Raw genomic sequence first — 57,175 nt, 5'->3', positions numbered from 1 at the left:
GCGCGCCGTCCGGACTGCTTCCCATGTACTGCGGCTGGCACACATTTCCGTGGCAAGGTTGTCGTCAAGCGGGTGTGGCTCTGTTGCTGCATCTCGTGTTGTGCTCGGGCGAACCGTGGACAGTGGAACATCACGTGGTCGACATCTTCCACGTCATGCTCGCACACCGGGCAGTTAGGCGAGCCCTCCAGGATACCTTTGTTGACGAAGTAGCTCCGCAAGAACCCGTGTCCCGTTAGGACTTGGGTAAGATAGAAATCTATTTCCCCGTGCTTGCGGCCAACCCATGAGCTGATGTCCGGGATCAGCCTCCTTGTCTTCAAACCTGGCGAACTCTGCTGCTCTGCGCCGGCTATCCACTGGCGTTGCCAGCGCTCCATGGTCTCTTCTCGCAGCCGCTTCCGTATGTCTGGTGCTGGACCTCCTCTCGCTGCCTTTTCGTCGTGGCAGCGGATGTCCTCCTCTAGGAGGAGAACTAACGGGATGGTGCTTGCAACCACGCAGGCGGCGTCGTATGAAACCGTTTGGAATGCGCTGGCCACTCGAAGCACTCCGGTGCGATGCGACCTCTGGGCTGTGGTGCGGTGAATGTTCCTCTGTAGAAGCTTCCGTCCCCACGCTGGCGCAGCGTAGCGGACAATGCTATTCCCGACGTTCACCAGGGGTCTCCTTCTGCTGCTTTTTGGGCCACACTTGTTCGGCATCAGGGCGGTCAAGACGTTCGTGATACGAGTCGCCTTGTTGCAAACCTCCTCTAGATGTCGACCGTGGTGCTGTTTGCGGCAGAGCTCAACCCCGAGGTACTTGAGCGTCTCCGTGGATTCGATCGTGTGTGTCCCCGCTCGTAGTTGGCCCATCTGCGGGGTGTGATGGGTGCAGAAGATCATGTAGCCGGTCTTATGATGGGCCAGCTGCAATCCCACTCCTCCCATCCAACGCTCGATCGTCTCCAGGTTCCTCGTAGCAAGGGCGCTGAGGTCCTGCGTGTCCCGTCCAATGAGGGTGAACGTCACGTCGTCAGCAAACCCGATGATGTCCGCACGCTTCCCGAACAGCTCCAGACGGAGAAGTCGTCATACATGACGTTCCACAGTGTTGACCCTAGAACCGAACCCTGAGGCACGCCCGCCGACACTGGTAGCGAGACCAAACCTTCGTCCGTCTCGTAGTGTGATTCTCGTCGTGCGATTCTCGAAGTAGTTCCGCAGCATCGCCAGGAGGTACGGTGGCGTGTTCCTTCGCTGCAGAGCCTCTCCGATCACTGTCCAGTTGGCCGTGTGTCTTCACGTCGATTGTCACCATCGCAAAATCTAGCTACCCTTAACATGTAAAACAGAGACCGAATTTTCTCCCTCCTATCAATTTAACTAAATTGCCCATCTTCCGATCATTATCATCATTATCATTAAAGAGACATGTTGCTGTTCTGGAAAATGGTGAGCAATTGCCGTTCTTCTAGAGGCTGCGATACCATTCGCTTCTCTGCGGGAAATTGATTGATATCTTAACGGGGTGATAAGGAAGCCAGAATCTTGCACTACCTGGAATGTGCTCATTACTAACCCGTTTGACACGAGATGTAGATGACCACAACGAGCTCATTGACTACATCAAGTGAAGCTAAACCTGTCGAAGAAAGGATCCAGCCGGAGGTTTATACCCAGCAAAACAGCATGAGACTAGACTATGTCAGACTTGATGACTGGCCAAAAAGATGATTGGATTAATAACTTTAATTTTCTTGTTCGATTTCAAACAGCAAAAATTCAAAACTGCTCACTATAGTAGCCTGTTGTCAAAAGATTATATTTCCGACCACTGCTGGCGCTGCAATCGCCAAAATGAATTATTCTCTTGCAATAATAGCAAAGAAATCTCTATTATTTTTATTTTAAACGCTGTTTATTTCATCCAAAGTGTCCAGAATATTATTGTAATCTGAAATATAATTTGCCTTTGGCTGAAAAATGCAAATCAACGCCCATCACCACTTGAATTCCGCCAGAATGCTTGTGTAGAAAAGGCTCATGCAGTGTGGCAGCATATAGAAGCCATTTTAAACAGCAAGTTGAAAACAAAAAGCCTGATTTAATCCGAAACACAGTGGAAATGAGTATTTAGAAGAAATGAAAAAATATTTGTTTTCATAAGCAACTGAATTTATCACGAATTTAACGAGAGCATCATATTTCCTAGTGTTATGACATTGTCATTGCACGTCCTTTTTCTAAAGATTTTTGTCTAGTTGGTGCATATGTACGGACCTTCCCGATCTACCGTCACTTTGCGATTTTACACAAACACCAGATCGATATTCTGGTTAATACTTGGAGGAACGCGATTCAAAACCCTAAACTTTGTATTTATTTTTAACATACATAGATACACTTTACACGCGTATTTATAGTTATAAATTTACAAGTTAACATAATATAATAGTGAAATTCGACTCGCGGAGCTCGAGGCGAGCAAGCAGAACGCGATACCAACGAGGCGGAGCAGAAAAAGGAAAAAAAGCGAAACAACGCCTGTGAAAAGCGATACAACCAAAACAAAACGTAAAACGAATTCCAATCATGAATAACAAAGGAGCAAATGGTAAGCATTTTTCGTTGGAAAAATCTGCGTCACACATGTGGTGGTGGTTTTTCGAGGGTCAAAAGTAACGCAAAACTTTCATTCGCGGATCGATCTATGTAGCCTCGATGGGCACCATTGAAGGTGAAATTGTAGTTCGTAGTTTCACCGTCTTCGGGTTGGAGGAAATTATCCATCAGTCCACAAAATGATTGCTGTTAAAACAACAATTACGCACCGTGCGGATTCATTCTGCACAGCATTGCGAAATATTTTTCATCCGTGCGTGATTCATTGTTGTGTACACGCGCGCGTGTGTGTGTTTGTGGGGGGAATTTTATGCGGAAGCTGCACAATCGGTGCCCACGGTGTTGCAAGAATGAGTTTGTGAACGTTTCGGTTTTCCATCTCTTTCGCCCCTTCTCTTGCAGGATATCCGTCGTATGATGCCGCACATCAGGCCGCATATCAGCAATACATGAACGGTCAGGTGAGTCACCCACAGCCACGAGCAAACACTTGAGCCAAGCTAATCGTTCCGTTTTCTTAACGTGTGTTTTCTCGATTAGCTTCCTGCACATGCACAATTGCCGCCTTCGTACAACTCGGTGGTCACCAGTATGACGCCGACCTATCCGCCATATCCTCCCGGAATCGTGCCACAGCCGTTCTACGGTAATAGCTGGAGCGTGAATCCGTCCCCGCAGGGACAGTTCGCACCGCCGCCACCACCGTACGCGGCCACACCGACTGCTGTAGCGGCCATTCCGGCGCAGACGATGCATCCGCAGATGTACCAGTATCAGATTGCGGCCGCTCCACCACCACAGGCTCAGCCGCCGCAGGTCTACCAAACGCAAATGTATCCAGTTCAAGTAAGTCGCTCGCTCGCTCGCTTAATCGATGGCCATTCGCTCATTTGGGGTCCTACGTTTTACAGGGTGCCATGTTTGATGCCGGTGCACGGTTCGGTAAAACCGGTGGACAGCCGTCGGTTCCACCGCCACCACCCGGCATTCTTCCCAATGCAGCCCAGCTGGCCACAATGCAGGGCCAACAGGTTGTGGTGACGAAGAAAAAGAACAACTTTCTCCACGGTGGCAACGGTGGCGGCTATACGTTCTGGTGAAGTGTGGGATAGTGCAGCCTTTTTGCTGCGCTCCTCCACCCCAAACAGGCTGGAATGGAGCTGTGCTGAGGGCATGTGGTGCCATGTGGGTAAGCAAATTGGGAATTGGAAAGAAGCGACAGGAAGCGGAGAAAGAGAGCGTGGGAGTAGGATTGAGATTGTGAGGTGAAGGACAAACTGAGCACAAGCACCGTTGACTAAGGAACACGGACACTTGACGAGAAGACTGTATACAATCGGAACGCGTTTGATGATGAACTGGATGGAAAGCAATAGGCGGTTGGCGGTATGCTTGCTGTTTTGGGAGTACCGAAACAGCCCGATGGAAGGCTTACGGTTTACGAACAACGCATAAAAGTACGCGTTTTGTAGCGTATCAAAAAAGAAGACTAGAAACCTTAAATGAACTCCTCTGAATTTATAGCATTTTTTGGGTCGTATTGTGTAATCCCCACCTTATTTGATTGCATTTGTTGCCAAGCAAATGTTTCCAACCATAAAGTACGAATGAATTGAATACGATATCCTATCCTTACCACTAAACTGTCCGAAGTTTCTCGTCTTATGTTTATCCTTATAAAAGATAGTTCCTTTTCTCAATCATTCTGTTTAGTAGCTTGAAGATACTAGTAAAACAAGTCTTCTTCATCCAGGAGTACATTTATCGACGACTTGTGTGTTCAAATTCAATGCAAATATGGCAAGCATACACACAAGAAAAACAGCCCTCTATATACACTGAGATCTGGACGTGCATATTGTGTGGTTTGGGAGATATTCACCGGATAATAATACTAATAATGACCCACAGAGACTGCTCAACGAAGGTAACAGTAACTGATGAATTAATTACACAATCGCCACTGTATGTTAATTCCACGCACAGAAAGAGTGAGGGAGAGAGAGAGAGAGAGGGATGGGTGCTAAACTTTATTGAGGACAGGTAGATGAAGGAAAGCTGTTATCAGTAGCAAATGGTTAAACTGGCAACGGAGTAGGAAAGGAACTAGCACAAGAGCATAAAGCATAATTAATCATCGAGTGATCGATCCCTTGTTCAAAACCATGCAATTAGTTACTGCAGAATACAATCTCGAGCAAAAGTAAATACATTATATAAAACTGCATTGGTGACAGTAGCAATTTAGACGGAACCGTAGGAGCAAAGGGCCGACGCGAAGTCGTCTACTGAAGGCAAGTAAGAAACGTAAATGGTACTATTGCCCTATAAAAATACACTCCCGGTAAACCTAAGTACACATTCACCTACACGATAACACCTCGTAAGAACCTCCTTGTTAAATGGCAGCATTAGTAAAAAAACAACCGGCGGGCAAAAACCCAATCAATCGGATCAATTATACTACTACGGAGTGAAAACACCGAATACAATATAAAAGCAATCTTGAAAAGCAAAAGAGCACGATCTCACAATCGTGTGAGTCGTATGAATGACACATAACGCAACAATATCGCCTCGTTTTCTTCCGGGTATCATCACTGTTACTACTACCTGTTAGGAAAATCCTTCAACAACATTGCCTACGAATGGGAAGCACAAAACGTTACTTTCTTGTGATAGTTGGTTCCACGTCGAGGGAGAAGCATTACCAGAGCTAATACTCCCAAACCTGGAAGCGGTAACGCCACTGTGAGCGTACATGAAGTACAATTAGAAACCTTACCGTGCGTTAACCTCAGCAGAATTGGATGATAATCCAGTACGTGGGCGATGACGACAACCGTGTTCAATAGTTGAAGCTTAAATTAACTTTGTGCTGTATCAGGGCTAGGCATGCCAGACTGATCGAGTTTGGGTTTATTCCTCCAAAGGGAATAAACTAGGATAACTGAACTGTTTGACGCGTGTCTAGTCCAGAGCTACTAGCAATAATGTTTCTGCTAAACCGAAATTCAGTACAGTACCATGGTACCTCCTTCGTCCTTTTAATCCTTGTATCAAACGACGAGTGCATGAGAATAAGAAACGACCAAAATTAGAAGACTTCCAGGTGAAACGAAATCTAAATTAACGCGCGTTGTTTCACGATGGTGATGGATAATAACAAAGAATGGTGAAAACAAACAAAACATATTAACTCAAAACGGGGGGAAAACAAAAACTGACTGCAGTGCAGAGCGCGCCTTGTGTGGAGGTCCGATGGTGGAAAATTCCTAAACGTGCGAATGAATAGTTTTGCTCCTTACGTGGAACAATGGACAAAATCATGGAAATAATGTTACGCATTAGAAAAGAGTTAAAACAGTTCAGACAAAAAGCAAAACACATGTAACGATCCAGCAAACAAAAAAAAAGGAAAAGGAAAATAACTATTGGCGAATGTAGAGCGAAGCGCAAAACAAAATAATATCAATTCAATAGCAGTAGCGAAGAAGCGTGTAAACGACGTTGGTGTGTAGGAAAATCAACAACAGAACTGCAAAAGGGAAAGTAAGGCAAACCCAAAAAAAAAGAGAGGTTCTTGTACGAATGGACGGAAATGATGATTAAAATTACAATTACAAGTGATCTAGTTTGGCTGAGAAACTTTATTCAAAACAAAACAAATATATATATACTTATATAAACATATACGTTGAATCCATATTCACCGAGGAATCGGGGGAAGAAAATACGCGCGAAAAGCGTACATGTGAAAAGGACACCTATTGCTTATTGCAATGCTCCGTACTATTACGGGCGTGAGTGACTCGAACGCGGAACAAGGATGTTGGAATGCAGTGAACAGGAATGCTTTAATAATTAGCCAAAAGCGGGGAAGCGTAGATGATAAGTGTGATCAACGAAATTGATGATCGAACACACACACACACACACGGTTTGTGACCACCCAGTGAGGAAAGAGAGGAAGGGACGCTAGGCGCTAAAGCGGATCTAAGTAAGGTTGACGAATGGTTTTTTTTAATGTATGCAATTTTTCGTTTATCAATGTTTTTTTTAGTTTATCGTTTTGTTTCGAAACTTAGACGCGCCATTGTATTGTGTGGACTTTAAAAATTCTATCTATATTACCGTTTCGTAATTCTGTTAAGATAATTTCGTTCCTACATACTTTTGCAATCAACGAAGGAGCATGAAACGGATGGGGGCACGGACGGATTATGTTTATTACCGATCCCGACAAATAGTAAGGACAAGTATTTCTGAAACTGAAACATGATAATGAATAAAGAAACAAAACCATGCAACAAATCGGCAACTGTTCTTCACCCGAAATGGGAGGGGTTCATTAGTAAACACTTATTTAAATGTTGTGAACCGTGGTGACGATGAAAGAAGCTGCATTTACTGCCGGTAATACATGTGTCTATACGTCACACTTGCAGCAGAGAATTGCAACGCGTTTTCTGAAAACAGTCCGCCCGTATAATGAATCGATTGTTTAGGTTAGAATGATGACTGCTGCTAAGTGGTCGTTTCAAGTGATAGCAGATCACCGAAACGATCGGATAGACGAGTAGCTAGAGCATCCGCCGGTCTACGATGCCATAGAACGAACAGAGCTATGGAACAGTATGCAGAAGTACGGATTCCCTTGGAAGCTAGTGCGGCTCCTTTGGATTCCCTTGGAAGAACTACAAAGGATGGAGTGTAGTGGAGGGTGAGAGCCTCGCACATGATGTCGGAACCGTTCGAATCTCACTGGGGGCTGAGGTAGGAAACGGACTGTTCTGGCTGCTATAAAATATAGCTCTGGAAGGTGTCATGAGAAGCGCGGGCTTCGATAGCCGGGGCACAATTTTCACTCGGTTTATAAAATTATTTAGCTTCGCGGATGACATCTGTGGCGGTGAAGCCTTAAGAACTGCAGTGAGCATGACTGCAACGGAGACAAAGTACCTGCTTGCCGTGGACTCTGACCGTCATAGTGTCCGCCTATGGAGCAGAGTGTCAGTTGAGGGTGATCCGGATGATCTTGAGGTTGTAGAGGAGTTCTTTTACTTTTTTACGATCGCAACTCCAGATAACAACCTAAGCAACGAAATCCGGAGACGCCTACCATAGGCTCCACAAACTCCTACGATCCAGAAAACACTAACAAGACACGAAATGCTGCATATGTCGTTCACTGATACGTGCGGTAGAGTCCTCTATGGTCACGAGTCTTGGACGATACGCCTGAAGGATACGATGACACGTCATGAGGATGTCGGATGCATACCTTACCAGAAAGGTTCTCGTCAGTCACTCGTTCAGCACGAGGCGTAGAGGAGCGCAACGAGTTCGTTGGCTCTGGAACTAGTGGAGCAGGACCTGTCGGAGATTGGGTGCAGGCAGGGGTGGAAGAGTAGTCCAGAACCAAGTTTCCCGGGAACGGATGAGTGACCTGGCCATGTCAGTCGCTGCTGCTCAACTGTGAGTTTGCCAAGAAGACGAAGAACCGACGAATCCTATCCCGACCAATTCCCCGAACACAGGACTGATTATCCAGATACGAGTAAATAAAGTCTAGAAGCACCAGAAGTAATAGATTTTGACCTCTTGAGGTTGTTGTGCCGCTATCGAGGAAGATTGCTCCGGCGGAATAGTTACCGAATTGATAAAAATTCTAGTCATGTAATTTCGACAAAATATGTCGATCATACGGCCCTTGGCCGTCATAATGGAACAATAAATAAAAAAAAAAACACCAGAAAGTGTAAATCTCCCCACTTCCCATATTTTCCATGGAGGCCACATACGATAGCATATACAGAGTACTACTTAACGACACAATGAGCTCTTTTGGAATCCTGACTAAACTTACCCGACTAAGTACTATACATAGGTTCTGCCCAAGGGTCTGCGTCAAGTAAATGGATATTGGTTTCTCAGACGACGGCACTGATTGTAGCAATTGTAGTGCCAAATAGGTAAGTTTAAATTCGTTTCGGAACACGAAGTCGCCTTTGGAGACAGCAAATATGGCACTCTACTAACAAAGACATCATCCGGCCGTACGTCGATCAAACGTAAAAATGTTTATTGACCATCGAATGTTATTGAAATTAAAAAAAGGAATTCATGAAACAACTTCAGCGTAAATGTCTAGTACCTCTATGAGCAACGCAATGTCCCATAATTGGCGGATGCCCGCTGATCGCTAACTTCTGCTAACTCATTGCCCGTATTTGTGAGAAGATCTAGGTCTACGATTCCTTTTTATCCGTAGCGAGCAGTAGCTTTTTTTGTCTTGCTGTTAGAGACAGTTTCGAGGATTTGGTTGCTTCATCCTGAACGTCTTTTTCCTTTAGTGATCCTGCAGATGTTGCCTCATCAGTGGACAACGTGGTTGTATCTACAACAGCTTCCTGATTCGACATGTTAGAGGAAATAGTTTCAGGATCTTCAATTAAACTCACATCTTCTGCTTCAGCAACTGATGCTTCCTTTTCTATCGTTTCCTCCATCTCCTTGTTCTCCTCTTTTGATGCCGGTGTTGAAGGTTCCGTTTCTTTTCCCGTTTGCTTTTCTGCTGATTCTTCAACTACCGTACTACCACTTGTAACGTCAGTCGCATCCGTTTCGATTTGCACGATTTGTTTAGTGGTGTTCTCGTCTGGTTTCCTTTTGTGAATCACACTGGCCGGCAGAAGACATTCCTCCAAGTCGAGGTTATCCATCTGGGACATGGCAGTAGTAGTAGTGACGGGCTGCACAATTGTGACCATTTCTTGCGTTTCATTCGGTCCCTGCTTCACTACATGATCGTCTGCTGTACTAATCATTTCTTGATCCGGTGTTTGTTGATCTTCTTGTTTGGTCATGGCTGCCCGGGAGGAGCGTGTGTTACGAAGTCGTGAAACAGGCGTCATTGTATCCGTTTTGATAACTTTCCGTTTGTTTTCGGTCTTAACCGAAGGTTTTGCATCCGCTTCGGCACTAGCCTTTGATTCTAAATGCACAGCTTTCTTCTCCTCGGTTGCTTCAGCACTGCTGGAGGAAGGAATGCTGGTCTTGTCGTTGGTTGCCGCTTTGGAAGATTTCTCTCCACCCACTGTACTGGAAACCTCCATGGCACTGATTTCACACTCCCCTTCCGATTCGGATTCGTATTTACGCTTGTTGAACGAACGCTGGGCTGGTAGTTCCATGTGCAACGGACAGGTCACATTCTCGAACAGTCCAGCCAGTGTTTCCTGGCAAACGACACCGCTCTTCTCGATGCCACAGGCTCGGAACAGCACCTGTTTCTTGTCCTCTAGGATGTGCTTGCGGCAGTGCTTACAACATGGCAGTGTTCTCTCACCACACTTCACACCACCCTCGGTGTACGAACACTTGGGCAGTGTCTGTGGCTTCTGCTGTAAGCCCTCCGTTGCTTTGGCCCGTTTCTCCAAGTATTTCCGCTGCAGTATTGCCTCCACACCATGCTTACGATGATACCGGATCAAACCTTTCAGCTTCTCGTACAGCAACCGTTCGCGGGGCGTTTGCTTGATCTGGTCATATATGCTACAATGAATGTCGCGTTCGGTACGCTGGTCCTTCAGATAGTTTCGACGCCGCTCGCGCAACATATGCTGTAGACGGTGAATCTGCTCGATGTACAGTTTCTGCAGGCGGTGAAGTTTTTCCTGCGTAATGCGCGTCACTTCTTCGGCCGTGTAGATGCCGGCATGCTTCAACGGATCTCCGCCCTGCGAATCGACACTCTCATTGTCGGAGTTGTCCATCTCGTGTGCCTTCCAGGATGAACCGTACGTCGGATGGAGTATCGTTGCGTCATCGTCGCTGGAATCGGAAGCATAATCCAGCACGATGCGTCCGGAATCGTTAATCGCTGTAACGTCGACGTCAACTGAGAAGAAAAAAGAAAGAATTCAAATATACAGCAGCGATCATCCAAGGTAAATTATTTCAGATTGTAGCACTATGGAAGGTTCGTTGACGTATCTTCATTTCAGTTAACAAATTCTAATCTTTCTGTGTCATTCGGTATTTAAGGCACAATCAAATTCATTGTGCATCAACAACGCATGACGCCGCGCACAGACGTCTGTGATGAAGTGAAGATGAGTTAATGGGTTTGATAGAACCAGACAGAAGAACTGGGGCCGTATTCATCCCGGAACTCGAAAAGTCTGCGCTGATAAAAGGTACAATACAGGTACAGTCTGTATACATACAGGGCCGCCCATGTTTACTTCACGTAAATAGAAATTACTGCAACAGTAGAGTCTAACCCCCTGCGCGGCATATAAAAAGCCATCCGATGGTTCCGGATACTCCGGAGAACACAACAAGAAAATGAAAGGACTTGTACTATTAACGCTGCTTATCGCAAGCACGGCCCTGCTGGCTGAGGGACAGAACATTAACGTCACGATAACGGGCAATGCGGACGGTACGATTACAGTCGCAACTGCTGACGGTTCGCAGAGCGTTACCATAGCGGCCAACTCTCCGAACCTGCTTACGCAATTAACTGCCATTATCAACACCATCATCGCCAATGCCTCTACAACGACTGTTGCGCCAGCGGCTACCACTGCAACCGCAACGGCCACTGCTGCAACGACTGTAGCCACTACGGCCGCTACAACGGTCGCCACTACGGTTGCTACAACGGCAGCAACTACCGTAGCGCCGACGACTACCACAGCAGCTCCGACAACTACTGTCGCACCAGTTACCCGGTCGTGTGGACATGGACATGGTGCAGGATTTGGTATGGGCACTGGATTTGGCATTGGCGGATTCGGTTTGGGAGCTGGACTATATGGAGGAGTACGTCCAGGCGTTGGAATCGGAACGGGTGGCGGGGGACTTATCCCAGGAGCGATCAATCTGGTAGGACGTGGCCTCAGCTCCGGAATCAATCTGGTCGGAAACGTGCTTTCGGCGAAGACCAATTACGAAGGACGTACGCTCTACAACGGTGGTACCCTTGGTGGTGGCTTGGCACAGGCGGCTGGCAATTTGGTCGGAAATGCTGCAGCTGGTTTGGGCAGTGCAGTGGGCAGCATTCTCGGTGGAATACCGCGCGTTGCAGGTTCTGCTGCACTAAATGCCGGTGCCGGTGTTGCCCTTAACACTGGATTCCAGCGCCCGATCGTGTATGGTTAGGTAGCAGCATACGTAAACTATCACCACTAGCACACACTGATGTCACAATCGAAATATACAGTAAATAGTCTGCAAAACAAAGCATTGTCTCTTACCGAAGGGATCAACCGATGGTGTTACGACGTCCACATCCGCATCATCGTCATCTTCATGCACGGTGATCTTTAAAGGGGTGTTGTTCCCCATGTAATGCTGTTTGGCTTTATCCACCTTCACATGGTGTGCCAATCCGTGAAGCAACGTTTCCGTCGTCTCCACGGGCACCAGCTTTCCGATCGTGGATTTGGTCTTTTTCAGCTGCGTCTGTCGACTGTGCTCGAAGCAATAGTTGGAACCATAGTCCTTCTTTACATCATATTTCGGTGATGGTTCCAAGCAACGACGATCGTTAGGGAATATAAATTCGCACTGTTTGTACGGAGCATTGGGGTCCTGCAGTATGTGCCGGAAGCAGTAAACGTACGAGTCTACACGCGGTAGCGTACATTCGTACTGTGTGTTAGCGCACACTTTGGCTTTCTGTTCAATTTCCAGCTGGATTTGGGTGCGGAGCGCCTGTGCCTGATCTGGTGCTTGGCTGGTGCTACCGCTCGGTCCGCTGCGGCTAGCAGATCGCCCTGCTTGCTGATGTGTCGGTCCCATTTCTGTTAAGAATTTTAGAATTATAGTAATGATTTTGTGCTTCAAATACAATCGTTTACCTCAATAAAACGCTTTACAACCCTGTTTTTCAATCGGAAGTTAGGAGAACACGCAATACGGCCAAAAGTGACGCCATGTATTGAAGAAACGAAAAAGTGACATTTCATACAAACACAAGATTGCTACATGGAGGCATTGAAAGTCAATTTAGACGTTTGTTCGTATGATAAGATACACCACGACCTCATCAACGGCATGAAATTACGTTGGATCATATCTACACAATGTTCTTCAAAGTTCAATAATTTCTATCAGGAAGTAGAAGAACAATACAGATTGTTAGTTTCGAAAAAAATAGATCAATTTTCGACTAATAATACTGCTAGATAGAGGCATGGTATATTTCACTCATTTAAATTAGATATAATATATCAATTCGGTACACATATACCCATGGAATGTAATACCACATTCCCCGGTTGGCATGATCGAATAAAGATAGTCTTATTTTACTGACCTATTCGAAGGAAATATTATTTTTTTATTCGCTGGGAATATATTCATTTTTTATGTTTACTGTTGCTGTCCGCGCCAAACTGTCAAACGGCGCTAGATGGTCCAGCCTGTATGCTATACTGACCTTGGTTGTGAGGTCGGCCATTACGGAGTGAAAAACATATTTGTGGAGTGCATTTTTCTACACCAAAATAATACCATCAAACTCACATACCAGCAGCTGGATTCGGTTGCCTTGCCTTCCCGAACGTGCCAGCCAACGTTTCGGATAGTTTTTCAGCGAAGCAACGGCGACCCAGCGCGTGCACGACACGATTTTCACAACCGGGCCCAAAAGCAGAAGCCAAAGCCAGTCCTAGAGAGTCAGCCAATAAAGACAAGAAACGAGATAAAAAAAAACGGCACGACACGACGTAAGAAGGCCCTCACTCTCTCGCTCTCTCTGTCGCTCCCACACCGTTCCCCTTTCACTCTGATAGTTGCTTGCTTTGCGGTCGAATGGCGTCTTGGGAAATTGGTGTGACGACGGAAACTGCAATGAAATGATGAAATAATTGCTCTAACCATACCAACTAAATGTACTTCTTGAGCGCTTTGCGCGGGTTCGCAGCAATTGACCGCGTGTGCAGTGGTGGCGGTAGTCTGCTTCCCCGATGGCCAGGGTTAGCTGAATGTCTACTGCTCGGATACGTTGGCGCCTAAAGTAGAGATCTTCCCCTAGATCATTACGGGCCGACCAGGAATAGAGCATGCAAAAGTTATCTGTGACGTTGCAAAACAAAAATCCCACTGCCAACGATTGATCGCCATATTTTCCGTATTAGAAAAGGCGTGTGTGCAAGTGTGCGTGCAAGCGACGAGCGTGTGTGTTTAACGGTAACACTGGGTGGCAGTGTGTGAGTGCGGTCGATAAACAAGGGTGCAAGGTTTGTGAACGCGCGCGTGTGTGTGTGTGTACGGTACCTTTCACAACACGCACACAGTGTTAAACGGCTTGTTCGGAACGCATCATCTGCTGAAACGTGTTTAACGAGATGGGTGGTGGTGGATTTTAGTAGGCTGCTTCTATGTTTATTTCTAAACGTCACAAACGTGTGCCAGGTACGGATGGATAAACTCAGAATTATAAACAACAATCTCCGCACCATTGTACCGCGCTTTGGCTGAGGTAAAGTAAATACTCCAAACTTCACTCTCTGGCACAATCAATCTTAGAAAGTCCGGTATGAAAGCATGCCTGCTTAGCATCCGAACAAGCAGAACGTAGGATTCTTCTGTCGAGGACACGCTCTGGTGACTCTCCTGAGCTCAGGTGGTAGAGGCATCAATCGAACTTGCACTGTTCCTATCACTGGTCGGCGTAAAGGAAAGCGTCCGATCACCTCGAATACCTGACCATCGATGGCTTCTGGTGGTAGCGCGAGCGGAACGACGAGTAAGAACGATGACTCGAAATGGTACTTTACAGCCGAGCAGCTCGCGAGCTCGCCGAGCCGCAAGTGTGGCATGGATGCGGATCAAGAGCTTATGTACAGACAGCGTGCTGCCAACCTGATACAGGATATGGGTCAGCGGTTACAAGTGTAAGGATCTGTTCTGTGCTTTTATTAAGTTTTATTCTCATCAATGGCTACTGGATACATATACAAAATGGATGCCAGAGAAACGGCGGAATATGCCATGTTCCGTAATTCACTGGTATTTCCGAATGAAGCATTAATGCGAGTTTGATTATCTTTCGTAGATCTCAATTATGCATCAACACGGCCATTGTTTACATGCATAGGTTTTATGCATTTCATTCGTTCACACAATTCCATCGCAACAGCATAGCTGCCGCCGCCCTATTCCTAGCAGCAAAAGTAAGAAACTGAAATGAAAAACTATACCCCTGGATCGTGTATCTAATTGTGACATGGTTTACCGTAGGTCGAAGAACAACCACGCAAGCTGGAACACATCATCAAGGTCGTACACATATGTCTCGGACTGGACGCACCGGATCCGATGCGGGAAAATTATGCCGAACAGGCGCAGGATCTAGTGTTCAATGAGAATGTGCTGCTGCAAACGTTGGGGTTTGATGTGGCCATCGATCATCCCCATACTCATGTAGTGAAAACCTGTCACCTTGTGAAAGGTAATATCCATTAGCAGATCCATCCTGTTAGATCCGCTAGGTACCAACCGGTTGAAACAATTTCATTTCCTTTTACAGCTTCCAAAGATTTGGCACAGACATCTTACTTCATGGCATCCAATAGGTGTGTTGAAAGGATACATTCATACATATTTACATACCACCTTAACCCATTGTTGGACTCTTTTAGTTTACACCTTACAACCATGTGCCTGCAGTACAAACCGACAGTCGTGGCCTGTTTTTGCATTCATCTCGCCTGCAAATGGTCCCGATGGGAGGTGCGTTATTGGAAACGCAGACATTGATATGTAAAACGATCGTAAACTGAACCATTTTCTCTCCTATTACCGTATCGCAATACCCAGATTCCGCAGTCGAACGAGGGTCGCCACTGGTTTCACTATGTGGACAAGACGGTAACGCTCGATCTGCTGAAGCAGCTGACGGACGAGTTTCTGCACATTTTCGACCGCTGTCCGACGAGATTGAAAAGCAAAATGAAATCGATACGGGCAGATTCGGGAGCGGTAAGTAGCATTTTTTCTAAATGTTGATCAGTTTTTATAGCTTACCCTTACTGTCCAATGTGCAGGAGGAATCCGGACGACGAACAGGCGGTAGCAGTAGTAGCAGCAGTAGCCTAATGGCTGCACCTTCCTCATCATCGGTACCGCGCGGTCTTGATGAAGGCAGTTCGACCTCATCGTCCGCCTCTAGTCATCATCGTCCTAAGCAGGGTTCCAGCTGTAAGTAAACTCTCGTCAACAATGGCTATCCCTCTCTTAGCGCACGCTAACACTTTGTTTCACTTGTTTGCTTACCATTTCCAGCCGAAATGATGAAACCGCACGGAATGTCGTCTTCCGGGAGCCATCAAAAGATTCCTTCCTCGTCGTCGTCTGGTTCGGGATCCCGTTCGCGTTCCGAGCGACCACCCGCTGGTCTATCGTCCTCCGGTAGCTTGGCGGGACAGCAGCAACAGCAGCAAGCACCGCCCCAGCATTATGGAAGCGGTGGAAGTAGTAGTAGTAGCAGTAATAATAGCAAAGGTCCACCATCGATATCATCGCACCGGGGCAGCATGTCGTCGTCTATGTTGATTAACCCTTCCAGTGCCGTGTCATCTCAGCGATCGAGCGCCGGTGGCTATCAGGGACACGAGGGAAGTAAATCCCGCCAACCGTCGTCCGTTTCCGGACTCATGCAGCAAGCAAGCGGAGGAAGTGCGGCAACAGGTGCTGGTGGAAGCTCGTCATCCGGTTCTTCATCGTCCATGCATTCCGGTTACAATCAGATGAAGGCGGAACGGCACAGTAGCAGTGGCCAGAAGCTAGCACCAAAACCACAGACAACTTCCTCAACGTCAGGCCCCGTCGCACCGAACTATAACGCGAAACATCAACAGCAAGCGTCCCAGCAGCAACCTTCATCGCTCTTTTCTCATCCGCCAAGCTACAACCAATCGATCAGTGGCCGTGCATCGAACCTTCCCCTAGCTGAGCAGCAATCGTTATCGAGTGCGGGCAGTAGCAGCAGTAATCAGCCAAAAACAGAACCATCTTCCTTCCGATTGCTTGACGAATCGATTGGACGCTTAACCGATCCGATGCAGATGTGTACACCGCCGAAACAAAACAAACCATCATCAATCTTTAGCCCGGACTGGAAAGATTCGCAAAACGAATCGTTGCAGAATTTACCGCCGAGTAAATCGCGATCGAGCGGCCACTACGGTAATGTAACGGCCGGTGCAACATCATCCGATCGATTGCTAAAACCACCGAAGGGTAGCCCTAGCGGCAAGAAGCAACAGCTGCAACAGCTCCAACAGCATCACGGTTCCACAATGGGACCATCACGCTCCGATGCGCAGAAGAAAGAACGCCGTTTGGACGCGTCTTCGGGGCTCAATGTGCAGCAACCATCAAGCAAGCATCAGCTGATGGCACACGACAAAAAATCGCTAATGCCACCAGGGTCCTCCAGCGCTCTTCCGATGGTCGGTGGCAATAGTAACATTAGTAACACTGGTAGCAATAACGGTAGTAGCAGTAGTAATATTCACTCTAGCCACAATTTAAAACGATCACTAGACGGAACGGTCTTACCCCCGAACGTACTAGCCGCCAGCGATGGTTCGTCGCTTGGCAATCTTTCCGGTAATGGGGCGCCTGGTGGTACGATGGGAGCAGCAGGTAGTGCCGCTAATACCAGCGCTAGCAGCATGTCCACGCAAGCGAAACGGCCGCATCCGAGCAACGAACAGATTCGACAAGACGATGGGACCGATTTCCGAGAGCAGAAAGTACGTCGAACTGAACCATCCAACTCATCGTTTCTCTCTTCCGGTTCGCCTTCAGACCAGCTGTTCAACTCCTCCTTCGATCTGGCCAGCACGTTCGACAAGATGGACGATTCCTCGTCACTGTTCAACTTTAACGACAGCTCACTGCTTTCGCAACCGCTGCTGAGTGACTCGAAACCGTCGACGCTGGCAAAAAGTGGCGGCATTTTTAGCAACACAATTAACGGCATCGAGACGAACGCAGCGCTCGTTAGCAGTTTACTGAAGGAAAGTTTGTTCAACGAGACGCCAAAATTCGGCTCCCTTTACGGTACGAATGAGGCACTGCCTGGTGCGGCACGGTCTGATGTTACGGATACAAAGCCAATCGATACGAGCGGCAGTGCACCGTTAGCTATGGACACGAAACCACAAATTACTGCGATGGATAATTTGCACGGACTTCCGCCATCGTCCGTTGGCCAGCAACAGATGCAAGCGGGTGGTGCGGGCGATTCTGTACCGTCCGGTGTGGTTCCACCTTCCTATCCATGGGTAACTACGAATGCTAACCTTGCGAGTGATACTTCCGTCAGTGTTCCGCCGCCAGCGAACGTACAACCAGTACCAGGGGCTGCTGCCGTGATTGATCCCACGACACAATCCACACTAGGTACGACGGCCTCAACGGCTTCCGATCCAGACACGGACCAGGGTGCCGGTAGTCATAGGTCTAAATCGGAAAAGAAAAAGAAGAAGGAAAAGCACAAGCACAAGGAAAAGGACAAGACGAAGGATCGCGATCGCGAGGAGAAGAAAAAGCACAAAAAAGACAAAGACAAGCACCGGGATCGTGAACATCGGGAGAAAGGTGATCACCACTCGGGGTCGGGCACGGGATCGGAGAATGTTACCGGTGGTGGTGGTGCTATCGGCAGTGGTCATCAACACGGTTCACATTCGGCCCAGGATCCACAGCCACCACCCGGTCCGATTAAGATCAAACTTAACCGAGCGATCATCCCGCCAGTGGTGGATGGAATTGGATTGCATGCGTCCGGTTCTGGAGGTTCCGCCGGATCTGGGTCAGGGAATGATGGATTGAAGATAAAAATTCCTAAGGATCGATTGTCCGGTTCGTCCTCATTGCCCGGTGGTCCGGCAACAGGCGGTGCATCGTTATCAGCCGGAGGTTCCCACAGCGCATCGGGGCATGGTGCTTCCGGTGCCGGTAGTTCTTCCAGCGCTGGTGTTGGTGGCGGATCGGCGTCCTTAAAATTGAAAATTTCCAAGGATAAAATAGAACACTACAATGTCAGCGCTACAAGCGAGGCAATTGGTGGCGGAGGTTCACATCTTAGCGGTGCGGTTGGTCCTGCTGGAGGAAATGTTCTCATTGGCGGACATGGCGCAATCATGGGCATGGGAGGTCCCAATGCCATCGGTAGCGGCAGTAGTAATAGTGGTAGTAAAAAGAAGGACAAGGATCGTGAGAAAAGTAAATCGAAGTCATCTAGCTCATCTTCGGAACACGGAAATCGTCAAAATGGTGGCGGTTCAGTGGCTCCCGGAAACAATAGTAGCAAATCATCTAGCAAGGTAGGCGAAGAAACATTAAATTTAATACTTGCTTTCGGATGAGATTTATCCTATGACCGAGCGTTAAAATGTGCCTTATTCTCTCCAGAATCTATCAGCTTTACCGCAGCAGCAATCCCAACCGCAACAGCAGTACGGTATCTACAATGCGAACCAATCGATGGCGGCTGTATCCGCCCCTATGTCCGCAGCCGGATTGCTACCAGGTCTGCACGGCTATAATCATCAGGCTGGGTTCGACTACCTACAGCAGCAACAATCGGTTGCAGCACTCCAACAGCAACAGCAGCAACAGCAACAGTACTATTCCCAATATGGTCAGTTCGGCCAACAACAGCAGCAACAGTTTCAACAGCAAATGGCGGCCTCCGGTGCCAATTCGATGTTGATGAACGCATCCGGGGCCGGTGTGGGCGCTGGCATGATTGGTAAGATTTCCGGACAACCAGGCCCGGTGGGCCTGCAATCTTCCTCATTGCCACCGTACTATTATGGTGGAGGATCCGGTGCAGGAACGGCCACCAATCAGGGTAGTGGTGGTGCTGGTAAAAAATAAGATGATTGCGTTTCACTAGCAAACAGTAGAACCACAGCTCTATGCGTTCTTTATGTGTCTATTGTCAGCCGCATTGCTGTGAGTTCTAGGAGTACGCGTGGAAGCGTTTCCCGTTGGTCCAGTTTTGTTAAAACTCTTTTAATGTATATAGTTCGAAGCAATTTCTTAATTTCGACATTTCGTTTAAGTGTAGGTTACGCTACAGATTGCGTTCGCATGAGCATACAAATGTGCGGAACACAACGGTCTCTGCCACATTTGCAGCGATGTAGTACCGTCCGCCGAGAATCGGAAAGGATTTTTAGTTGTTTATTTTATAATTATTTGATTACAAATATATTAAACACTGCGATCGACAAGAAGGACTAAAAAAAAAAGTACTGTTAAATGTTTACCAAGTGTCGTTCTTTGCAGCTAGCTCTTTTTTTGGATACCTATTTTTAGCTACAGATAATGTTAATGAGTTTGCGCTAACGCAACGACAAGCAGGAACCTCGGCGTATGATTTCCGAGAGATATAAAGGATGATCGTTTGATATGTCCAAATTACTATACTAGTTTGTGACACTTTAACTTTAACTCTAGGCTCTGTAAGGCGGTCTAGCGTCACCGTATTAATTGGAATACGTGCGATACGAAATGAACGTATCGGTAGATAATATCATGAATGATATACGAGTTCAAATTGTTGTTTTGATCCCTGTTGCAAGTTTTTAGCAAGCAGTAACTCTTCTCCCGGCAGCAATCATATTGTGTCAAGAATGGGAAAGCATGTTTCTGCCAAACGGACGGATATTGGGTTTATCTACCTATGTTGCACGGTACACGGTAGGGGCGCAGTAAGGAAAACACTTAAAAGAATGTAATAAAAAAAAGAAAACGATAAAAAAGACATCGGATGTGTCCGTGTCAGAGATTGTGACGGTTTAGTTTAAGTTAGTAAAACAAATCAATTTAAAAACAAAAACAAAACAAAATCTCTTATGATTGTCCAATGATATAGGCAAAATTGCAAACAAAAACTGATTCGACATTTCTAATGCTTTGGCCTCACGCCTATGTTGTGTTTATTCACATTGTAATACTTCTTAGAAGTGCAATTTCGGTTTCCTAACGATGCATTAACTCTTTGTGTTTCTTCTTCTGCTATTTGGCTTAACGATTGTTACCTGAATGTCGAATACTTTGCAGTTAATACCTTAGTATTTACAATGGAAATTCGACCATTCGGTCCATTCGACGTTCTGGGGAAACTCATTCGTAATAGTTCAAAACGACTATTTCTTTTCCTCTTCTTGGTGTAAACGCGGCGCTAGGAGGACGTTGGCGTCCTCTTGGGTCGTACCTGTCATTTCTTTCTTACTAGACTTATTTTACGATGAGGTTTTTATTTTGCTATGAGGTAGCCCATCCAAAGCTATCCCCCGCAGCAAGGTCTGACTATACGGATACGTGGTAAAATAAGTCTAGTTAGGCAGAAATGGCAGGCTTAGTAGGTCGTTACCATGGTTACGGACGTTTATCGAAATTTCCGAATGAAAAAATACAATGACTGAGGCGAAGAAAGCTTATCCGTAACCAATTGGACACCGTAACACACATAACAGAATCAGCTCCACTTGAGTTTAGGCTTCAAAATTTCGCCAACGAGTCAGACTCGTTGAAATAACGTACGAAGGGTTAATGGTATTATCAAAACAAAATACAAAAAAAAAGATTAAAAAGGTAAAACTCAAGACAAAAAAACACACACAAATTAATCTATTATAGCGGAGAAACGGTTCAACACTACGAAAAGTTATTCAAAAGTTACAAAATCGATCGAAAAAGAAGATACAGCAAATATATCAATTAGGCAATGTGTAGGGACGGTGCGTAGCGAAGATATGTTTTTTTTGCCAACTGGTGGATTACGATAATGTTGCTGCTATTTGTACTCAACCCCATAGCCACCGGCGGGGCACTGCTGGATCTGTACTGTGTTTACCAGGTGACGTTTAACGTGGAGTGCGGCGAATAAAGGATGAGATGGGGCGTACGTAAGATTTGTGCATATTACAACAATTATTCACTCTTGGATGCTTACCCTCTTGTTCAGAAACATTACGCTAGGAGCTAAATAATCCAGTACAATCTACTCGCATTACCAATAATATCACGTGGGTCGAGCGTAGGAGCGATTTAACTGAATGCTTACAACACGGTGGCCCCAAATCGTACGTAACTATGATAAGGCTGCGGGACTGCGGGAAAAGCAATAGAACAAACGGGCGAGAGTTGGCGAATCCTACACGCAAACACATACTTTGAGTATGCGATACTTTCCATTGATTGTCGCCACAAACACGTACTGGCAACTAAGTAAATACTATTCAACTACATATTGACTAGAGAAAATTAAATGCAAACGTACACAAACATACACCCTTTTTGCTATAACAAATAGTCGAACACAAAAAGTAAAATACTTCAGAAGGACACTGTTGTTGCGCTAAATTCCCGCATGCACACACAAACACAAAACAAAACATTTAACAAAGAAAACTATACACAACAAAACACTCGAACTGATAAGTCTGAATTAGATGGAAACTTTAGTAGATGAAGAAACGGTTAAGGTGGAATTCGCCAACAGCGCGATAGTTAGTCCATGAGAGTGAGAATGAGAAAAGATAAGAAACAAAGGTCGAAATGATAAAGAAACCGGAGAAGTAATTTTCAAAGAAATATATAATACTGATTTGTTAAAAAAAAAATCTCTCCATAAACCTTAGCGCTGGTTGAAGCAGAAAAGAGTTTCGAAAACAACATAAATAACTTTGTTTCGTAATTGGCATGAAAGCAGTTGCAGCAGTTCCTAGTTCTGGAATCGACTTTAAAGCAAGATGTGACCAGAGATGCTTGCTCCGGCTCCATCCCGAATTTACGACCTACAATGTATGGAAGTGCAGCCATAATTTTCGTTCTCGGCAGTTGGCCACGGGCTGCTTATTGCACTTGAAGATAAGCGAGGAGATTCATTTACCAATTCGGATGGTAATGAAGAGCAGAAAAGCATTTGCAGTAGTTCAAGCGGTGTAGATGATGATGGTGGGTTTGGAGAGGAAGGAAGTAACAAACTAACAAGCAAGCTATTTAACGGAAATCAACTAATCTACAAAGAAAATACAAATACGGAATCGAATGAAGAAAACGTTGTTGTTGTGCGTCAGCCGCCACCCTTCTTTTCCCAGAATGTTGATCGGCGCCAAACCTAAAGCATACCGAAATCCTGCGCACTCCCGCGATACCGATCGCGAGATAACGATCGATCCGCGCAAACATAATATGCAAACACTCGTCACGTGCAGGCGTGAACGAAACAAATGGAAATAAAACAAAGAACAGATACAGAAGAAAAAACTATCAAACGAAAGGTATGAACTTAATCGTGTATATTATTTAAGCTTAATTTATCTGTTTAAGAATGCATATTTTAGTAACAAATTGTCCTACCAATGTTTTGTTCCCATCCTTTGTTTAAGTATAATAAATTAGGGTATGTAATTTACTGCTCGTTTCGTTTCGTCCTTTCAATTAAATATTAATCCTTGGGGTTTGTTGCGTTGGTGGAACGGTTGTTTGACCAAGCGCGTTATTGAATCGTTATCCGTTACAGCGTGAATTGCATGCAAGACGTGCTAAAGGCATGCAAGTTATCACAGTGTGAGTAATGAAAGTAAGCGACCAGGAATGACTTCATTAGTAAAATTCGTTTGATTTGTGTATTTAATTAATCAAAAGTGAAAAAAATCGTATACATTGGAATTTTTTTGCAAAATGATGCAAAATAAAAAAAAGAATGTATTTAGCAAATCGAATAAATAGTGAACAATGGAAGTTTTGTGATTGAGTATTGCTTTACTCACAAGTATGGCGAAGCAAACTTAACGTAATAATTGAGCTTTATTTTATATCTCATTGGAAATGGAACACAATAACCTCAAGCTGTCTTTCGTTAAACTTTCGTCGCACAATAAGCATCAAAGACGTATTGAATCCTTGCGAAACATATTCTCGCATATGTTATTCGAGCGAAAAAATCATCTTAAGTACCCGATTTCGTATTCAATCTTCTCTTCAACATCTCTGTTAACATTTTACTATGCTTTATTAAAATACTATACACTACATACTAAGTAAACGTTTATTTTATTAAAATAGTTATATGTATAACACTTTGTGCGGCTAAGGGCGCAAACCGCGAGGAAATTATCCGGGATAACGAAATTCGAAAATTTTTCTTAAACATCTTACAATAAACCTTGGTCATTTCTTAAAGTTCACTGTATATTGTGGACTTCCCGGTTCTAACTAACATGCTGGTATAAGCCACACGATCGCTCGATCTCTAGCCCAATAGTTCTAATCCAGCCAATGGGTAAAGACCCCTTTACCCGTACTTTGGTATCCATCATGTGATCAATCCACGATCACCTGCATAAAACCGAACCTTGGATCCGCTCGACAAACCCTAGCCCTTAAACAAATTTCCTTGCTCAGCAGTACCGAAACGGACACGGCCGCTTCAACTGTTATACAGCACGGACGCTCGTTTATCCACCAACGTTCGTGCAAGCAATCGAGCCCCACGCTACCCTAAACAATTGCAGGGGTTTTCAGATGCAATGCCCGCAACACCTATCGGAAGCTAGTGGCGCTTGTGGATCATCGCAGTCTCGAAAGAACCACCGAACGTGCCAAACGTAACGGAAGATCGCTGTGCCGGGTATTGTGACTATCGATCGTTGGCAAGTTCTGTTTTGCCGTTTAGTGTACAGATGATCGTACACGAATAAGCGTACAAAATTTAATTCAATCTACGCACCATTTACAAGCAAACAACCAGGCAGAAAGAAGCGGAAACAAACCAAATACGAACGCTAAAACCGTGTGTGAACAGTATTTGTGGTAGTGCCGTGGATATATTTACCTTATTCATTTATGCATTCACTCGCGGAAAGAGGTGTCGGTGGCGCATTTACAGCAAAAGAAAAAAAGGGTGTATTTTTGTGCGGATTTTCCAACGCGTGTTGGCCTGGCGTCTTGGCGTTGCCCGGGTTTCCAGCGTGGAACGTTTGTGAAGCGTGAATCGTATCGCCGCGTGCCCGGCATTCTCGCACTGCATTGTAGTATGCGATGAGTTTTGAATTTGTGTGTTGTGGCCGTTTCTTTCCACCGTTTTGTGCGTTGCTTCTTTCGATTTAGGCGAAGCTCTTTCGCAGCGTACGTTCAAGCTAGAGTGTAAATGTTTCTTGTAGTGTACCCCTGCTGATCGTGTTGCATATTCAGTGCGTGTTTGCTTTGCATGACAGGATGCTAGTTTGGTTGCATTTTTAAAAACGGGAATTGCAATGCAAGTGGATTTTAAGTGGATTTATGCACAGATTTGATAGAAAAAAACCCGTGGAAAGTAACGTGCAAGTAGGTAGTAAGTGCAATGAAAATGCTGTTTTAAATTATATACTTTTTATTAAAGAAAATGTGCTCAAGTGGTCAGTGCTGGAGTTTTTTTTCATACAAAATGTGTAACAAAGTGCATTGGAATGAATCGGAATTATTAAATCATTACCCACTGAAGATGGGCAACTTGCTAAGCTCTAAAGTCAACCCATAATAAGCTGTATTGTTATTCCCAATAGAATTCCATCGGGTCGCCTAATCGGCCTGAGACTTGTCACTTATCACAAAGCAAACTGCTAAAGCCCGTAATAAATGCGTACTCGAATTGAAGAATTGTAAAAGGGTCACTCCTTTCGCGGTGACAATCGATAAGGGACCGGGGAGTACAGTTGTAATCTCAATCAAGCCGCCAGGTTAATGATCGATCAGTAAACCGAACGGACGGTAATAACGTTGATCGATACTTTATCCGTGTTTGTGTTTAGGTGCGATTGTTATATTGTTCCATCCTTTCAACAGCTCCAGAAGCAGAAGCTTTATACACAGCTGCAAATAGGGCAGAGTGATACTAAATAGTGCATTTTGTTTCTACCGCCAGCAACACAATGTCCATGAAAATGCTTTCCCTCGAGGATGACCAACGATTTGCGCTGATGAAGGTAGGTGGTGCCGAGCAGGAAGTTTCTGAGGGAGGGGACAAAACATATTCAAAAGCCTTTATCAAACGCGGTTTCGATAAGATAAGATTTTATTCGTATCGCTCTGTTTTTACGATCACGCCGTCAACACTCCGCTAGCGGGGTGCATAGCGGGCTCTAGGGTGTTGATTTGTTTGCGCACATTTTTGTCAATCCAACTGTTGTTCTGTGCTGTTGACGCCGTTTGTCAGATAAGGAATTTATGTTGCTTCGTGTTACCTTTATATCCCTCAGCGCTGGGACAATCGAACTGATAGGTGGGGAAGTAGGCTTAGAAAGTTCAGAGTTCCAATCGGGTGCTTCTGCTTGTCGCACTCCAGGATGGCGCTGTGGAAGGTGTTGAGAAAGCCTGGCCACACAATGTGTGTGCGTCGAGTGCACCGTTTTGGAGTGCAATTTCATGCAACGCTGCGTTTCATATTCAATCACGCTGGCGCGGGGTCGACACCGGTGTTCCGGTTTCGACGTTCGTCGATCGTGTGCGATCGTGTCGTACAATTAAAAATCTGTTTTCCGGTACAGTACGACCCAAAGCGCGGGGCCAAACTCCACACCGTTTTTTCTCCCGTTTTCACGTCCAGAAGGTACACCTGGTCACATATGCGCGAGTTGGTACACAAATGTTCGTTTGAAGCGTGTAAAATTAATGGGTCCCCAATGATGATACCCGCACGCCAATTGGATGCGTATCCGGGACGGATGGTGAATGGGGTTTTTGGGGTGTTTTGTTTTTATCAATCGGGGTGCTCCCGCGGCACGGATGGGGGGAAACGAAGTATGGCGGTTTGACAATTTATCTGTCGATCATTAGATTGTTGGACGGTCGATGGGAAATAAAATGATGAGCGTGGCTAACTTCGGCTGATGGTAGGTTGTGTGGTTGGGATATGCGACGTGCAATCCGTAATCGCAACGGCTGTGCAATTACCGATCGTAACGAAACTTGTTGGACCATAATTCCGAGCCGCGTGAACACGATGGGTTTGCCATTGGTAGAGATAAGGTTGATTATTTAAGTTTTTTTTTCTGTGCACAAATGCAGAATAAATAGCTTAAACATTTGTACTTGATGTTTTGCTTCAAAAATAGTACAATGAGAATGCGCCCACTGGTTTTATCAGGTTGACTTTCAATTTTGACTTTTCGAAATATCTTATCTTTATCGTTATCTCTTAAGCTTTTAACAACCAAAGCTGACCGACTTGCTACGATAAAACAATCTTAGTGTTATCAGGAATAGAACGAATGGAAGAGCATACCTTTCAATACACTTCCTAAAAACATAATAAATCATGATTAATGTATAACAGCTTATTGTTTTGGATGGCAAAGATATTTCCTTCACGCGTAGAGTCTTTCACAGCTGTTAATCCATTACGAAGCATCGCAATCGTAAACAAATTAATCATTTTTGGTCGATTGAACATCGTGCGTTCTATCCTTCCTTGTTTCCTGCGCATGCGCGAGTTGTCCGATGGTTGCTTGTTCTACAACACACACACACACACATCATTCCGTTCGTGTGCTACTTTTTTGGCTGTTCTTGTTGGTGGCTAACCCCGGAGTATTATTATTTTTTTTCGTTGATGGCCAAATCTAACACCTGCCTTGGAAGCGGGGGGGTTTCGGTTCCAAGGATGAAGCAAAGGTTTTTGAAAGCATTCTACTACTCCCTTGTAGCCATCATGTTCCTTCACCTGATTCTTCCATACGCGGTCGCTGGAAAGTCATTTAAAATAGTCGAAACATCCTTCACGAAAACACGGTGGCAGAACTAAAGTAAAGCACACGGTAGAACGGCACGCATAAGGAAGTGCAGCGGACGAAGATCGGAGGTATGTTTATGGTGTTTGAGTGTTTTTCGTTGGAAACCTTCGGAGAATGGAGTTTATTGTTTTTTCTCTTCTTCTGCAGGCAGTTTTGATACGCTTCTTGTGCTTAATAGAGCAGCTTTATTGCTTTCGTTTCATATTTGGCAAGGTCTGTGGCTGTCTGCGTCTGCGCGTTGCTCGTAACCTTGAAAAAGCCCACGGATTACCGGTTATGTTATGTTTTTTTCAGTTTTACACGGTAGTAATACCAAGATGTTTTATAATTTTGGGTTGCTATTAAAACGGTAGCATAAAATTAGCTTGTTTTTTAATTTAATTACTCTATATATAAAATACATCACAAGTCATTAAACATGTCCACAGTCGGTAGTAAATCGATACGCATCATGGTTGAAGTCTTTCGTTTTGCTAGTCAGCGACGAACCCTTGACACAGGCACGCACCAATCGTTTGCGATGAGAACACAGTTCCTGGCGTAATTACCGGCTGACGTACACACATACCATTCCGGTGTGATCCGCAAAACAATACACCCCCCTGTGGAACGAACGATCGGTGCTATTGATTCGGAATGCATTCGGTTGCAAAATCGGTAGTCATCGTGCAGAATTGAGATTACACAAGGTTCAGCACAAGGTAGTGCTTTATCTTTATCCCCGTCACCAAATTCCTCGTACCAGAACGCTGTATCGATAAAGGAAAAAGGGGAACACTTGCGCGTGGGGCTGTGTCGAATGACGACAATCGCGGGAAGTATTAGTTAGCCGATCAAAGCCCCTAAGGAATCGTCATTATGATCGCGTATACGTCATTTGTAGCAAACGGCGGTGAATATTTCCATTCGAACCGTTCTAGAAGTTTGTTTGCTGTTGAGTGGTTGTGATTGAGGGTTAAATTATATCATCCACTAGCCGATAAAGCTGGCAATTATTTCACCATTAGACGTTTAATTAATCCACCGGCTAGTGACACACAATGGTGGGCGGTGGGCGATTCAGGAAGTGAATCATCAATGCAATTATCGTTTGATTTTGGTTAAATTATACACAAACGTGGTATAGTGAGGCTTAAATACTTTAAACGAGTATTATTACCGGGGGAAAAAAGAACATTCGATTGCTACTGTGAAATAATAAATGTAGCATGGTCTAATGGCCAACGTTATTTGAAAACAAATTATTAAAATATTCAATAATGCTTATACATTTACAATATAAAATCAATTTTTTAAGTAAAATAACATCTGAATAAAGCTTATTGTATTATAATTTAAATATTCTAGACAGCTTTAAACCTTTTTTTTCCAACAATCCACCCGTCTAAAAGGGTTCGTCGCTTATAAAATAACAAAAGACTTCAATGCTCAGATCGAAGATTATGTGACATTTTACTGGTGCAATTATCTACATTAACCACCGTTGCATCGTTCACAATCTTATGGCCCTACACAGTAACACTGGTCAACTAAATCGGAACCGAAATGTCGGTAAACGCCCCAGCCTCGTTCTTTATCGGTGTCGGTGGTTGTCTTGGGCAACTTGCGAGCCCCAGACGCGAAACCCGCGACCGTGCCTGTGGCGAGTCAGACAACCACCGATCTCCGGCCGGTGTGCTTAGCCTTGGAATACCGGACACTAAGCACGGCTAATATGCTAATGATGGTGGGGGTTTGGGAAGTTTTCATGCTAAGCATGCGATGCAAATGGTTAATGGGAATTTTGAACCGTTTATAGCTGGTCTCATAGCCGGGAACTGTGGATGGTGGGCCGAAAAAAAAACTAAGGCCCATGTTTTAATTTAATAATTTTATTATGCAAATGTTTCTACACCGAACTGTACGCTCAAAATTACTCCACCACCACCACATACAGTTCCTTTCGTTTCAAACTCCACCTTGTTCGCAACGTCTCTTTCTAAAACAATCAACATGGGATGGTATGCAAAGTGATGGCGCTTTTTTCACCACCATCGACCCGCTGGCAGACACTCACACAGACCAGGCGTTATGCTGGGAGTCAATAATCGGTCACGGTGCCAGCGGGTTGCACCCGCGTGGCTGCTGTTGCGCGATCAGCTAACGGCTTTCTGCTTCTCCGCGGCACCGTTCGGAACGATCCACGAGGCACATGGCCACGGGGGGCTTAGAAAAAGTTGTTCACCTTCGGTGCAGTTTTCCGTTTCCAACCTACCGTTCGATCACGTTCCCCCCCCCCTCCCCAGGACGTGGTGTGTGCAGATTACGATGCAAGGGAAGATTATTCCCAACCGGTGCAGCAGCGCGCTGTGCAAGATGGAGATTAGCGGTTTGGGCTTAGTGTGTGGCGGCTTGAGCTGGGTGACACGAGAATGCATTTCCAGCTGATGGCGGGGGTTAGACAAAAAGCCGCATGTTTTGGGGTTGGTTTGGTTGGTTCACGGTCGCGAACTATTGCGAAATGCGTGTATGTGGATAACTGGTGTGACAACTGGCCGTCCCAAAAACAGGTTCTCTAGTTAGAAATATAAATAAAAATAACCATAAGTCTTCGATCGCGATGTTGATTGGATCCAGTTTGGGAATTTTAAAACCATCATCTGTTTTTAGACACAGCCGTAAAGATTGTGGAAGAAACAGTTACGTCGGATGTTACCGGATGAGCTTGAGCTGAAACGACTGTTATTTTTACGACGATATTCTCCCCCTGTATTTTTATGCATAATATTTGCGTTGTGTAATACACAAGCGAAAGAAACCAAACATGGCACAACGCTAAAGGGCCTCAAAACATTGGTCTTGCAACCGGTGACGATGTTTATTCAATATTTTCTTCACAACAAAACACTTTCTCTCGCAAATGATTGATGGACAACTAGACAGCTCGAGTGCAGTTAAAGCCGACTGCAATTGCACTGCAAATGTTGCAAATCACTATTTTTCTTCGTGCTTCAATGTAGTCACAGTGCAACATTAAGTGAAAAAAGATGACAAATCCACCACAACGATCGGTAACAATGCAAAAAAAGCGATCATTTGTCACTAGAAGTGACATCTGTACTGCAATGGAACAATTATTTGCGCTGCCGCAAGATACCTTTTTTGTGTTCGTTTAATTAAAAAGAAAATGTGATTTTGCACCATTTTCCACCCCATGTTACCCATCTTTTAGGGTAGGAAAGACTAATCAGTACATCGGTCTAATGGAGAGGCGGTTAAAATTATCGTTAGCCTAATGTACGGTGATGGGTTTTTATAGCATCCTAACGTTATAAGTGCTTTATTGTTGATGTCTATAAAGTGCACTGAACGTTCGCTTCGTTCCAAATTTCCGTGCCGCATGGTCGAACGGTTTTATGGCCATTTGCCGAAGCGTTGCGAGTGATTGAAACAATTGGCGCACACAATTTCTGCGATATGTTATGGAATTGTTTCTTATTAAACGCTAATAACGTGGAGAAGTGGTCACTTTAAGGAACAGATTGACTATAAAATGTGACTTTTAAATATTTGTTTTCTAAACAATAGGAAATAATTGAAACTTAAATGTTTACTGTGGAATAAAACAATCTGGATAATATATAATCATAATCATTGAAAAAAATTGGATAATCATTGGAAAAATAAATAAAAACACAATTAAAAATCTTTTTTTAAGTATAAAATAGATCGTTAATTTAAATTAAACTTATTTGATCAACATTTAAGCTTGAAAACTTGAAGCACACTTGCTTCTCCGGTGACAAGCGCAGCAAGGAGAAGGTTGTTGATTTTTCACACTTTACAAACAGCGACGTGTGGGCATCTGCACATTGCACCATCACGCCGAGTTGCAACCATTGTGCAGCACTTAAGCAGCACTTCAAGATTGTTCGCATGCATCGAACCACCTGACTATGCGCTTGCCGTGGTCAGGTTTACTAACAAAGACCCTTTTTGACGTCAACCCGTGAAATGTTCCATCAAAAAGCGCTGACTCCCACCGCCAACTGCATTGCTTCCCATGACTTCCGAAAGCAACTGACCAAGATGATCAGCCGATGATGGTATGCGAACCTTCGCTTGGACGTGATCTTCGCATAAATTCCTCCCGTTTTGTTGGATGTGTCGATGCGTTTGTTTAGCGATCAGTTCAGTTTGCTTAGTGCCAATCAGGTTGGCCCGGTCTGTGTGAAATCGCATTAAGCTGACCTGGGCAGTGGGGAAATTGTGGCTGCGACCGAACCACGTCAGCATGTCGGCACTCCTTTGCCCAATTCGTTCGCCCGCCAAATCGTACCCAAGTGCGAAATGTGCATTCAATAGTGGATGGAAGATCGCAAGTGTGAGGGCGCAATTTGCGCATTTTTTTTTTTCGCGAATGCAACACTGAGTGAGCGAATTCGATGAGTCAGAAGATGGGCATTTTTCCTTCTTTTGCAATGGAAAAGCACGATTGAGTAGATGATTTTTTTTTTCGTTGGATAGTGTGCCAATTACTTGAGTGCCGCGCATTGAGGGCGTAATGTTGCAAACAGTTGTCCAAAAAATGGTACGTAAATCGTTGATAATTGCAGCTGCAATTTTCGTTACATGCATTTGTGTCAAAATGTTTCTCAAAATGTTTTAATAATCGTCATTAGATTATTTTATTGACTGGCCGTAAATTCGCAATCGTTTCCAGACATTCCCTTCTCCAAACAGTGAAAGGTCACCTAATCTCGGGTGTACTTGACCGATAGATTCGTTCTTATCTGCATGCTAGAAATACAACATTCACATTCATTAGGCATATCTTTTTTTCAAACCGTCAAGGTCCTTCAAGGTTGATTTCCTTTCTGCGCACGTAGCACGCCTCGGTAAGACATGAATTCGAAAACGCGTAAAATCCAAATTAAAGCATAATTTGGACGTCGATTTTTTTTGTTGTTGTTGTTGTCTTCTTTTGCCATTCTTTTGTGATTCATTTCGTTCAACAATTATTTGATGGCCAAACTTGCTGCCAAAGACACACCGGTCGATACACGAACACGCACACGTACGCTTTGAATGCATTTGCGCAGTGTCGGCGCGTGAATCGCGATTACGCAACGCACGTGCTCTTTCGCGCACCGAGCAATACTTAAGCACGCGGTAATGGACCTACGCCAATACCCGAAAGGTGTCTCTCTTGCGCAGCCCAATGCCACCGGGAGCTGGCACCCGCGTGCGTGGTGATCGGGTACGTGAACCGGTTCAATCCAACGCACCTTCGCCGACTATTGACACTGACCGGCTAAACCATTTCCATGCGGCATGATGTAATAAACGACGGGAGATACCTTCGAGCTATCTCCTGGCAAGATGCATGGCGGACCGAATACGATCGCTTATCCGTTTGTTTAGCTCATAGCGTGGACCTTTGCCTTGAAACGCCGGCTCATCAATTTTCGGCTAAACGTTTGTTGACCGTTGGAAGCTCGGTAGATTGTGGCGATGATGGTGGTGGCATTTGCGTAATCGAGTAATGGCCATAAGTTAGCTCTTTTTATTGACCTTACGCGCAATGGGCAATGTTCGGGGCAAAGTAAAGGTTTAATTTCAAGGTGCTGAGAGAAGAGTAGCAGTTTGAGGTGGTATTGCAACAACACCAACAAAATATAGTATTTTTTTAAGAGCAAGTAAAATAATTATACAAATAAGCTTTGGTTGGAACAAAAAACAACACACGCACAAACCGTACCAATAATTGAAGCGCTAAATGCTGCACAAACAAACAAAAGCTCTGTGTCATATTTCACCACTTTGGAAACACTTAAAAATACATTGGATCGTATGCGTCACGAGCAGAAAATATTTTGGTTGAAGGAATAGAGAAAAGTTCAGAGATTTGGGATCTCTCTTATTATGATCTCTGTTAGAATTCAAAGATATTATACTCTATAATGATAAATTAGTCATTTCATGATGTTATACTTCATTAAAAAATGGTAGGTAGGTGCGTAGGTTACCGGAATTTGGAAATCGGTTCAAAATTGCTCCTGTCTTGGCTCAAAATTCGGCATCTACAAGAACATTAATATTGAGATAAGCGATAGCCAACCGGTCTTTTTACAGTCTGAAGAAACTCAGCGGATTAGACTCGCTAAGCTGCGGTGGGCTGGTCACGTCATGAGAATGATACCGGACGAGCCAGCCCGTAAAGTCCTTTTAGATCGTCCGAATGGACAGAGGAGACGTGAAATGTCCAAATTGAGAAGGTTTGATGGCGTTGAGGACACACCACGACTCATGACTACGAACGATTTAGGGGACTTGCTGCAAATAAATGAAAGCAAGTCTCATTTCAATAACTTTAAAACAAGAAAGTACAACTAGAAGAATAAATAAATAGCGTACAGAAGCTCAGTTCTTTTAGAATAATTTATAAAAACAAGGATTTTAAAAGAATTACATAATATAAAAGCTCTTAGCAATCAATCAAATACTTCAATACTGCATTTGCAAATAACAATACATTGCTGCAGGTCCAAACTGAAGCTAACCATTCAATCAAAATCAATTACAACGCTAATTACATCCCAACGACCGGCAAAAGTCATTGCTAAAGTCATGTTTTTGACCTCTGCTTGGAGGTTACGCACGGTGTGCATGATGCTGTGTTTAGCGCAACAACAAAAAAAAAGTCCCACTCACTTGCAAGCAGTCGTAAACTGACAATTCATGGTGGATGCCAATGGTTGGTAAGAATTCACCAGGAAATGCTGGATAAAATCACCAGTTTAATATTGCGTGTTTTAGCGAGAGTCTTGTAAAGATGTGCAAAAATGGCGCGATAATTATTCTGTTTGCTACCGTACGCATATTTCAGTATGAAGTATGTTTGGTTAGCGAGGAATTGCTATTTTTCACACCTTTCCCCGCGCATGTAGTGGACGGTTGCATTAAAAAGGTTAAAAGGTTAAACACATTTAAATAGCTAAGCTTTCCGTGACTCTAACTCTAGGGGTAGTAGAAGCACTACTTATATATGCATTCAATCTAATAGTGATGCCCGGACGATAGCACTCTAGCCCTTGTTGTGATGAGTATGGCAAGCAAAAGTTATTTTCTATTGTCCGCATCATGATCCACAATCCCACCCGAATGCCCCATCAATCAATCTATTGTAGGTGCTTTGTTGCTTTTCTTTTTAATCACAGCACGTTCCCATCATACTACCAGCGAAATCTCAAAGCTCCCCATTAGGGGGCCTCCTACACGTGCATCATTTTGCAAAATACACACGGCCCGTGTTTCAGTGTGGGCAAAATACGCTAGTGCACAGAGTTGCAGTGAACGAAAAATTAATTACAATTAACTCACCTTCAGCACAGTGAGAGAGAGAGCGCGAGAGGCGTGTACTAACATTGTGCACACGTTTGTATGACAGATGCACTTTGAGTTCAAGCTCATCATCTGACATAGCGTGGGGTTGCCTTGGTGACAGGCCACGGTTGAGGTCAATGTGAGAAGGAGACGCAGCACGCTGTGATTAATAACGAAGAGACATTTGGCGAATTTTAATTGCCAACCTTCCATCGTGACACATGAAGTACGGAGTTTCATCTCCAGCGGTTGCTTTGACATAACTCGTCGTGGGAAATAGAGATAACACTTGCATCAGCTGTGATAGGGCAGAGAGTTTGAACACTTCTTGATCTCCACGAGTATGACCGCCATTGAGGGTCATCTACATGGGGCACACAACAGTAGAATGCCTACCGTCACGAAGGTCCAAATAGTTCGTGTCCTAATGATCTTTCTGGTGATATTGAACCAAATAGCGATGGGTATAAGGTATGATTGTGAGTTGAAGGTCAAGACGAGTCACCGTGTATGTGGGTGATGCGAAAAGGTACTAAGGTGTCCTCAACCCTGATCGTGCGCGCGGAGCATATACGCCAGCTTGGCCCTATTTTGGGCCGAGAGTGTTTTTTATCTTTCTGCTTGATTGCAAACCAGTTGATCGGTTGGTGGTTTGGGTTTGATTTGATTTCCAGCACTCTACCCTTGTACGGTGATTGCAGCATCAACAGTTCGATCGGTACCTAGCTCACCTACCTACGCTCTTCTCTTCTCGTTACAGTTCCGTCGGCAGGTGGTTGACGTACTGAAACCGGAGCACGATGATTACTATCTGCTGCGTTGGCTGCGAGGTAAGCGTTACCGATACCGTCTAGGCACAAGCCGGGGCGACCCACTGATGAATCGGCGCATGTGCAACCGGCGATAGGTCGCATTAGGTGGCCGCTTGAACCGGTTCGGGGTATTACGGTTGATTGTTGGTAATTAGTGGTTCGCGTGAAGAAGTAAATATTTGAAATGACGCTCGCACTAGGGACGGACGCCCAGGCACGCCGGTATTTATGCGCCACTGCGCGGGTGGATGCCTACAATGCTGGCTTCACTGTCAACCATTGCAAAAAAAGAAGAAAAACCCCGTGTGTGGCACGTGCGAGTGACCTTAGAACTATAATTGGCATTTTTTTTCTCACCGTGCGCTTTCTGTTTTCGCACGCAGAACACAAAAAAACGAAAAATCTTGATGATGAATAATATGATGTCGGAAGGTCACCGGCTTAAAGGCATGCTAAAATGGGGCCCAGAATGAAAAGTTCACTAGTGGTGCGTCATTAGGGACCGGATGTTGATTTCCTTTTTTCTTGCGTCAATTTTACCTAACGTTACGATTGTTGCAATGGAAAGTAGCAATTATCTTATTGAAGTTAGAACCACAACGAGTTTAGATGTTACGAGGTTGATAAGAATAGTTTTGATGTTGTACGATCACCAAGCTTTATGTCTAACCTCTCGCTGTATCCCCATTCTAGCACGCAACTGGAATCCTGAGGCGGCGGAAAAGATGCTGCGCGACTCGATGAAGTTCCGCGAGCGCTGGAATACAGATGAGATCGCCAAGTGGCCCACGCCACAGATTCTGCTCGACTACAGCCCGCACGGTGTGGCGGGCTTCGATAAGGAAGGTTCACCGATCATCATCATACCCTTCGCTGGGTTTGACATCTGGGGGCTACTGCACAGCGTGTCCCGGGCCGACATCATCCGCATGACGATGCAGTCGCTCGAGGGCTACATGCAGCTGGCGTACGAGCAGAGCCAGAAGACAAACAACCCAAACAGCCGACAGTTTGTGGTGGTGTTCGATATGGACAACTTCAACCTGAAGCAGTACATCTGGCGCCCGGCGAGTGAGGTCGTCATCTCGCTGATCAAGATGTACGAGGCAAACTATCCGGAAATACTGAAGTGCTGCTACATCATCAACACGCCGAAGGTGTTTGCGTTCGCGTACAACATGGTGAAGAAGTTCCTCGGCGAGTACACGATCGACAAGATCCGCATCTACAAGCCGGACCGGAACAAGTGGCTGCCATCGATTCTGGAACGGTGCGATCCGGACCAAATACCGGCCTACTTCGGTGGCACCCAAACCGACCCGGACGGTAATCCGAAATGTGAGAAAAAGATTTGCTGGGGTGGCAAGGTGCCGAAAGAGCTGTACACGTCGAAGGAGGACAGCTTCAACAACAATCTAACGTTCACGGAGACGGAGATCCGGAAGGGTAGCAAGCTGAAGATGACGTTTGATTGTGAGGATGCTGGCTGTTTCTTGAAGTGAGTAAGGGGCCAGATGTGGCCAAACGATTAGCATCGAAACAATATTTTTATTTGTTTCAATCGGCTCCCGGTTTTGATTGCTCAAACATTTGGCTGTTTGATTTTGTTAGCTTGAGCTGCATACAAACAGATAGGTGAGAGTTGTTTAATGGTGCAATTAACACGTCTCTTCCTCCAGGTGGGAATTCCGTACATTCGATCACGACATCAAGTTCGGCGTCAAGTGCGTGAACAAGAAGACGGAAGAATCGATTATTGAGGTACCACTAAAGCGGGTGTCCTCCCATCAGATCGACGAGTCTGGGTTTATCACCTGCCAACCGGGTTGTACATGTAAGTACAGGCTTTATGATTCTTCCACGGCCAAGAGGAATTATTTTCCGTTTCGGTACCTTTCCAGATCACGTACTGTTTGACAATTCGTACTCGTACTTCAAGACGAAAAAGATTCGCTACTCCGTCCTGATGACGGCGCCGCTAAGTGATGTGGAGCAGACGATGGCACCGATTGCCATAACGGAAGAAACGGCGCCCGAGGATGGATCAGCTGAAGATTGAGCTTTAAGCATTAAACGCGTTTCGCTTCGTTTTTAATCTTTCTTTTTTTAAAGTAATACTTCAATAATGGGAAATAAAACGCAGGATGTTACAGGGATGCATACCGGATATTAACGAAACAAGAAAAAAATCATTCACGATGCCAAGAACCAAAGATTCTGTTGGAAGACTTAAAATTCATTTCACGCAAACTGTTTCCCTGCATAAATTTAAGGCTTTCGCGTGTTTAACACGGCCTTCTTTGCTTTATAGGTGCGGTAGATAATGTACAGTACCAGCACACACCCTAGGAATGAGTTTACATCTTTTACAAAAAAAAAAACAGTGATTACGCACATTCTTCCTTTGCGCAGGTGATAATCGATTAGATAGTAAGCGAAATTGCATATCCCTAGCGGCTTTCGTCCTTATCGGAGGCATTGTAAAAATATTAACATTAATACCGGTGATAATAAAAAACACACACAAGACACAGGGACAATGCAAGTCGGTAAAATAGACGATATTCTCTCGTGGAGAGTAGTGTGTACGTGAGAAACCGCGGGTAATACATTATGTTTGTAATAAAAAAAACGAGACGGGGATCAATAGGTTAAATAATGCGGTTCGGCAGTGGCATTGTGTCCGATAAAGGGACCGATTTCGCTGCAAAATCATATGTAAAATAGGAGTGCGAGTGTTCGGAACTAAAGCTATGTTTAATAAACCGTACGGATTGGTTGAAACAAATTGACCATATACGTTTTTTTGTTTATCATCATCACACGCCAATAATTAGCAATTTTTGGTTGCAAATGTTTGTTATATTTTAGTATTCTGGTAATTAAATAAGAGTGCTGGTTGTTTGCTTTCCTGTTGATTTGTTTTGCACACACTGCCTCCATTTACACACCTCCGTTTAGTTTGGTCCACCGGGACCACCACCGCCAGGGCCGCCCGATTGTGGGCCACCACCGGGACCTCCTACCATACCACCGTAACCACCTGGTTGCTGTCCGCCACCGCCCATCTGTTGCATCGGCGAATGCATCATTGGACCCGGGCTAGAACCAACCTGGGGCACAACTTGCGGCGAGGGCCCTCCTATCTGTCCTCCCATCGGACCGCCGGGTCCGCCCGGACCACCCGGTCCGCCTCCAGGTTGCATTACTCCACCCATCTACAGGAGGTAGGAAGAATAATTTGTAACCACCGTTTATATTAATCGTGACGTTCCGACACTTACCTGCATCTGCATTTGTCCCGGTGCCGGCGGTTCGTTCGGTAGTGTTAGTGTTAGGAGCAAATCGTGTACGGCTGGGAAGAGGGAACATTCATCGGGCAACAGTACGGAACATTCGGAGAAACGGCGCAGGTGCGCACTGACGGCACTGTTCAGCTGCGGTGGCATCGGTTCGCGCCGCTCGGCCAGTGTCGTGTGGTTCATGTTCATATCGTACACCATCGGGAGCAGCATCGTAACCGCATCTTTCCACTCCATGTTCGGCATGTACGGGACGCGCGTAATTTGTATGAAGAACAGTATCTTCTGCCTGTGGGACAGGATCGTCGTGGTGCCGACAGGTACGATCGGTGTGGCCGATGGTGGAACGCGCAGTACAAACTGCACGTTCCACTTGTTGCCCTGCACTAGCTCCGGCATCAGATCTAGGCGCATTATCTGGATAAAGTCCTTTAGCACCTTAGCGGGTAGGTTTAGCATGCGCGTGAAGCTGGTCATAACCGCGGGACGGTAGGGCGGTGCGGCCACACGCTGATCGAAGAACTGTTCCAAGATTTGCAGATCTTGAGCGGCCCACTGGTACGGAGGCTTTCCGTCCATCATGGGACCCATCGGTAGCTGGTCCACCTTCAGGTGCAGCGATTGCATGTGGTTGGGATTGAGGAAGACTTGGTATTGCAGACAATCCGCTTTAAATACCACAACACCCGGTTCATTCGAGGTAATTGCCATCAGCTGCAAATGAAAACATAAGGATTTTACAGCTCAAAACCAAGACAAAGGATGAGATTTTACTTACGCTTTCCTCCTGATGAATCATACGCTGTAGCTGCCGGCGCATAAACACCGAACCGAGGAAGCGCTCGAGCGGACTCAACTCCGGTCCCGGAACTTCCTTTTGCGGATGGGACGTTGCTCGACAAAGTGTATCGAGCGCTTCATAAGTCAGCGTTGTCGGTATCGCACCAGCCCACGAGCGCGCGGGCAAAACACGCGACGTGTAATGATGGGACGCTAAAAGCAACGAAGACAAGTAAATAATTAGAAGCAACCGAAATGGTAATTGCCGCATGAAGATACATACTTTGTACTTTATGTTCCGGACTTTGACCGGGACGCGGTGATGGTCGAGGCATTCCCGGGGATCCGGGCCAGTTCGATGCGGCTGGCGAGAGGGCTGCGAATGGACTGCCGTCCGTGTGGCTCTGCATGTACGGCAAGCTGCTAGGGCCGGGCGAGTGTGCTGCCATCGGGCTTGGTTGTGCATTCAGTGGGGACGATGGCATGAGTCCTCCGCTCGGTGACGGATGCGGCATGTGAGATGCTGGCGGTGAAGTCATGTTGAAATTATTCATATGACCTTGTTGCTGCCCACCCTGACCCCCCGTACCTCCAGCTCCTCCACCACCAGCACCACCTGCACCGCCGCCACCACCAATCGGATGCGGACTAGCCGGTGTGTGCGGGTTCGAGCTGGTGGGCGGTGTTAGAGGCGCCGCAAAGCGGAGACCCGGGTCGCGCGGACTCTGTGGGCCTCTCATACCAGTACCTCCGCTGAGGAACGTGTTTGAACCACCCCCTGTACCACCGCCACCACCAGCGCCACCATTATTACCTCCTCCGGTACCACCGCCAGCACCGCCATGTCCGGACGGATCCTCCATCGTCACCGGGGACGGTGGATTGTCATCCTCGGACTGTGAGCGTCGCCGGAAAACGGCCGTTTCGTCTACGTACTTCGACAGGAATCCTTTCAGGCCTTGCGTTGGGGTGAACTCTTCCACGACGTGACTTCGATCGAACCGACTGTACGCGCCATCCCGAATGGTGCACAGGCCACCGCCTCGGAAACGTACCTCCAAACAGTACACACCCTGGAAGGAGATGCGCAGCAGCGTCGGCGACTGTGGGATGATGCAGAAGGACAGTACCGGGATCTTGGGTGACTGTAAAATGGCCAGATGCGGTATGATCGGCAATTTCGCGATCGAACTGAGCGGTTGATAGGTTTCGTGTAGCATATGTACGATCTGTGCCAGGCTGTAGTTATGGTTCAGATGCGCCTGCAGCTGATCGCGCATCATCGAGTGCGCGTTGATCGCACTGTTGCCACCGGTGAAGACGAGCCGAAACTCTTTGGCGTCCGTGTCCCAGCAGATGTTCACGCTGACGTCCTTGTTAGGGCCGTAGGCGAGCAGCAGGTTGGTGTAGCTGTACGATTTGATCGTCACCATGCTCTGCAGGTTGTACTTTTCGTTGTTAAACTGCTCGCGGAACTCGTGCACCAGCGTGTACAGGTACACAATCTTCGACCAATCGCTCAACAGTTGATCGACCACCTTCGAGACGGATTCGACGGGCTGCATTTCGTACTGGAGATAAACGGCCCGACGCATACCCTGTTCCTTGTGGTGCAGACTGGGCAGTGGCGAACCGTAAAAAACGAGCTCCACCGTCCAGAGCCGTGTTTGATTGCTTTTGTTAACTTGCGCCCGTACCGATACAGAAAGCAAACGTTTCAACAATGCATTCCACACCTGTTTATCGATCGGTGGTACATGTACGGTTTTCGGTTCGTTCGCCGATGCTGCTGCGGCCGCCTTGGAATCGGACCCTGATTGGCCGGATTGTTGCTGTTGTTGCTGCTGCTGCTGTTGCTGAGCAGAAGGTGGCGCCTGGGGCGGCTTCGGTTGCGGAAGTGTCAGCAGCTTCAGCACCAGTGAGGTTGCATTCGCTTCCACCTGGAGACCACCGTGCGGTATCTTCCGCATGGTAAACTCCTTGGCAAGTGTTACAAACGGTAACTTCTCGTCGCACATCGCCACGACATGCGCCAGCTCGGGGATGAAGTACGCCGGATAGATGGTTTTCTGCTGCTTTAACGGAGGTCCCATGCTGGACAGAGCACTGTCAAGGGGCGAAATCTTTCGCTTGCTGCTAGTGCTAGTCGTGCTGGGATCATCAATGTACGTGCCTGGCCCATGAGTTGCCACGAAAGTATCGAACTCAATCATCGATAGCACGCGAAGGTACATTTTCGGCATAGCGGCGGTTGTCGTTTCGTTGCCAGATGCATGTCCTCCGGTGCCGGATGTAGTACTGCTTTGACCGGCGGATGCCGCATCCTGTGACTGTCCCTCTTCGACCGAGGATGGTTTCACCAGCACCAAATAGAAGGTGTAGGTCATTTCGTTGGGACACGTTTTCTTTTCCTTCAGCTCAACAATCTGTAAATGGAGGGAGAACGAGAGAAATTATCAAAAAAATGTCCCTTAAGTCAGTCACCATGTTCATAACAACTCACCAAAATGACGTTGGCATGCCGGTACAGTTGAATAAACACCTTATGCGGTCCCATTCGAGCGATCGGGTGGTTTTGAGGATAGATCAACGGCAAACGATCTTGCGTTGCTGCTGGCAAATGTTGCAACGTTTTCTCACACCTTCGTTGCGTGATCCAGTAGCGCAACTCCGATATCAGATGCTGCAGCTTCGACCAGTCGTTGTTGAGTGCATGTTGCATTTCGGGCATAATTGGACAATCAAGATGCTTGGGCACATGACACCGTAACATTCCCGTGTGCGTATCGACCGTAATGTAGATGTGTTCGGCGCGAAGGCATGGATTAAGCACCGGTACGGTCAGCATGGCTGGTGTCCCTTGGATGTGATACTCAACGTCCTTAAGGAACAGCTGCAGCTCAGTTTTCACGTCGTTGAGGCGCGCAAGAGATCGCACGTATACCGTGTGCACTAGCAGTCGTTCCATGGACAGCAAGTCCGAGCGGACGGCACGATCGGCAATGTCAGCTTCCTTGTTACCGATTGACGGTACATGCAGGATGGCAAGCTGTTTCGCTGCATCGTTTGGATCCGTCTGAATGGTTAACCGATAGCCTAGTTCCGATTTGGGATCCTTGTTGGTGAGCTCACGCCAGTACGAAACGGTTAGCCGCGAACCTACGACATATTCGTCCACGTGGATGTGATCATCAAGCCGATCGCGGATTAGGCGAAGCGTTTGTGTATACAGCACTTCAAGCTGCAGCGATTGACAGAAGTAATGCAGACAGGTGTACACTTCCGCCAGCGCATCCGTACAGTCCACAATGCGGCCCTGGATTAGCTGATGAATGTAGTTCACCTGTAGCGGATGCACCAGCGCTTTACCATCGCCTGTCTCCTTGTCTTCTACCAAGAAATCAATGTCCAGCAATCGCCAGGGTACGGTCGGCGCATCACCCATCACCGTCAAAGACACCTCAAACTCGTGATCCACCTTGAACGTGACGCGTCCGTTTTCGATGCGAAATTTGCGCAACTGGGGCAGTAAACTGCCCGTTACTAGTCGATGTTGAATGACCTGATTCAGGCGCTGCAGTGTTTGCCGTTTTTCTGCCGGCGTTATCGGATCCGGTGGCACTATCCGGTCCCGGATGACGGACGGCAGTCGAGAGTAGCTGCCTGTGGTAAGGATTTCAACCGCTGCAGGAATGTGAAAATTGGGCAGCCTGGCGTGTACGAGCGTTTCGCGTGCCACGCGCGATAACATATCAGCCGTGTCTATGAACAACATCGACTGTTTGTCCAGGAAACCCATAATCTTGGCCGATTTGTCCACCTTGGATGCCGAGTTGGCCCACTTTACCAGGGCCAGCAGACGAATGAACAGTTGCCGTGTGCTGGCGGAAAAGTTATAAATTTCGATCTTGCGGTCCATGTCGGTTTTACGGGGCAGTCTGTGGAAAGGGAGGAACCGATAGCAGGATCAGTAAAGTGCGGGACGAAAAAGCGGGTTACAGCTAAGAAAAGCGATACTTACAGTTCGGCAAGCACCGTCAACTCGTGGTATGTTCGCTGAATGATGAAATCTATCAAACGTCCTAACGGGATCAGATTCTGCCGTTGGGCCATCTCCTGCCCCGTTGGGATGAAGCTCGTCACCGCTCCTCCCTGTTCCAATGGTTGTGGTGCCATCGTGCTCTGTTTGTTTTACTTACTATTCACCACTAAACGGAACACTGTTTGCAATTACAAAAACTATTCACACTGATCCACCGATCCACGACGTTAGTCACGGCCGGTTTCCCTTACAACTGTGCACAATCGTTCTACTACAGTAACAGCGAGTTCCTTCTTCATGCATTCATAGCACATAGCAGAGCAGGAGCTCTTTGCTTTCTTGCCACAAGACACTATTCTTGATCGAAAATGATGTTCCCCATATTACCCGGCAAGCAGAACAGCTAGTCCACGTTTATGAATAACGAACGAAAGGAAAGATGAGCAAATGCACCACTTTTTGATATTATTTCTACGTGAAATCGTGTTTCTCGCAATATTTTCTTGAGTTGGCTTTTTTTAGCTTCTGAAGCCGTGGCCGCACGTCGAGTAACGAAGCGTTTGGTAGGAAATTTGACAGCATGAAATGACAGCAAAAACGCTTCGCTTCCCGCAGAATGGGGAAAGGAAATTCGTTGACGAAACGCTTCAGTTTAGCAGCGGACAACAAAATGTAGAAAAAAGTAATGGATTTATGATACGAAATAGGGACGAGGAAATTAATTTCTGTAATCATTCCGGTATCAAACTGTTTCCAATTCAAATGATTGAATATTTGATAGATAAACGTATTTCACGTCCTCGTATGAAAAGCAATAACGCAGTAGGTGAAACACGGCATTGTGGTTTGTTTTGATTTCCCAGCTGTCAGAATCTCGAAGAAAAACATACACACGCACACACGGACACGCACCCAACGTGAAAGCAACCGCGAAACGACGCAGGCGGAAGAACTTTTTCGTATATTTTGCGTACCGTGCCCGAACCGAAGTTCCCTTTTGCACACGTACGTCAGTGTGGCAGGGAAAGGACAATCGTTCGCGTAGGTCGACAAGGAGCAAAATCACAGCCATCACGAAGTAAGCTACCACCTGGCGGTCACACCTGCTAATGACCATGACACCTGGTAGCGACGGTGGATAGTTGAAGGGGCCGGGAAAGTGTTTTAAAACAGTGCTACGCTCCAAAAATATAAGCTTTCAATGAAAAAAGCATCCGTGCAGAGAATTCACATCAAAACCGCCCCTTTTCGCCACCCGGTGGTTATCCCGTGGAACAGTGACGTGCATAGCAAATAGTGGAAACAAATGTCTCTGCGACCACCGTCATATGGCCACACCATCCACCCACGCGTGTGAGGCAAGAAAAGTGTACCAGAAAAGCGAAAACATCCCGAGCAAATTTTTCAGCGGGTGTGGACGGACACAATGTGTCCGTGTCTTCCAGTGAAACGGTACGACGTTGCGGAAAAAACACACCCACAATGAGCAGCTAGCTAGGGAGGGAAGATCCGGAAGAGTGTTTTACATCAGCACCGAATCGGGTTCGGTTTGTTTTCATTCGTTTCACGTAAAGAAAACAGTTTGTACGTATTCGGAAGCACATTCAGTTGAAAACATCTACACGAGATCGATGACTGCGTTAAAAAACGGAGTAGGCGCATCCGCAGATCAAAAGGTAAGGTTCATCTATAAGGCAAATGGTGAAAATGGTTTAAATTTATAATTTACTAGCATAATTCGTATTAATGATGATGGCATGATTTTCCTGAAGTGAGAGCCGAACCTCCGCCGAATTGGATGACTTTTTATGTGTTTATTACCATTTAGACCCTAGAGCGAATGCTGAGAAGGAAACCCTCCACGAACACTTACCAAACGGAAGAAATTCACGCTACGTACGATTCGGTGAACTCATTAAGCATTACTTTATTCGGGGTTAACCTTTCGCTAACCACCCATTGCTTCAATTATGCGCGGTGAAAACGCAAGCACAGAAGGAACGCGAATCATTTTCCGCCCCATTCCATCCAATTGCCGTATGCCGAACGGTTTGTCCGACTGCCGGTTATCGATCAGTTTGTCGTCTATGATTTATGATTATTGGCGGTGTCATGCGAAAATCGCACGAAATAGACAGATTCCCGGGCGTAGGTGGGAGGTTATTGATGGTTTAGGTTTTGAAGAAATATGTTAAACTGATCCCCAAACTCGGTTGTGACGTATCGAGGTCGGGTAGTTTGAGAAAGTTTACATTTTGCTTGGAACAAATTTGAAATCAATACAGACATAATTTCGCCCGAATCAATACAGACATAATTTCGGGCGAAATTTGAAATAGCTTGTGGGTTAAACAAAAAGGTTTGAAGTAATCGATAAGATTTCATGCTTCCCGGTATACAACATAGTCCGGATAGGGAGTTGAAACATCCATCACTCTTTCACCTTCATATCAGCAATCATCCCAAGTCATTATCATTGTATTTTTCTTTCCTCATTTTATTTTAGGCAAGATTTTTCCTTGTAATTATGCGATTGAATTTAAAGTTCTTGCTGATAAGTCTCTGCGTGACGGTTGCACTGATAACGTTCGCATTGTGGGCGAACTGTGGCGTTGGACATGGGCTTGTACCGAAATGGCCCCAGCATCATGGCGATGGTGGTAAGATTGTGAACTACAAATAATGTTACGCAGACTATGCATTTAATACACTTGTCAATCTCTTCACAGATAATCCGTTCGAACAGACGGAAGAAATCGACTGCATCATCAACCAGGAGTATGCAATCGGGTGCCGGAAGGAGGGCGAGGAGGTGTACCTTCCGTTTTCCTTCCTGCAAAAGTACTTCGATGTGTACGGTTCGCTAAACGTGGTGGACGGTAGTCGGCGGTTCGATTGGACGCACAGCTACGGGAAGGTAAACTATCCGAAGGGAGCGTATGATCCACGCGGTATTTTCATGTACTTCGAAAACTACAACGTGGAAATGCGCGATCGCGTCAAATGCATCAGTGCGATCGATGGTGTACCGATATCGACACAGTGGGAAAGCCAGGGCTACTTTTACGCCACCCAGATCGCACAGTTCGGGCTATCACATTATAGTAAAAATTTGACTGAACCGGAACCGCGTCGCAAGACTGTGGAGGATGGTGACCGCGAGATGGCGACCTGGGTGGTACCGAAGGGTAGCTCGATGAACCGTACGATCGATCGGTTTCGACCGGTAGCCGGTGCGGTGTTGAGCTTTTCCACCGGCAAATCTTTCGACACGGCTGTGGTGCTGCCGATGGATCACGTGCTGGATTTGGTGCTGAGTATCGATGTGTTGCTGAAGCCAAACTCCACGATATGTGTCACGCTGCAGAACCGGGAAACGCAGAAGCTGTACCACGTGTACTACATACTGGCGGATTTGCTGATCGGTGTGCAGGATGAGAACATTTACTACGGCATCGGGTTGAACAGTACCGGTGCGTGGAAGCATCTGACGCGCGACTTGTTTGTCGATCTGCAGAAAGGACTGCCACAGTACGCAAGCACGGACAAGCGGCGTAAGATGCGCCGCACCGAGCTAAAGGTGGTCGAGATATCGCTGCTCGGTAACGGTAGTATCGACAATTTGACGCTTTCGACGAGTGAACATATAAGCCATTTTTATGACGCAGCCGAATGGTTGATCCGGCACCAAGATCCGAGTACTGGTGGGTGGCCAATACCGGTACGGCGAAAGCTAGGTTCTGGATTTGGTGAGCTGGCACGCGGTTGGTACTCGGCAATGGCCCAGGGACACGCGATATCACTCCTGGCGAGAGCATATTATCATTCTAGAGGAGATAAGCGATATCTAAGAGCAGCACTGGACGGGTTGAAGCTGTTTCGGATACCATCGTATCAGGGCGGCGTATTGGCTACCTTCCTGGGCAAGTACGCATGGTACGAGGAATACCCAACGACACCACACTCGTTCGTGTTGAATGGATTTATCTATTCGTTGCTGGGTCTGTACGATCTGAACTCAACCGCACCCGCCAATCAATCGAATGAGGCTGCAGTTCTGTTCGAACAGGGTATGGCTAGTTTGAAGAAAATGTTGCTTCTGTACGACACAGGTTCTGGCACGAGTTACGATCTACGACACTTTACGCTCGGTAAGCAAACTAGCTCTGATTAAAATGAATTAGTTGCGGTATTGTTGACTTAATTTTGCTGTTTTCCCCTCCTCGATAGGTATTGCACCGAATCTAGCTCGCTGGGATTACCATGCAACGCACGTGAATCAGTTGCTGCTGTTGGCCACAATCGACCCGGACCCGCTGATATCGCAAACGGCGGAACGGTGGAAAAATTATATGGTAGGCAAGCGGGCTCCGCACAACTAAGCGCAGCGGAACTTTCGTATTGCACCACAAAACGGGCACTGGTTGCCCTGGTAGACCTGCAATCTTCTCCACTTCCATTTTAAATGCCTTACACACCAGAAGAAAATTATCTCACTTCATCTATTAGTAGAAAGTTCCGTTGTTTGAAAGCGGAAAGCAAGTTGTGCTTAACTTTCTACCGTAGCATCATCATCACTTCTCGCTCGCAGGATGTAATAATCTGAACGAGTTTGAGTTTATCCTGGGGAAAATCGGTATAGATAACGCAAAATAAAAAGACACAGCCGCAGGCCTGACAGGAATATAGGTTATAAGCGGGATAGTAAACATAAACCTTCTCGACCAGGGCCACCTACTGACGGTAAGATTCTGCGAGGCTTTCGTGATATGATATGGTACCTTTAGAGTGTAACGGAAAATTGTACATATGATTAGAGTTCTCTACTTCCCCATAAAACAAAACTGTCCTGTCTAGAACGCGTAGCGTCTATCGTAGATCAGAATCGCATATCCCGTACGGAACGGGTATCCGTTTTGTAGAACCACGAAAACATTTGTTAGATGCTTTCACCATTTTTGTACTATCGAACCTAAACGCTCACGCGCTCACCTGCCAATAATAATCAGCAAGTAGCGAGTAAGTTCTATCACACATATACTACCTACAGGGATGTGTGTAGGGTGCGGGAATGAAAATTAAATGTAAAGAAGGTTGTAACAAGAAGGAATTCAATCCAAATATCACTCGTAGCATAAGTAGACGGTATCGTTTGTCCCCGTTAAAACGGAAGAATGGGAAGGTTTTGCGTAAACAAACTCCCGCTCCTTGCCATTGTTTTTTTTGTTTTGTTGCTTGCCCATGGTTAGTGGAAGCACAAGGGCGTACTTATTTTACATAGTATAGAAACATAGAACTGCAAAAAAGTATTTCCTACCAGCATCATCATCAATGGAAACACTTCTGCTTGGTTGTAAGATTAAAGTGGACAAAATACCAATCGCTTTGGCAGAGATCTGGACAGGACGCAGTTCATGACACACCGTGCACAAGGAACGCATTAACTGTCTAGCGTTTAACGGAATAGTAGTAGAAGCATACATGTCACAAGAACTACCAATCAATATTTAGAGAGCTTACACTGGAAACAGTATTGAATAAGTCATTCTTACGACGGATGTGTGATGCTTAAGAGTTTCCTAACCATGCACAAACAGAATTTTGTACGAGCCTAATTGCTTAACGATAGGGTTTATAAACAGCATTATGTTTGTTTCCAGTTGTATATTAGACTTTTGGTTAAGCTTTGAGTGCGATTTCTGTATGATAGTTTGCTTTAAACTTTATTTTACATGTACCTTTTCGTTTGTCTCAGCTGTTTTTGATTGTATAGCGTTTGGTTTAAATCTAATATGTTTAGTTTTTGCTAGCGTGATAAGGAATTAGTTTATTTATTGGTTAAAAAATAATGCTTTAAAGAATGAAGAAACGATGGCTCAAGTATCATCGAATTAATGTTATTTATGTTTTACTTCAGTGTGAATCACGTTAGACCATGTTAATAAGAAGAGGGATCGATGGTAAAGAATGAAAAGCAAATTTACGTTTACATACAACAATAATCCTGTACCTTTAATTATTTAGTTTGTTTTTTCAAACACTGCTGTGTGTATGTGTGAGATAAGTTAGATATTTTTGTTTCCCATAAAGACAAACCAAGCCACTGATGGTTTCTAACATTTCGGTTCAGATTCCTGTTGTAAACAGCTACTTCATAGTGGTTAATTTTCACACCGTTTGAAACAAAACGCTCATAAGACTGCATCCAGTTGCGGACGGTTGGATTATTGTGTGTGCGTATTTGTCCGGCAGAAGCAAAGGTTCACATGGTTAACTCCAGTTCCCCAGTGTAGTGTAGTGATGCTGCAGAAAACCAGCAAGGGCGAACGATAGTTTCTAACCAAAGCTAGACTGTCGGACCCATTTGTGAATTGTTTACCGGCAGAAACCGCATGATCCATTCCTAGTAATGCCGCTGTAATGATAACTTCCAGTTTGACTGCGAAACCAATGGCGGTAATGTAACATAGATAGCTAGTATAATATCGGCACGTAGTGATTATCTGTACTGGGATACCGGGAGAGGGGAAAGCCACTTAAACTCGTAATAGTGTTTGGTAGATGGCAAGTCCTGCCGATCATGGCAGCATTGTAATGGTAGTAGTAAACTAGTAAATCAATAATATCTCCACACCTGAGTAGAGAAAGGAAGTTGGCTGTTAGAACGTTTTGTAAGCGAAACGAAGAAAAAGATGAGACGAAAAAAAAAACATAAAAAACAAAACACTCTCGACAATAACATGAAGATAGGTAAAACTGGCATAGGTGCGCGTTGTGATGTGCAAAACGGCGAACAAACGGCAACACATTGTACCGTAACGGAGCGGCTAACGCCGGATTAGTTTGGCTCGTCTTTTCAATGAACGAAATAAGTTCTTACGAGTTCCTTTTTTTTTGTGCACGAAAAGACAGTGAGGAAATTAAATCAGGTTAGACTGTTTCTTTGTTTGTATTCGTTTTTGTAATTAACAAAAGTAAGTTTTGTGTGCAAAAAGTGACCAAAATCAATCAACCGTTGCTCTGCACAGAGCCCGTAGTACTGTAGTAATCTCTTTAACGCCTCATATCGCGTGTCTTGGGGATGCGATCGTTTTCATACCAAGCCACAGTTTAATCTGTACGAAGCTCCAGAATGGCGATAGTTAGTGAAATTCCCCCAGACTCAATAACGTTACTCTACAAATATTGTAGCACATCACATTAAACTCACTGTCGAACTTAAAAAAATACTCTATTCAGCAGCAATTGCAAACAACTAAGAAACAAAAAACCACACAGTGTACAAATGTTTGTAGTTAATTAAAGAAGTCGTCCTTTAAATGGCCCATTAGCGGTGTAAAAGTGAAAGATGTATCGCAGGAAGAACGTTGACACTAGTACCAAACTTACAGGCAGACAACATATTCGAATTAATTGCGAAAGATGTGGAATTTGAGGACACAATCTTGATTTTGTGCATGTATCGAAGTGCGAAAGTTTCCTGGTAGTGGAAGACTTAGTTTTAAATTAATTCGTAGCAAGCAAATGCCATTAAGCACACATCGAACCGAAAGTACGTACTTTATTTACAATTGGTAACAGCACAACTAAGTATATGCAAGAATATCATCAAACACGAACATATAGCTATTGCCGACTGAAGTAGAATGAAATGTAATGGAACTGAATATTGTTTTTAGTTGAGTAATGCAAAATGCAGATGTACTTGCCAAATTATGTTTATTTCGCTAATAGTCACTCTACTTCATATTTGCTTTAAACAGGATTAAATTGTATCATATACGGCTACGGCAACAAGAGTTTCCACTACCGCGAGAGAATTTTCTCCAAATACCAATTGGTAAAGCAATTCTTGTTCTGGTTTAGCGCAACACTACAAAACAGTACGGTTAATGTCAATAATAACTACCATATCATAGGCAAACCAGTAAGGCAAAATGGGAACGAAATTCGTTCGTAACATAGTTGGACACATACAAAACACACGTATAGTATATCTTTGCAAGAATGCATGTACAATATAGAACGATGTGAGCGCAGTAGCAACACGAGCATGTCACATCGATCCTCACGTTATGTTGCACTCGGACAAAATCTGACTACTGCATCCGTAATAAAAACCAAACACATAATAAAATGATATCATGAAAAGTTTATTTGATTGTCTTGAGAAACATTGAACTAGGAAGACAGTTTACGGTTAGATTGCCTCGTTGTCTCACTTGTTTGATTTCCACTCCGTATTCCATTCCTTCTTATGATCCTCTCTTTACTTCCTAGCCCCTTCCAATAGTTTCATCTCCTAGCTCTTAATGCACGCTTAATCCTAATTTTAAGTTAGTTATAAATTTGTATGTTAAATCGCTAGGCAAAACACTAATGTCACCAAACTTCAAATGGTTTCTTTGAGTTACGTGCATCTTTTCATGTTAAGTGTTTCATGGTAACCCTGGTTCAGTTACTCAGAACATGGTTCTTATTGGACAGTTCTAATTGGTTTCTTATTATAATAGTCCACTGCGAGCCTGATAAGAGCCCCACAATAGTCCGATAAAAGTCCGATCTTATTCCGTTAATAGTCCAATAGTAGTCCGGCAATAGTCCGATGATAGTCCGATAGTAATCTGATCATAGTCCGATAGTAAACCGATCATAGTCCGATGATAATCTGATAATGGTCCTATGATAGCCCAATGGTAGTCCGATAATAGTCCAATAATAGTCTGATCATAGTCCGATGATAGCCCGATAGAAGTCCGATGATAGCTCAATGGTTGTCCGACAATAGTCCGATAATAGTACGATGCTGTACCGATGAATGTAATTGTAACCCTACATGCTGAAAGATCTTTTCTTCGTAATCAATTCTGATTGCAGAGCCAATTCCGGAACCGATTTCAGAGTTGGAATCGATTTTGAGAACGGAATCAGAACCGGGTAGCTCCGATTCCGAGCTCCCACCGCTAAATCTCAACACATCATTTAAATACCATCACGATTGCAGCAACCGTAAAATAATGTTTTGGATAACGTAAAGACTTCAATTCGTCGGAAAGCAATGTACTTAAAACCATCGGATCGAAGGTAATAATTTCCCACCAACTACACCAAACTGGCAACTGTCTCGCCGGTCGCACCTTTCGCAGATGATCATGCTCCGTGTCACAGAACGATCATCGGTTTTACGGAACTGTACAGTTGATTTGAATTTTTATGTGTCTTTTATGCTGAGTAGCGACTGGGCGGCTGAGATGATTTAAGACGAATAGGACGCACATGGACGCCATAGTAATTTTCCGGCGAATTGTTTGCGCGATTCGAATTGCGTGAAATGTTTTGGAAAGATTCGTGGGTCGTCGCGAGCCGCGTTGGTGCATTGTGTAACCGTGGTACAGTTTGGCAACTGATTGGAGCATATGATACGAGCCTGTATAGCAACGCACACCTAGCGCGTACTGTCGCCATGGTAATGGAAATGGAAACCGCTCCTCGAAGGATGAGTAGGTCGGTCGTGTGTTATAAGCAAAGGCTAAATCATTGCATTTATCTTGCTTCTTCTTTGCTTTCCCCGCTCATAGCCGGTTCGCAAACGGGGCACCAAACTCCCCGCCCCCCTACAACCCGCCTGTTTCAGTGGCGCCAGCGATAGTGCGAAAATGCACAAAAACCCGTGCCGCCGGTCTGCTGGCAAGTGTGTGGAAATAAATTATCGACCATCGGGTTGAGTGTGTGTGTGTGTGGGTACGATTGCAGCAATCGACTGCACTCATGTTTTGCATAGAAATGGTGATTACGCGTTTGCAGTCCACGGCTCACGAATAGCTAGTACAGGGAGTGTGAAGAGTGTGGGCCTTCCTTCAGCTTATTTTTCACCCTGTTAGCCACAACTGGAAAGCGGCGAGTATAGATTTGCATTCGCCCGCGTGTGTGGACCTGACATTGGCTATTGGCAGGGTTGCCTGATGGCTTGATTTGCCTATCAGGCCGTTGTTGATTAGGTGGCAGGCACTCGGGAGATCCTACCACATGGCCGAGGTTCGGCAGGTTAGCTCGATCGCTGAGGCTAATGATGCCTTGCAGACCCTTTCGCTTGTATCGGGGGCTCGTGGGGCACGTGGTGTGATGCTTGGACGTATCAGTTAATGTACGCGTGGCACGAGTAAACGATAGCAGTAGAAGTCTACAATTTAAGCGTAACGTCCATATAGTACAAACAACAACTCCTCAAACACCTCACCCTGTCAATAGCTTTTTAGTGATGTTTCATCCTGTACCATAAAAGCGAACAGCCGGGAATTGGGCATCCAACATCAAGCAACCGTCGCTGGAGTTAGATCGCTTCAACTGTTGACGTAGGTGCCCAAACACGTATACCAGCTGAAGGGCTCATCTTGTACGGAACGGGAGAAAGTGTTGGCGAAGGACGTAAGCATGACTTGTAGTAACCTGTGGGATGTGCCTTCAAGTTTCAACCGTTGACGACTTGACTTTGCGGGGACGCTATTCACAAAATCAGTTGCTCAAGATGTTGACGTCGTCAATGGTTGCGTAGGACGCCAAATCGGGTGGGAGCAATTTTTGAATTTCAAATCAACGTTCCACACACACACACGTGTGTTACGAAATCCCAATCACTTGTCTTGATTGGTTGGGCTGGACAATTTGACATCGCTTGTTGTATCGTGGAAGGAAGAGAAGCAGTGTAATTTAATATGGATAAATAGAAATTTTTGGAGCTAGTGGCAAAAGGTGTAAGATTTTTCCTACTTGCTTCTGCATTGTTAAATACTATTGTATAATTGTGTGTGGTACACTTTATTGCAATTTTATAACATTTACTAAATTACGTACTTAAAAGTACACAACTTTCAATCTTGTGTATAAATAATCTAGATTGCTAATGCAGAATTTTTAAGATGGTTTAATGTTTTAAAAGTTATCTCAAGGCTGGTTACATATGCCTTTTTTATTTGGCGAATGCACTAAAAATGGATACCTTTCATCTTCTGTTAACTTCTCACATAAGTTCCTTGCGATCTTGAAAAAAGCTCAGCATTGTTTCATCTATTGTAGCTATTCTATTATGTACATCCATGGTTTGACAACGTTAATACTTAATTAGTAACGGCCTAATTTCTTATAATATATTTCCTCAGTCGGAGAAAGGTCAGAGTACGAAACAGAAGTCCTGCGATGACAATAGACAACAGACATCACCGTACAACATAAAGAACAGATAAAGATGGAGTCCGAATGCTCTGTTCAATGAAGAAGATCTTTTGGGGGTTAGCACTTGCACAGAATTTACTACACGCGGGGGTGGTTTGGAGAGCTTTTATTAAACCTAGTTGTTTCTTGGAGCATAAGGACAATTCGGGTGATCGAGCAGTTCCCTACATCACTTCCCCCTTTAGTAACAAAAGCGTTCCAGTATTGTGGTCACGCGATCATATCGTGTGGTGTACTTTTTTTCGTCACGCACTATCCTAGTGCTTATCGGGAGAGAATCTTCTTGCGCCTGGAGTGTGTGCTTGGGAGAGTGTGGGACGAACGGCATCGATACGCAGCCACACATGCGTGCATGATCCTGAATTCTGCTTGTGCGCACGACTTGCTTTTGTTCTGGTGCTGAGTTTGTGTTGACCTTATCTCGCTCATTACATTATCTCTCTTGATCGTTGATCTAAATCCTAACAATACGATTGATAGTGCCTCAGTCCATTTCGAGCGGTTGTGGCACATTGTTGCAGATTTTAATTGCCGGTGCGCGCTTTCTTTTTGCCTGTTAGCTTTGTGAATTTGTGCACTAATTTGGAACCACTATTGTTTATCATTGTTAGACAATTGGTGGTTTCCTTCGGATGGTGGAAGTGGGCCTATTAAGTGCCATGTGCAAGTGATAAAACCGGTAAACCACGTGGTATTGATCCGGTACAGTGATGTGTTGTGTCGAGAATGGTTGTGTCGAGTGATGTTTGTTTTTTTGGCCTACTAGATAGTGTTTGCGCGAAGTGTTTCCAATCCTTTCGTATAGAAGGCCAAATCTAGTGTGTTTCGCAAATCAAGTGTTTGATTGCTCGTGCTCCCGTGTGTGATGTGTTGTGCAGTGTTGTTTTCGTTCCGGGTGTATTAAATTCGCTAATTGTTAAGGTTGAATTAGCCGGTGCTTTTTTTAGCTAGCGTTGTGTTTCGGTGTCAGTGCAGTGTCAGTGTGTTCAGTGTCGGTGCGTAGCAGCTTCGCCATGTGCTCATAATCAATCGCATCAGTGTTCGACGCATCGACGCTGCTTAACGTATCGGCCATTTTGTTCTGTTCGCCAGGAACGTGATCTATCGTAAGTACTCGCTTTTTGTAGATATTGGGTTAAACTTGGCTCTCTCGCCACTGGTATCTGGCGATACGCTCTCTGAAGATCGATACATGTAACAATGCGAGCGTCACTGAAAATGCTACTCACGTTACTCACAGGATAACGATCGGGAATTTTGACGGTGTTAAGGTTTCGGTAGTCTCCACAAGGTCTCCAAGAGCCATTAGATTTATTGACCATGTGCAATGGGTTTGCCCAGTTACTCTTCGACGGTCGGCAAATGCCTTGCTTTACGAGAAAAAGAAATTCCGCGTCCTTCATTTTATCTAAAGCCAGTTGTGTGAAAGTGTTTCAAAGTATTTTTCCTGAATGCTTACTTATCATGGGATTCATGGGAACATTAGTACATTTAGTTATCTTGATTATGATTTCATCCGGCGTGATGAAGATATAAATTTATTCATTTTGTTCCACTGTTCGTCATAATTATATTAGTTGTTTTTTTGTAACTAATGTCGATTAGTAAACCTATGCAAAATTTGTGCTCTTTTCAACAGATTCCTAGCTTGTTTTTATTCTTTATATGCTTTAGTTTTAACTGTCAATAATTTTATAATTTAAATTGAATAGTAATGGTTGACATAGTTTTAATATCGAATTTTGCAGAGTTTTTAAAGTTTTTAAAATGTATTTTCCAGTGTTTAACAATTTTTAACCCGATCACATTATTACTTATTGTTTTATGTAATGTAATTTTTACATGTTTCCAACACGTTCTTGTTGTCTGGTCAACTGTTAATGATTAAGTGAATGTTCAATCGAGAATTTACCATTCAACTTCAACCAAATGTGGCCTATTGATTGAAGTATTCAATCTTATGTGTACTAGAACCATATGGATGCCCGTTTTTTTTCCTCCTCTCCTTGAGATGCAGAGTATTTAAATAAGTAATTTTCGCAAGTGGGTGGTGGTTCGAACGTTTGAAAGCTGTAAATGTTTAATAATAATGATAAAACATAATTGCACGCGAACGATGTTCGATGGTAGTCTGTTTTACCACTCACACCAGATTCGTTTTGCACGCTTCCCGGACGGGGCCCACATCCACACAAAACAACATAATTAAATTAATCGTTCG

The 57,175-nt window shown here is 45.2% G+C and overlaps 6 protein-coding genes across 6 annotated transcripts; 4 read left to right on the top strand and 2 right to left on the bottom strand.

Annotated features, from left to right (window-relative positions):
• Nucleotides 1-2,303: 2,303 nt before the first annotated feature.
• On the top strand, nt 2,304-6,911 carry LOC128302612 (DAZ-associated protein 2). Its single transcript, XM_053039476.1, has 4 exons — nt 2,304-2,598; nt 3,009-3,067; nt 3,147-3,452; nt 3,518-6,911. The coding sequence occupies exons 1-4, from the start codon at nt 2,577-2,579 to the stop codon at nt 3,704-3,706; spliced, it is 576 nt and encodes a 191-aa protein (XP_052895436.1). The 5' UTR covers nt 2,304-2,576; the 3' UTR covers nt 3,707-6,911.
• A 1,747-nt stretch (nt 6,912-8,658) lies between these two features.
• On the bottom strand, nt 8,659-12,551 carry LOC128301665 (uncharacterized). The gene is made up of 3 exons (XM_053038253.1): nt 12,479-12,551; nt 11,873-12,421; nt 8,659-10,509 (listed from the first exon to the last, which is right to left on the bottom strand). The coding sequence occupies exons 2-3, from the start codon at nt 12,417-12,419 to the stop codon at nt 8,858-8,860; spliced, it is 2,199 nt and encodes a 732-aa protein (XP_052894213.1). The 5' UTR covers nt 12,420-12,421; nt 12,479-12,551; the 3' UTR covers nt 8,659-8,857.
• A 530-nt stretch (nt 12,552-13,081) lies between these two features.
• On the top strand, nt 13,082-23,061 carry LOC128305722 (cyclin-T). The gene is made up of 9 exons (XM_053043309.1): nt 13,082-14,518; nt 14,680-14,797; nt 14,865-15,075; nt 15,154-15,199; nt 15,266-15,356; nt 15,444-15,605; nt 15,671-15,824; nt 15,909-18,961; nt 19,050-23,061. Exons 1-9 carry the CDS (start codon nt 14,337-14,339, stop codon nt 19,515-19,517), a joined length of 4,485 nt encoding a protein of 1,494 aa, XP_052899269.1. The 5' UTR covers nt 13,082-14,336; the 3' UTR covers nt 19,518-23,061.
• Nucleotides 23,062-24,246: 1,185 nt separating this feature from the next.
• LOC128303823 (SEC14-like protein 2) lies at nt 24,247-38,380 on the top strand. The gene is made up of 6 exons (XM_053040899.1): nt 24,247-24,285; nt 25,479-25,618; nt 35,550-35,619; nt 36,295-37,099; nt 37,281-37,435; nt 37,503-38,380. The coding sequence occupies exons 2-6, from the start codon at nt 25,565-25,567 to the stop codon at nt 37,658-37,660; spliced, it is 1,242 nt and encodes a 413-aa protein (XP_052896859.1). The 5' UTR covers nt 24,247-24,285; nt 25,479-25,564; the 3' UTR covers nt 37,661-38,380.
• Nucleotides 38,381-38,530: 150 nt separating this feature from the next.
• On the bottom strand, nt 38,531-43,859 carry LOC128301110 (mediator of RNA polymerase II transcription subunit 14). The gene is made up of 6 exons (XM_053037436.1): nt 43,705-43,859; nt 42,187-43,621; nt 39,967-42,109; nt 39,682-39,896; nt 38,886-39,617; nt 38,531-38,819 (listed from the first exon to the last, which is right to left on the bottom strand). The coding sequence occupies exons 1-6, from the start codon at nt 43,857-43,859 to the stop codon at nt 38,559-38,561; spliced, it is 4,941 nt and encodes a 1,646-aa protein (XP_052893396.1). The 3' UTR covers nt 38,531-38,558.
• A 1,374-nt stretch (nt 43,860-45,233) lies between these two features.
• Nucleotides 45,234-51,845, top strand: LOC128303949 (D-glucuronyl C5-epimerase B). Its single transcript, XM_053041054.1, has 4 exons — nt 45,234-45,401; nt 46,232-46,385; nt 46,455-47,876; nt 47,956-51,845. Exons 1-4 carry the CDS (start codon nt 45,357-45,359, stop codon nt 48,105-48,107), a joined length of 1,773 nt encoding a protein of 590 aa, XP_052897014.1. The 5' UTR covers nt 45,234-45,356; the 3' UTR covers nt 48,108-51,845.
• Nucleotides 51,846-57,175: the final 5,330 nt, after the last annotated feature.

The sequence above is a fragment of the Anopheles moucheti genome, chromosome 3, assembly GCF_943734755.1.
Source record: "Anopheles moucheti chromosome 3, idAnoMoucSN_F20_07, whole genome shotgun sequence".
Classification (NCBI taxonomy): domain Eukaryota; kingdom Metazoa; phylum Arthropoda; class Insecta; order Diptera; family Culicidae; genus Anopheles; species Anopheles moucheti.
The sequence above is the reverse complement of the archived record's forward strand: the minus strand, read 5'-3'. Positions and strand labels throughout refer to the sequence as shown.

Bases quoted from the DNA above. Each gene is read 5' to 3' on its own strand.
- LOC128305722 (XM_053043309.1), top strand. From the start codon at position 14,337: ATGGCTTCTGGTGGTAGCGCGAGCGGAACGACGAGTAAGAACGATGAC. The intron at 15,076-15,153 runs GTAATATCCATT...TTCCTTTTACAG, and splicing joins AACCTGTCACCTTGTGAAAG to CTTCCAAAGATTTGGCACAG. The intron at 15,357-15,443 runs GTGCGTTATTGG...CGCAATACCCAG, and splicing joins GCAAATGGTCCCGATGGGAG to ATTCCGCAGTCGAACGAGGG.
- LOC128303823 (XM_053040899.1), top strand. From the start codon at position 25,565: ATGTCCATGAAAATGCTTTCCCTCGAGGATGACCAACGATTTGCGCTG. The intron at 35,620-36,294 runs GTAAGCGTTACC...TCCCCATTCTAG, and splicing joins TCTGCTGCGTTGGCTGCGAG to CACGCAACTGGAATCCTGAG. The intron at 37,436-37,502 runs GTAAGTACAGGC...GTACCTTTCCAG, and splicing joins CTGCCAACCGGGTTGTACAT to ATCACGTACTGTTTGACAAT.
- LOC128301110 (XM_053037436.1), bottom strand. From the start codon at position 43,859: ATGGCACCACAACCATTGGAACAGGGAGGAGCGGTGACGAGCTTCATC. The intron at 39,897-39,966 runs GTATGTATCTTC...CGTTGCTTTTAG, and splicing joins TCCGGAACATAAAGTACAAA to CGTCCCATCATTACACGTCG. The intron at 39,618-39,681 runs GTAAGTAAAATC...TTTCATTTGCAG, and splicing joins TGATTCATCAGGAGGAAAGC to CTGATGGCAATTACCTCGAA.
- LOC128301665 (XM_053038253.1), bottom strand. From the start codon at position 12,419: ATGGGACCGACACATCAGCAAGCAGGGCGATCTGCTAGCCGCAGCGGA. The intron at 10,510-11,872 runs GTAAGAGACAAT...TTTTCTTCTCAG, and splicing joins ACCATCGGTTGATCCCTTCG to TTGACGTCGACGTTACAGCG.
- LOC128302612 (XM_053039476.1), top strand. From the start codon at position 2,577: ATGAATAACAAAGGAGCAAATG. The intron at 2,599-3,008 runs GTAAGCATTTTT...CTTCTCTTGCAG, and splicing joins GAATAACAAAGGAGCAAATG to GATATCCGTCGTATGATGCC. The intron at 3,453-3,517 runs GTAAGTCGCTCG...TACGTTTTACAG, and splicing joins CGCAAATGTATCCAGTTCAA to GGTGCCATGTTTGATGCCGG.
- LOC128303949 (XM_053041054.1), top strand. From the start codon at position 45,357: ATGACTGCGTTAAAAAACGGAGTAGGCGCATCCGCAGATCAAAAG. The intron at 45,402-46,231 runs GTAAGGTTCATC...ATTTTATTTTAG, and splicing joins GCGCATCCGCAGATCAAAAG to GCAAGATTTTTCCTTGTAAT. The intron at 47,877-47,955 runs GTAAGCAAACTA...CCTCCTCGATAG, and splicing joins TCTACGACACTTTACGCTCG to GTATTGCACCGAATCTAGCT.